Source organism: Brassica napus, chromosome C6 (genome assembly GCF_020379485.1).
Source record: "Brassica napus cultivar Da-Ae chromosome C6, Da-Ae, whole genome shotgun sequence".
Classification (NCBI taxonomy): Eukaryota; Viridiplantae; Streptophyta; class Magnoliopsida; order Brassicales; family Brassicaceae; genus Brassica; species Brassica napus.
Window position 1 is genome coordinate 17640450 of NC_063449.1, and position 69946 is coordinate 17710395.

Sequence of the window (69946 nt, forward strand, 5' to 3'; positions counted from 1 at the left end):
TGATTATGAATAATATATATTTGATAAAAAAAATTCTAACCTCTCTCTTTTTTGTTTAATTTTATACTATTAAAAGAAATTAAACAATTACATTAAGAATATAATAAAAACAATTAGATTTTTCTTATATGTTATATTTTGAATTTTTAAAAACGACTATAAATTACTAAAAATGGTAAAATTCCCACAGTTAAATTTTTGTGATCAATGGTTTAACTTTTTTTATGTTCAAGCAAGATACAAATGATCATATATCATAGGGGTGGGCGTTCGGATACACATTCGGGTTTGTATCGGATATTTCAGTATAAATGTATAGAACCCGTTCGGGTATTTCTACACTTCGAGTCGGGTTCGGGTATTTTATGTTCGGGTTCGGATATTTTGGGTCGGGTTTGGATATTAAATTTTGAAGAAAAAATAAATAAATTATTCATTGTTTAAGTTTTTGTATTTAAAATATATTTTAACTAATTGTTCTTTTTTTATTTTTAAAAGATTAAACTATTAATAGGTTTGGAGATAAAACTTTAAAAATAGAAAGACACTAATTTAGTTGTTGTTTTGAAATTTTAGATGCAACTTTTGTTAATGCAAGAAACAAGAACTTGATATGTATTTTACGTGAGTAACAAATGATTTTGTCCATAATTATATGTATATTATCTAATTTTGAGAAATAAGAATCATTAATATAAATATTTTGAATAAAATGAGAGAAATAAACTAGAAATATAAAGTTAAGTATACTTATGTTTGGTTATCTTTGAATATCCATTCGGGTTCGGATTCAGATATTACCCGAATTAGTGAAATAAGTAATTTGTTTTGTAGTTATAATTTGATGATTTTTAGACCGGGCTGATGAATATATACTAGACAAACATTTATATTTCGGGTCGGCACTTAATTTCTATAACAGTTTATATTAGATATGAACACTAACCTGTTAATATAGTTTGTCGGTGATTTTTTTTCAAAATTTTGATTCTTAGATCTGTATATGGAGTGAAATTAATTTTTACAGATGTCCTTTTTTTTAATTGACACTTATGTAATTCACTGAATTCATAAAAGAAGTTAAAAAAAAAAAAAAACTTAACTCATATCAAGGAAACAAATACGAGAACGAAAGCACAATTCTATAGAGGTAGAAAATGAAATCACTTATGGAGAGTCAATAGTAAACAAATCGAGAGCAGATAACATAATCCCCTTTCGTCATTATACGATTGATGTTTCCTATTTGGTTTTGGTGATTTGTGTCAGCCGCAAAACTTAATTTTCTTTTGTGCATATGAAATCTTAAAAATAATTAAAATGAGATGTAAATGTTAACTCTTCAATAACAATGATATATTTAAGAGACCAACGTTTGTATTCATCATTTTATAGTCGATAAAGACTAGTGTTGCAAAATATTAAAATCATTTCATAAACAAACATTATTATAAGAACTCGCCCTGCGCATGCGCACAAGTTATCATCTAGTAGTTTAATAAAACTATGACATAATGTGAATGTTTAAAAAAAAAACTATGACATAATGTTTATATGTAGTAAGTGGAGAGATCTACGACATAAAGGAAACTTGTTTTATAATATTGTACCATGTCTCGACAATATAGACCTGATCGGCTGATCTTGAAGAGTATAAATCTATAATCTCATAAGCATAAACGATTATAAGCACGTTAATTTCTAGAATATAAAGTAAAACTTAGGCAGCGATGTCGTGAGAAAAATAAATAGAAATGGTGTTTTCTATTCTGCGTAGACGACATTACTTGGTGAACTTGAACTCCCCTGTTTATATATACTTAACATTCAAGGGAAATTGCCACAAATATCATTTTCCTAATACCATTTTTCATGTTTACATTAATCACTTTTCCCTTCACTTTTGATGAAGGGTAAAAGACACCTATAACTCATAGGATTAACTAATCTAGACTTATGGTTTAGAATTGAGGGGTGGAGTAGGGATTTTGGAATGTGAAATTTAGGATTCTTATAAATATATAAATAATACTTAAAAAATATATATAAAAAAATTTTAAAAATAGTTTCAAACATAATTTTCGATTTTCAAAAAGAAATTTTGAAAAAAAAAAGCAAAATCGGAAAAAAAAAATTATAAAAAGTTCGAATTTGAAAAAGTATAATTCGAAAACATAAAAAAAATATTATTTGTTTTATTTTTTTTGTTTTTATTTATTTAAATAATGATTTATTATATATATAGAGAACAAGGGTATAAGAGTCTTTTGCCACTTAATGAAGAATATATTTTTGAAAATATTTTTTTAGTGGAGGTAAAGATGAAAAGTGGTACCATGAAAGTGGTAAACATGAAATTTCCTCAAAATAATTTGCCAAAAATATAACAAAAAATTAAGTTTTCTAAAGGGATAATAGTTTCCTATTTTTATTTTTATTTTTTTAATAATTAACTAGATTTTAACCAGCACTTTCAAAATGTGGAATTACATTTCCTTATAAAATTTTATCTAATAGAAATTAGGGGAACTATATCCATAATTTATGTATTTTAATTTTACATAACTTCAATTAAATTTTTTACATAATTTATTTTTATTAATTTTTAACGTTAAGTTTTATTTTTTTAAAAAAAATAATCATTATTTTATATATAATTTTTAATATAAAAAAATTAAACTTAGATGAAAAAATTTATGAGAAAGTTCATCTGTTAGTTTAATTACATGTGTATAATTTTATATTTTAGTCTTTCATTTGTAATATAAAGCGAAAGCGTTAATTTGAAATGTTAATATATTCATATGAAGATTTGTGAATAGCAAATTTTAATATAAAAGACAAAAAATTATTTATGGTTAGCATATTTTATAAGGAAAAATAATTTTTAATAAATTAATCATTGTAAGTTTAATATGTATTTTCACAAAAGAAAAAGTTTAGATTCATTTTGCTGATTTATAATATTTTTTTACGGAATAACATATGTTCATATAAAATATTATTTTCTATAATCAAATAAATACAATTATACAATAGTCAAAGATTCAAAATTGAATAATTTGTTTATTTTGTGAATGTAGCATTTATTTAAATTATTTTTCAAAATAAAATGGAATAATATACATCTTTAACAAGTCCTGCACTGGTCAAAATTTTATTTTAGAAATGTTTAATATAAATAAGTGGGTAAAAGACTTATTTCCACATCAGAAGCATCATATAGTAACAGTTACACACAATCTTTCGATCTCATCTCAATTGCACATGTTAGAACTTATCAAACTTATCCCCCCCCCCCCCCCCGAAACCCAAACCCACACAATGTTTTTGATGGGAACCAAAACCGAAATTCAGTCGGTCTAATACGGTGTTTATCAATTTGTAACCTAACCAATAGATAACCTAATTAAACCTAAAATGACCCAATTAGAAATTCTAAACCGAATTTTATCTAAGTTGGATACCACTTTTCAAAAATACATTCAATCAAAAATATCGTAACATTTGGATTTAAGATTTATTGATTATTCTTTAGGTTTTACTATCTATGGGGTGGAGCTGGGTTAGTAAAAATTTATAAACAATTCTTGAGCATTTATAAATGATTTAGCAGGGTTCATTTTTATTTCATAATAAACTTATGGTATTTATGAAAATGGTTATCATTAAAGAAAAATTGTTTGAAATGCCATTTGTTAAATATCCCTTTTCAAAAATATCTTAGAGTTGGATCTATAAATTTCTATAAATGATTGTTACATATTTATAAATGATTTAATAGAGTTAGTTTAGTCTTTTTCATCATAAATTTAAAGTATTTATGAAAATTGTTTGTTTTTAAGTAATTTTGAAAAATGGTATCAAGTTTGTGATAAAATTAAAATTCATGTGAACTCGAAATAAAAGCATAACAAGAGCAATTTCTACACTCAACCATTACCTATCTCAATACAATGTTTTTGACGCCAAAACTGCATTCAATTAATGTTTTGACGCCAAAACTGCATTCAAGTAATAGTTTTCAGTTACAAAAAATAGTTTTTGATGTTCAAAACAATTTCAGTTTCTTGTTATTTTCTATCTTCTAATTTGGACCCCAAACAATTTAACATTAGGGACCAGTTGATTGAAACATATAAAACAATTCAAAATCTATCCTAAATTTCTCATGATGACATGTACACAAGTTTATGGATTGACTAGGATATTTATGAAACGAAGATCAGTTTCTCATGATGGCATGTACACATGTACACAAGTTTATGTTCCTTGGCTAATTACAGTATGCGTCACAAAATTGTAAATTGTCAATGAAACTCAGAAAATTAAGTCACAAAAAGTTGTCAATTACAAGTTATGTAATAGAGGGGGCTAAGCTAAAACAGATTATAGTTTGAATTTGGAAAGAGTACTCTGTAATGTATATTGACACTAGAATTATAATCTCTTAATCACTTTTATAATTTGAATGCAATATAATATGTTATCTACTTAATAAAGTTATCACACTAGAATAATATTATACTTACCAGGATATATTGACTAAACTTAGAAAGAAAATATATACATATTCCATAATCAACCATCAAAAAGTTTAGTACTCTTTTAAGAAAAGAAAAAAAAAAAAAGTTTAGTACTCTTTTTTAAATTTGTCAACTTTATATGTCCCTTGTCTGAATGAAAGGATCATTCAACGCATTTCTTCTTCTTCTTCCTCCTTGTCGTCGAAGTCAATGATGGCACATTAACTTGCAAAGTCTCAAGCTTTGTACATTACTTTAAAAGAAGTTTCGCCAAGAACATGGATTCTTCAGTTCCCAGTTCTTGCACTTGAGTGCCTAAAAAAAAGTATGTTTTTTATCTGTTTTGATGATCCCAGTTCATTCTTAAAGAACTTGCTCTGTCTTAGTTATGGGTTTTGAGATTCTTGAAATTAGATTGTTTAAATTTGTGAACTTTCTCCTTCTTAATCTGAACAAAACATGTGTTAAGTAACTATGTTTGGTTTCTAACTTAATCCAAAATCAAGCTTAACTAATTTTATTAAGAATTAATTTAAGATGACCGTTTCACACATAGTTCGTCACGTTTCATGTCACACAAAAGCAATTGACCATCGTGTCTCCGACTTCCTTCCTTCATGTTTCTTGCCTCTTGTAATCGTAAATGTCACTCTCAAACATTCCTTTTAAAATATTTGAACAAGCCCTCTCTTCTTGAGAAATCAAGCTACTATTGTTTTGCTTTGTATCTGATATATCTGACTTCTCTAATGTGTCTTCTTTTAAGGCTCAAGATGAGTGTAAACCGGCCATACTGGCTCAAAAATGCATCTAACCTCAGACTGGTGATCTTGGTTCTGTGGTTGGTTTGTTATGTTGGTTATGGTCAATTTGAGGACACACATGACTTCAACAATCCGGCTGCTCTTCCCCTCTTTACACAGATGGTGTACCGTAAGCTCTCCAACAGCACTGCTTCACTTAGCCACGAGCTAGCTACAAGAGCCAAGTTTTGCGTCAAAGACCCGTTAGTTTCCTTGCTCTTAAACTACATCCTTGCGCATGGTTTCTATACTTTTGGATGCGTGTATCATTGGTGCAATCAAATGTCTCATTTTCTACAATATTTCAGCATATTGTTTTGTTTGTGTAATACGATAACATGCCCTCAAGAGGTCAATTCTTGGATCTTACAAATGTTTTGAGATTATCCTTGTGTTGAAATCACAATCTCAGGGATGCTGATTGGAACAGAGCTTTTAATTTCTCCACCAACTTGGATTTCTTGTCTTCTTGCATTAAGCAAACCCAAGGTAACCAACTTTTTACTTAGAAAAATAGACTGTTTGATGATTGTTTAATCAGGAACTCCAAATTTTATCGTATGGTTCTTGAAGTTTATCTGCTGATTTAGTTTCAGATATTTGTGTGTTTCATGGACAATCTTGTGACTTATTCGGTTTTGAACAGGTGATATTGGTAGGCGTATCTGCACAGCAGCAGAGATGAAGTTCTATTTAAATGCTTTCTTTTTTAAATCAAGTAACCCTGGTTACTTGCAACAAAATGGGAACTGCAACTTGACTTCATGGGTCTCTGGTTGTGAACCTGGTTGGGCCTGCAGCATCGATCCAACAGAACAAGTTGATCTACAAAACTCTACAGATTTTCCAGAAAGAACAAGAAACTGTATGTCTTGTTGTGAAGGCTTCTTCTGCCCCAGGGGACTCGCCTGTATGATACGTAAGCAATCTAGAAACTCTATCATATATTCTATGGTCTGAATCTAGTTCTAAGTTTGTTCTTTTTGTGAAAAGCTTGTCCTCTTGGTGCCCATTGCCCTTTAGCTACACTTAATAAGAGAACAAGCTTATGCGAACCGTGAGTTTTTATTTTGTCTTTTATTAGATATGAAACAATGTGATCTTACTATGGGATACGATGTTTAAATGTTATATCTGTATAGGTATACTTATCAGTTACCAACAGTACGACCAAACCACACTTGTGGAGGTGCAAACGTATGGGCTGATATCAGAAGCAGCGGTGAAGTGTTCTGTTCTGCAGGATCATATTGTCCAACGACCACTCGAAAAGTAGCGTGTGATAGTGGGTATTCATTTTTATATCCCTTCAAGCTCTCTTCTATCATGACACCTTATCCTCAAAAGTTGTGTTATTAGTACCATGTTTTTTTTTATATGTCCTATCGGCTGATCCATTCAAACTAACTATGCTTTTAATGTTATTCAGGAACTACTGTCGTATGGGGTCTACATCTGAGAAACGTAGTGCATTTGGGATTTTATGTTTACTATTTTAACCTGCCTTGTCACTTCATGTTTCTTAATTACTTCTTTTCTTACAGCTTGCTTTAAGTTAACTTCTTGCAATCCCAACACAGCAAATCAGAACATGCATGCATTTGGGGTTATGGTTATTGTAAGGTTTACTATTAATTAATAATGAATATATCTTAAAGATTAAGCTTCTTGAGCTTGTCAATATGTTTGTGCAGTTTGGTGTGATTACCATTCTACTCATTATATACAACTGTTCTGATCAAATCCTGACAACGAGGGAGAAGAGGCAGGCTAAATCAAGAGAAGCAGCTGTGAAGAAAGCTAAAGCTCATCAGAGATGGAAAGTTGCTAGAACTGAGATACGTGCACAAATAACTCGGACGTTCTCTGATGTTAAGGAAACTCACAAGATCTTGGATCGTGGGTACTCTTCAGATGTAGGCATCTCCAAATATTCAAGTCCTGAGAGTTCCTCTGCTGTACAATCTAGCAATGAGGTCAAGGATGATAAAATCAAGAAATCATCTAGCCAAATCTTGAAGGATGCATATAGTCAGATCGAGAAGGAGAAAGCCATGGAACTAGAGAATAAAGACCTTACCTTCTCAGGATTAGTTAACATGGCTACTTACTCTGAGGTGAGGAAGAGGAGGACTCTCATGGAGCTTTCTTTCAAAAATTTAACTCTTACATTGAAATCTAATGGTAAGCATCTGTTGAGATGTGTGACTGGCACCATGAAACCAAGTCGTATCACAGCTGTGATGGGTCCATCAGGAGCAGGAAAGACAAGTCTTCTTTCTTCTTTGGCTGGCAAAGCCGTTGGATGCAGTTTGAGTGGTTTGATTCTCATAAATGGGAAGCAAGAATCGATCCATTCTTATAAGAAGATCATTGGTTTTGTGCCACAAGATGATATTGTCCATGGAAACTTGACAGTTGAGGAAAACATTTGGTTCCATGCTAAATGCAGGTTACCTGCAGGACAATCAAAAGGCGATAAAGTTCTTGTGGTTGAGAGAGTCATTGACTCTTTGGGGCTACAAGCTGTGAGGAGTTGTTTAGTTGGTACGGTAGAGAAGAGGGGAATCTCTGGAGGGCAGAGGAAGCGAGTGAATGTTGGTTTAGAAATGGTAATGGAGCCATCCATTTTGTTCTTGGACGAGCCTACTTCTGGCTTAGATAGTGCCTCATCACAGCTTCTTCTAAAAGCACTCAGACATGAAGCTCTTGAAGGAGTCAATGTCTGCATGGTTGTTCACCAACCAAGGTACATATCTTGAAAACTGTTGTGAATAAACGCAAATTAACCACGAAGAAAATAAGAACACTTAGAGAGAAAACACAATTGAGGCAAATACCCGTTTCATGGTTTATATATTTGATTATGTGAAAGAATTAATCATTTACAACCGTTAGACTCGTATTTTATACAGCATCAAATTCGTTACTCATATTATGCAGCCTCAAATTCTATATTACAACCCTTTAGACTCGTAGAAAAGGTATTTTTAACATAATGTTTCTTTGTTGCAGTTACGCTTTGTTCAGAATGTTCCAAGATCTAGTACTTCTAGCTAAAGGTGGCCTTACTGTTTACCACGGACCAGTCAAGGAGGTCGAGGAATACTTCTCAGGTCTTGGAATAATTGTACCAGAACGTATCAACCCTCCTGACTATTACATAGATGTTTTGGAAGGAATTGTGACTGATTTGAACTCTGATGTTGGCTACAAAGAGCTTCCTCAAAGGTGGATGATTCACAAAGGGTACTCGGTTCCATTAGATATGCAGAACAACAACAGTGCCAAGGACCTTGTAATGAATCCAGACGCTGTAAACAATACGAACTGCAATGCAGAACAAACATTTGTCAGAGAGCTGTGGGGAGATGTGAATAGTAATTTCAGAATGCATAGTGATAAGATATGGCATAACTTCTTACAGTCCAGAGATTTGTCCTGCAGAAGAAACCCTTCTATCTGGCTACAATACAAATACTTCCTTGGAAGGTATGTACTTTCTAACACTAATCTCCAAGACTATTTTAAAGATGACCGACCCTGAAATTTTGGGAGCCATAAACAAATTAGTAAGAATTTAAACCAAAATTTTTTAAATATATAATTTGGAAGTCTATGCTTATATATCATTTTCAAAAAAAAAATTGGGTTCAGTGCTAATGTTCACTTAGCTATGTCCAGAACTGGCTCTGGTTTTAAGAGAAGCTAAATGTTCTTGATTTACAGGATAGCTAAGCAGCGAATGAGAGAAGCTAAGTTACAAGCCACAGACTATTTGATTTTATTGCTAGCTGGTGCTTGTTTAGGATCACTTATTAAAGCAAGTGATGAGAGCTTTGGAGCACCTGGTTATACCTACACTATTATCGCCGTTTGTAAGTAGGAAACTTACCTTCTTATACAAGTTTCTTTTTGAAAATTATTCTTCATAGTTTCCTATTGGTCCTTTTTTGTCAGCTCTTCTGTGTAAAATAGCAGCTTTAAGATCATTCTCATTAGACAAGTTACATTACTGGAGAGAAAGTGCTTCAGGGATGAGTAGCTTGGCTTGTTTTCTTGCCAAAGATACAATAGACTGTTTCAATACACTTGTCAAGCCATTGGTTTATCTCTCCATGTTCTACTTCTTCACTAACCCGAGATCGACGTTTTTCGATAACTATATTGTCTTGGTCTGCCTTGTATATTGTGTGACTGGTATTGCATATGCATTGGCCATCTTCCTCCAACCTGGTTCTGCTCAGCTGGTAATTTTTCATTTTAGTAGAAGAATCATCCTCTCTGCTTACTCTAAATTTGACAAACTTTTTCGGGTCTATGTAGGTTTCTGTTCTGCTTCCAGTAGTTCTAACACTTGTCGCAACTCAACCTAAGAATAGTGAGGCTATGAAGATCATAGCTGATCTATGTTATCCAAAGTGGGCTTTGGAGGCATTTGTGATTGGAAATGCTGAAAAGTAAGGCATAAAAGACATTGCCTCTTTCTTCTGCCTGAAAAAGCTTGGTTTGATGATTTATGTATCATCTGGTTTTATTTTTGGGCTTCAGGTACTATGGAGTATGGATGATCACTCGATGTGGATCGCTTATGAAGAGTGGCTACGACATTAATAAGTGGAATCTATGTATAATGATATTGCTTCTCATTGGGGTGGTCACTCGTAATATTGCCTTTGTAGGGATGCTTATACTTCAAAAGAAATGAAGAGAAGGTCTTTACATAACGGTTGATATCTGCTTTTAGTTCTCAGGGCTCTGAGGCTTGGAAGAAGGAGAAGAGTTTAATGGTTCTGCGTTTGGTTAGTTGGTTACATTCGAGGACCAAGTTATATATATAGCTTTCTTAATTGTGTTATTTTCATCTTAGTTCATTGTCTTATTATTAGAGTTACAGACTTTGTTCAGGTGATCTTTTGGTGATTTCGATGTTGGTGTTTATACAAAAAAAAAGAGAGAGAAAGTGTTGCATAAGCTGATCTATAACAGCAACTCCAACACAAACCTTATTTTGAGTCTGGATGATTTTCAAAATGAGGGTTTGAAAATGGGTTGTTCCAGCAAGTAACCTCAAACATATTTTCAAAATTTTACATACCACATTTTAATCATCAGTCTTCATAATAATTAATTACAGGCACTGAACTTTTATAAATAAACAAATAATAAATATGCAATAAAATGGATACTTTGGTTTTACCAAATGTTTGTAAGAATAAATCTTTTGGAAAGTGCATATTTTAGAAAAAAAGTTACAAAATGATTAAGTTATATATATATACATAACATTACTATTTTATATCATTTAATTTTAATTTTAACATTTTTATGTATTTTATGTATCAATAATAACATATATGCAAAATATATTTGAATATTTAGTCCAAATATATTTATTAAAATTAAAGTGATAAGAAAACTAATATTAATATAGTTATATGTAAGTTACAAAACTATAGACCGGAAATAAAAGTAAATAGTATTTTGAGGTATGTTGGAGATGTTCTGAACCCTCTTAAAATCTTGGCTTGGTTTTTTAGATTTTGGCGTTGAAGTGAACTAAAACAAAATAAAGGAAAAACATCTCCAAGAGTAGAAATCATAAAGCAGTGGACAATTGATCGGAGATGAGAACACGATCAGTATGATCATTGTTGTGAAAAATTTGAATGAAAAGATCAATCACGTTGCATAGAAAAAGCAAAAATAATGATCATCAATTACTATGCATAGAAAAAGGCAAAACATCGTGAGAAAATACATGCAGGGAAGGAAAGTCATATCGATTCGAACAAAGCAGCAGATGAAAAAGATATAGCTCTAATACCATATTATCTTTTGCAAAATAAATGTTTTCAATCGTACCTAAACAGAAAATCAAACCAACCAATAATCCTAAAAGATTCTATTCACTTGGCAACTCGAAACGACACACTGGACAAAGAATATTGATCTCAAAACCACTTCACAATACATTCGTCGTCAAAGTCATGTCCACAAGGTAAAGTCATAACTGTTGATCCGTTGCTAAACTCTTGCAAACAGATTGTGCATCCTTCCACGTCAATCTTATTATTTTCTTCCTTTTCAGTTTTGGTCATATATGTTCTCCTGGTTAGGGATTCGACCACGAGCTTACTAGCAGGTCGTGGCGTAATATTACTAGTCTCATCAAACGAAAGTTGAGCCGCTTCTAACATTTGAGCATCATCATCATCATCCAACTCGAACCACACTTCCAAAGCATACCCAAATGTGCAACAAATTACTTCTTCAATAAGGTAATACATGCGTTCCCTCAAATAATCGAGATCGTCGTCGTTGATTCTTATTCCTGATTCATCTATCAAGAAATATTCTAAACTCTCGTGCGCACAATCGATGAATTCTTGGTCAACCCGATCGGTCTTGTATGTTAAGATATCGTCTCCACGTAAGACTATTACAATGATTCCTGAAGGTATTGTCATGAGCATGGTAATTGATTTTGTGGTACAACTTAGCTAATTTCATTGGTGAAAACGATGATCAACAAAACAAAACAAAAATAATCAAATTGATACACTTTGATTTTCTTTTTTTTTTCTTTTTTTTTCCTGGTTGTATGAAGATCAAAACGATGATTATTGGTTTAGGAGTTCTTGAATAAAAGCTCTTTATATATAAGTAACTTCCTATCAGTGTTGATCAAAACAAAAAAAAAACTTCCTATCAGTGTATGACTTCGAATAGTATTAGGATTTGAAATTACAATCTGTTACGGGAATTCTTGTTTTTCCTTTTTTTAGTATTACTTCTTTTTAACTAATCAATTTTTTTTATCTAATTAAAAGTAAGGATAAATAAATTATTAAATTGCATTTAATAGTATCCCCTATATATTAATTGAGAAGCATTTGAAAAATTAGAACCTTAATTTTGTATTAATTAAAAAAAAAACTCAAATCCTAGGTGGCACTCTTAATGCCTTCTAAATTCAATTTCGAAGAATTCTAGAGCATCTAATATAAAATATAGTTTAATCTAATGGTGTCACATTATTTCATAATTATATAACACTAGAGAACATTATATTAACCTAAAATATAGGAAGTGTGTATTCTTTCCTTAAATAAAAGCTACGGAATAACCTAATATGATTTACATATATATTGCAATTAATGATTATGAATAATAAAGATTTGATAACAATTTTTGCATCCTTCTTCATTTTTTTTTTAAATTTATATTATTAAAAAAATTAAACAATCACATTAACCATATAATAAAAAATTTAGATTTTTTTCTTATATGTTATATTTTGAATTTTTTAAAATAACTTTAAATTATAAAAATGAGGAAACCTTATACGTTATATATATTTTTTAAACGACTTTAAAATACAAAAATGAGGACACTTTATATGTTATATTTTTCTTATATGTTAGAATTTTCTTATATGTCATATTTTGAATTTTTTTAAAACGACTTTAAATTACAAAAATGTAAGTTTTCCTTAAGTATACGACTAAAAATATTAAAATGACATGTATCAATTCGATGGTTGATTTGAAAGCTTTCAAAACCATATGGAAGATAAAAGTCAAAATAATTTAACTGTGGAAACAATACTGTTCATTTTTTTCAAGAATGTGTTCGATGGAAAAAATAAGGTTTTTATGTCATAATTTGTTTAATGTCCCACTAAAGAACATTATATTAACCTAAAATATAAGAAGTGTGTATTATTTCTTTAAATAAAAGCTACATAATTACCTAATATGATTTACATATATATGACAATTAATGATTATGAATAATAAAGATTTGATAATAATTTTTGCATCCATCTTCATTTTTGTTTAATTTTATATTATTAAAAAAAATAAACAATCACATTAACCATCTAATAAAAAATAGATTTTTTCTTATATGTTATATTTTGAAATTTTTAAAATGACTTTAAATTACAAAAAATGAGAAAACCTTATATGTTATATTTTTTTTTAAAACAACTTTAAAATACAAAAATGAAGACACCTTATATGTTATATTTCTCTTATATGTTAGATTTTTTCTTATATGTTATATTTTGAATTTTTTAAAACGACTTTAAATTACAAAAATGTAAATTTTCCTTAAGTATACGACTAAAAACATTAAAATGACATGTATCAGTTCGATGGTTGATTTGAAAGCTTTCCAAACCATATGTAAGATAAAAGTCAAAATAATTCAACTGTGAAAACAATACCGTTCACTTTTTCAAGAATGTGTTCGAGAGAAAAAATAAGGTTTTTTATGTCATAATTTGTTTAATGTCCACTAGAGAACATTATATTAACCTAAAATATAAGACGTGTGTATTCTTTCCCTAAATAAAAGCTACGAAATTACCTAATATGATTTACATATATATGGCAATTAATGATTATGAATAATAAAGATTTGATAACAATTTTTGCATCTTTCTTCATTTTGTTAAACTTTATATTATTAACAAAAATAAACAATCACATTAACCATATAATAAAAAATTAGATTTTTTTTTATATGTTATATTTTGAATTTCTTAAAATGACTTTAAATTATAAAAATGAGGAAACCTTATATGTTATATATATATTTTTTTTTAAAACGACTTTAAAATACAAAAATGAGGACACCTTATATTTTATATTTTTCTTATATGTTATATTTTTTCTTATATGTTATATTTTGAATTTTTTAAAACAACTTTAAATTACAAAAATTTAAGTTTTCCTTAACTATACGACTAAAAACATTAAAATGACATGTATTAATTCGATGATTGATTTGAAAGCTTTCAAAATCATAAGGAAGATAAAAGTCAAAATAATTTAAGTGTGAAAACAATATTGTTCACTTTTTTCAAGAATGTGTTCGATGGAAAAAATAAGGTTTTTATGTGATAATTTGTTTATTGTCCAATCCGATCAACCTATGATGTATTAATTATAGTTTTGTTCCATTATTTTTAATAAAAATTGATCCGATACATCGGAAAGAAATTATATAATAACAACAAAAATATTTTATTTATATAAATAAAATGATCAAATATATAAAATAAACTATCGATAATATATACAAATAAACTAGGTCTTATCCTAGTAATCAATTATACGATATAAAATTCAATATTCTCAAAAAAGAACAAAAAATAAAAGTCTTGTTATGAAAGCAGCAGCCGCCTTGTTTGAAAATATAAAAGGATGTGGGACCCGCTGCACTATTTGCACAGTGAATTTCTTTCTATATATACGAACGTTTTCGTTCATTGTAACGCATCCCTCAACCTTCTCTTCTTTCTATAATAAACTCTTTCTATCAGTGTTAAAAATTCTACGGGTATAAATTTTGCTCTTATTCAAATTCCCGCTATACAATAAAATTCCAGTTATTTTTATAACACGTTATCAGCACGAACGTTCTCCAAATTGAAATACAAATGGCAAAAATCGAGAAACTTCAGTTTCCGGCCTTGGAAGTAACTAGGACAAACTACACGGCATGGGTTACAAACATGGAGCTTCATCTAGATTCCGAGAAAATACTCGAAACAATAAAAAAAGGCAACATATCAACCTCTCATGAAAAGGCTAAGGCCGTGATATTTCTGAGAAGGCATCTAGATGAAAATCTTACGCATGATTATGCGAGAACCAAAGATCCCTTAGATCTTTGGAAAGCTCTGAATGAGAGGTTTGATAACCAAAAGAAAATTACTCTCCCCCATGCACTCGATGAGTGGGAAAATCTACGATTTCAAGATTTTGAAAAAGTGGAAACGTACAATTTCGCTATATTGAGAATAGCGGCGCAATTAGATTATTGCGGTAAGTCTGTGTCGGAAGCAGAAATGCTCGAGAAAACTTACCAAACGTTCCACAAAAATCATTATGTTCTACAAGAACAATATAGAAATTGTGGGTATACGAGGTTCTCTGAACTCGCTGTGGCGCTTATAATAGCGGAGAGAAATAATGAACTCCTCATTAAAAACCACAATGCCCGACCCACGGGAACCAAAGCATTTCGTGAGGTAAATGCAACGGATATAAAAATCCGGAAAAAGGAAATTATTCCTATCGTGGGCGTGGTCGTGGCCGTGGTCACAATCGTAGTTTTGGTCGTGGTCGTGGTTATCGATTTAACTGCAACCATGAAAGGAGTAACAACCCAAGAGGAAGGGGATCCAACACATGGAATCGATCTGATCGGGTAAAAGGGAAAGAAACCCAAGAAAACTCTACTCATAAAAATGAGAACGTCTGTTACAGATGTGGATCGAAGGGACACTGGTCTCAAGTATGTCGAACTCCTCGGCATCTATGTCAATTGTACCAAGAATCTATTAAAGGCAAGGCAAAGGAAGTAAATCTCAACGAACACCTTGTGGGTACAACATCGACATACCCAGAATCCTCTGACTTTATGGGAGATTTCGACGAGGCCACTCATCAAAATAATTGAAGTGCTTGTACTGATCAAGCTTAATAATGCCTAGTGATGCCATAAAATATTATGTATTTCACTTTCAAAATAATGTTGTATTTCAAAATATCTAATGTATAATTATTGTGTACTTGTTATTGATGCATAATATGTTTACTTATGAAAGTTTATTTTCTTTATTGATATTAATTGTGTGTTACAGAAATGGATAAGAAAGCAAATGGAACAACAACTAAACAAATTGGTAGAGAAGTTTGCATACTAGATAGTGGCACAACGCACACTATACTGAAGGATAAGAGATATTTCTCTACTTTAAAGTCAGTAAAAATGACTGTAAACACAATATCAGGTCCTACAGACCTGATCGAAGGAATTGGCAAGGCAAACTTTATGTTGCCTAATGGAACAAAGTTTTCCATAGATAATGCCTTATATTCTCCAAATTCTAAGAGAAATTTGTTGAGTTTCAAAGATATATACCGTCAAGGGTATAACACTCAGTCTGCAACTGAGAATGGAAAGAAATATTTGTATATAACTTCTAAAAAATCAGGCAAAGGCCTTGTACAGGAAAAATTTCCAGAACTTCCTTCTGGATTGCATCACACTTATATTGATGCTATAGAATCACATCTTGTGATCAAAAGAAATCCAGAAGATGTTACATTATGGCATAATCGTCTTGGTCACCCAGGCACTACAATTATGCAAAAAATCATTGAAAGCTCACATGGTCATTCAATAAAAACCCAAGATATATACCAAAGTAATAAAATGACATGTGATGCGTGTGCTCTTGGGAAATTAATCATAAGACCATCACCAACCAAAATTGACAAAGAATCACCAAAGTTTTTGGAAAGAAACCAAGGTGATATTTGTGGACCAATACATCCACCGTGTGGACCATTCTACTACTTTATGGTATTAATCGATGCATCGAGTAGATGGTCACATGTTTGTTTGTTATCATCTCGAAATATGGCATTTGCGAGATTTCTAATTCAGATAATCAAATTAAGAGCACAGTTCTCAGATTATCCAATTAAAAGAGTTAGATTAGATAACGCTGGTGAATTCACATCCCAAGCTTTTAATGATTATTGTATGGTATCAGAGATTGAAGTAGAGCATTTTGTTGCTCATGTTCATACACAAAATGGTTTGGCAGAATCATTAATTAAACGGCTGCAACTAATTGCAAGGCCATTGATCATGAGATCAAAACTCCCAAGTATGGGGACATGCTATTTTGCATGCAGAAGCACTAATTCGGATAAGACCAAGTGCATACCATAGATATCCCCCATTACAGTTAGCATTTGGAAAAGAACCAAATATCTCTCATCTAAAAATCTTTGGTTGTGCGGTTTATATTCCAATAGCACCACCACAACGTACAAAGATGGGACCGCAAAGACGGTTGGGAATATATATTGGCTATGATTCTCCATCAATAATAAGATACCTAGAACCACAAACTGGTGATGTGTTTACGGCACGATTTGCCGATTGTCATTTCAATGAGAAAGAATTCTCAACTCTAGGGGGAGACAATAAACAAATAGGAAAAGAGATCAAATGGAGTGTACCATCGTTATTACACCTTGATCCTCCTACGAAACAGTCAGAACTAGAAGTTCGACGTATCATACATTTACAAAATATAGCAAATCAGCTACCTGATGCATTTGCTGATACCAAAATGGTAACTAAATCACATATACCCGCTGCAAATACTCCTGCTCGTATTGAAATACCACAAAACGGTGGAACGGCAGTTAATACACGTGAATCAAGAACACGTTTAAAGCGCGGTAGACCTATTGGTTCAAAGGATAAACTTCCTAGAAAACGTAAGGAATGTGAAAAGCATGATACTCCCAAAATAACAGAAAATATTTTGGGCGAAGAAAATTGTGAATCTAACGACAATATAGAGCATCTTGAATCTGAAGGAAATCACGAGATTTCTATCAATTACATCCATAATGGAAAGATAAATGAAGAAAACGAAGATCCAGAACCAAAGTTTGTATATGAATGTCAAAAGAGACATGACTGGATAAAATGGAAAGATGCAATTCAAGTCGAATTAGATTCGCTTAACAAACGAAATGTATTCGGACCCATTGTGCTCACACCCAAAGATGTAAAACCTGTTGGGTACAAATGGGTGTTTGTCCGAAAAAGAAATGAGAAAAACGAGATTACAAGATACAAAGCTCGTCTTGTAGCCCAAGGTTTCTCTCAAAGGCCAGGAATTGATTATGAGGAAACTTATTCTCCTGTTATGGACGCAATCACATTTATATTCCTGATGAGCCTAGCGGCCAATGAAAATTTAGAAATGCGTCTCATGGATGTCGTTACGACATATTTATATGGATCATTAGATACTGATATATATATGAGAATCCCAGATGGATTTAAAATGCCAGAAATGTTAAGTTCCAAACCTAAAGAGTTATGTGCAATAAAATTGCAAAGATCATTATATGGGTTAAAACAATCTAGACGAATGTGGTATAATCGTCTCAGTGAACACTTAACAAAAGAAGGATACACGAATGATCCTATATGTCCTTGTGTTTTCATAAAGAAAACAACATCCGGATTTGTGATAATCGCGGTGTACGTTGATGATCTTAATATTATTGGAACTCAAAACGAAATCCAAAAGGCATCAAACTATCTGAAAGGAGAATTTGAGATGAAAGATCTCGTGCAGACAAAATATTGTCTAGGATTACAAATTAAGCATTCTCGAAAGGGTATATTTGTACACCAGTCTACATATACCAAACGAGTATTGAAACGCTTTAACATGGATAAAGCAACTCCTCTTAGCACCCCGATGGTCGTTAGATCACTTAATGTTGAAAATGATCCGTTTCGACCATCTGAGGAAAATGAAGAAATACTTGGTCCTGAAACTCCATATTTAAGTGCAATTGGAGCTCTTATGTATCTTGCAAATTGTACTCCTGACATATCTTTTGCCATTAATCTTTTAGCGAGATTCAGTTCGTCTCCAACACGAAGACATTGGAATGGAATTAAACATGTCTTTCGTTACCTTCAAGGAACAACTGATTTAGGCTTGTTTCATCCTAAAAGTTCAAAAGGTCAAATGATTGGTTTTGCAGATGCAGGTTATTTGTCAGATCCACACAAAGCTCGATCCCAGACAGGATATGTTTTTACAATTGGAGGCACCGCCATATCTTGGCGTTCTCAGAAGCAGACACTTGTTGCTACTTCTTCAAATCACGCTGAGATCATTGCACTCCATGAAGCAAGTAGAGAATGTGTATGGCTAAGATCAATAAACCGACACATCTGTTCAAGCAGTGGGATTGACGAAAATACGGAGCCAACTATTCTATATGAAGATAACGCTGCATGTGTTGCTCAAACGAAGGAAGGATATATCAAAAGCGATAGAACCAAACATATACCTCCGAAGTTTTTCTCATACACTCAAGGGCTAAGAATAAATAGACTGAAGTAAGATATGTTCGATCATGCGACAATGCAGCCGACCTCTTCACAAAATCACTCCCTACCTCGGTATTCAGAAAACACATCCACAACATTGGAATGCGTCATCAGAAGGATCTATGACTGCTCATTCGAGGAGGAGCTTACGTAGTTGTACTCTTTTTACCTTACTATGGTTTTTTCCTATTGGGTTTTCCTGGAAATGTTTTTAACGAAGCAACAAAGACGTTAAGCGAGAATGGATAGTGACACCGGTCCCCAAGGGGGAGTGTTATGAAAGCAGCAGCCGCCTTGTTTGAAAATATAAAAGGATGTGGGGCCCGCTGCACTATTTGCACAGTGAATTTCTTTCTATATATACGAACGTTTTCGTTCATTGTAACGCATCCCTCAACCTTCTCTTCTTTCTATCAGTGTTAAAAATTCTACAGGTATAAATTTTGTTCTTATTCAAATTTCCGCGATACAATATAATTCCAGTTGTTTTTATAACAAGTCTTAATTTTTTTGAGTATTTTTTTATCGTCTAATTAATCAAAAAGCTTAAGTATTTATATCAAAAGAATAAATTACGATGACGTGGCTAAAAGTGATTGGTGGCTGGCATTGGATTTAGAACCCTTGAAGCCTGTGCCTTTAATTGAGAAGACAGCGAAGCCAAAATACCTTTATTTATCAAACAAATAAATGTCACAATCATCAACACCGATTCTTCAACTCGGTCTTCTCCATTCTGCCGACATCTAACCTTTGTCTCAAGACTTTGTCCGAAAGGAGAGGAAAGTTTGCGACTTTGTATTGGTTCCGATGAAGCTTCGACAAACCCTGAATTGATTTGGTCTGTTTCCTATTGAGATTCGAAGGCTTAAAAGAAGAAGAAGAAGAAGGCAAGAACATAAATGGGTTGTGCTGGATCCACACAGTCGCAAGGAGAAGGTGAGATCACCACTCTATTATCTCTCTCGGATCTCTTGTAGATTGGGCTTAAAGAAATCATTTTTTTTTTCTGTTTCGTTAGAGGAGATAAAGATGCGGACTTTCTATTTTTAGAAACCCTAGATGTATAATCGATGTGCTGAAATGTTCAACCCTCTAATCCCTAAAAGTAGGTTTTTCTGTGTTGAAATTAGGGTTTTAGGTTTTACCTAAACTTTATGGGTTTTATATTGATTTTATGTGATGTTCTAGTTGGACCAGACGAAGCTAGTGTTCAGATGTTGTGTGCGTATTGTCTACTTTTTTATATTTTTGCTAGGATCTCTTCTTGCCTTATGTAATGTTCTAGTTGGACCAGAAAAAGGCTTGTTTTCAGATGTTGTGCGTGTATTGTCTTTTGTCTATGTGCATTATCTCTTTCCTAATCTGACAATGCAAAGAGATCCTAAAAGATAAGAAGACATCCTTGCTCTGAGAAGACTCTGTTTCATTTGGAATCTTTACCTTAACACTATGATTGGCTTCCTCTAATTGGAAAGAAACTAAGTGATGAATCTACGCCAATAAGGCTGGTTAGTATTTTTTTTTAATCCTAATCAGGCTCTAGTACGATGAATGCATATGTTTGATGGTGCACATAGATCCATACAACGGAGATTGTCATTGTTTTATATGGCAGCAGATGGATAATTTTGTTGTTTGTTGACAGGGTCAGTGAAGAAAATTAGGAAACCAAAACCGTGGAAACATACCCAGCCGATCACTAAAGCTGAGCTTATGAAACTGAGAGAAGAGTTTTGGGACACTGCTCCTCACTATGGCGGTAGGAAAGGTAATTGATACCTGCTTACTTAGCTCTCTACATTGCCTTGTTTTGGTTTTTGAGTGGTGCTTTCTTTTTTTTATACCGTTGATTACAAAAGAAATAAAGACTTTGTAGGAAAAGGGTAGTAATGATTGGGAGAGGGGAAACCAAAAAAAGAGTTTTCAGGGCTCTACCGGGTTCGAACCGGTGACCTATTGATCTGCAGTCAATTGCTCTACCACTGAGCTAAGAACCCCTTTGTTGTTCATAGATGAGTTAGACTAAAGAGATGATTATGTAATTAAGAGAGTCTTTGGTTTCAAGGATCATGAAATAGGCATTAATTGAAGGGCTTGTTAAAAGTGAATATTAGATGTTGGAATGAAGTTAAAAATAGAGTATTAAGGGCCCTACCGGATTCGAACCGGTGACCTATTGATCTGCAGTCAATTGCTCTACCACTGAGCTAAGAACCCTTGTGTTGGTTAAAGATTAGTTAGACTAAAGAGATGATTATGTAATTAAGAGAGTCTTTGGTTTCAAGGATCATGAAATAGGCATTAATTGAAGGGCTTGTTAAAAGTGAATATTAGATGTTGGAATGAAGTTAAAAATAGAGTATTAAGGGCCCTACCGGATTCGAACCGGTGACCTATTGATCTGCAGTCAATTGCTCTACCACTGAGCTAAGAACCCTTGTGTTGGTTAAAGATTAGTGACATATTAAGATGGTCATGAAATAGGCATTAATTGAAGGGCTTGTTAAAAGTGAATATTAGATGTTGGAATGAAGTTAAAAATAGAGTATTAAGGGCCCTACCGGGTTCGAACCGGTGACCTATTGATCTGCAGTCAATTGCTCTACCACTGAGCTAAGGACCCTTTGGTTTTTACTCCTCAAATGTTTGATAACATTGAACTTGAATTAGAGTGTGTCAGTGTAATCTACACCACAGTGATGGATCAGTGAAATCATAGAATATTTCTGTCAGAAAAATGATATACATTGTGGTTTCTTGTTTAGTTATTTGCCTCTGATCTTAATATCCACTGCAGAGATATGGGACGCACTTCGGGCTGCTGCTGAAGCTGACATATCTCTTGCGCAAGCAATCGTGGACAGCGCAGGGGTCATTGTTCAGAACAATGATCTCACTGTTTGCTATGACGAGAGAGGTCAAAGATTCAAATCTTTTTCGCTTGCCTCCATGTTCATATTAGTTACATACTCCTGACTAGTACATATTCTTACTCTGCAGGTGCTAAGTATGAGCTACCTAAGTATGTTCTAAGCGAGCCTACCAACTTGGTGGAAGACAATTGATTTTTAAGAGATCAAGACCATTTCGAGAAGACAAGAAAAATGTAAATCTTGTGTTGTGTAAGTAGTTTACATTAGGAGACTCTGCTTTTGTCTATTTAACACTTTGAAAAATGATTCCCACTTTTTCTATCACACTGACTTGTTGTACCTAAGAAGGCAGATTGTTACTCAAATGCTAAAGACAAGTCTTTGGGGTTTCATATTGATTTGTTATTTTACACAATTTCTATACGTATATTATTGCTTTGAAGAGGTACTTTGTTCAGTCATGGCATGGCGAGGCTCGTACTTCTTCATCGTGTTCATGTTCTCATGTCTCTGTAAACAATCTTTAGTCCTCTAGCTACCCTGTCCAGATACAGATCTTCCGCCTTGTTTGTCTATCCAGTCTCAACCGAGTTTCTTGATGACCGAAATCAAAGTTTGGGCGTTTCTTTTAAGGAGTGAAACAATGCTCGAGTGAAGCTGTTGTTTTCAAGAAACTCATAGTCCCTTAAATTAAAATTATCATTACAAAGACATTTATCTATTTTTGAAAATGATAAAATAATAGACAAGCAAAAGCTGGTCTCCTTCAACACAACATCCATAGAGATTGACCATATTTGGGTGCTGCATAGCTGAAATTATGCCAAATCTCATTCAAGGACTCGCGATTCCCTTCTTTTTATCATCTCCAAAGCTGTTTCACAATAGATTATTGTTCCATAGACAACCCTGTAGTCAAAATGTAAAAAGAAAAAAAAAACATAACTTTCTGTCATGCTTTAGACATCTTCTTTTAGTTACAATTTACCTTGTGTAGAGGACTATTTCTAAACATTATTTGAGAAATATTTTTTAAAATTTTTGATTGCATGTCATTGTTATATTCATTTTCACAAAATAAAATATGACATGACTTAATGAAGAAATTAACCTGAGATTCTATTATTATGACATAGAACTTTAATGATAAAATTGTGTTTTATTTGTAAGATTTCCAATATTAGATAATAACAATTGGATGCATACCATATATGTATACAAAACTTCATATCCAAAATCAGCCAATTTTGTATAAAATATTTATAATTTTGTCAAAATTAAATGTGAATGTATCTTAACAAATACAAAAATAAAATAATTTTAATTAAAATATAACATTTAATTGAGAGTTAAATATTGAAAAATATTCATAGATTCATAAATCAACATAATAAAGTGAAGTTGGTCAATTGCTGAACTTATTTGAAATTAAACCGATATAATTCACGGTTTGTTAAGTCAACGAAAAATTAAATAACAAACAAATATTTATTTATTTATTTTATATTAAAAAATTAATATTAATAAATTAAAATTTTGTTTTATATAAAACGTTTAGAGTATTTATCATTGTGCATTGCACAAGAAATAACTAGTGGTATAATTAAAAATGTACATACTTTGTTTGTGAAATGTAAAACTGTATTTAAGTACTATAGCAAATTTTAAAAAAATATTTACATATTAATATTCGTCCCAAACCAGACATTGATTAAGGGGTTAGAATAATAAAATTTGACCAAAATCAAAGCCTAATAAACCATCACCGAAGAAAACTCTAGATTCTACGCGGCCGCAATCATCTCCAAATTGATGTCGTTGTTTCCTCTGGATATAATGTTCGCCGCTTTCAATAGCGAGCTCTCCCGGCTGATGAAGCCCAAATTCGGTAAGGTCAACAAACATGATAAATGGTCAAACAAATATCATAGTAATCGAAGAGCTCCGAGAATTTTGTTAATGAAATTGTATCTAGACGATGGTAAAGAGATAAAGGGTGGTTTTGTGTTTGTAGCTGCACCTTGTGGGAAAGCTGCCTACGTACTCTCTTAAGAGAGATCAAGCCACGAGTAGTTCATCATGTGGTTTTTTGCGTTTACCTTCCAAGTGGTGAAGTTGAGATTATGATTAATACCAAAACAGAGTGACGGGACAGTTGGATGGCGAGAAATGGAATAATATCTCTTTGGGATGATAACTTTGGTTAACGTCGTTGGGGTGAAGTCGTCGGGAAGCGCCTGGGAAAGATGCTCGGTTCGTCGGTGACGGGGTCGGCACGGCGGCGAGTGCTCGTCGGAACGAAGTCGTCGGGGAAGCGCCTGGGAAAGATGCCGGTTCGTCAGTGAGCTCTTCGGTTCGTGGTGACGGGGTCGGCACGGCGACAAGTGCTCGTCGGAACGAAGTCGTCGGAGAAACGCCTGGAAAAGAGGCTCGGTTCATCAGTCGTCGATGTCGTCACGGCGGCAAACTCTCCGTCGGGATGAAGTCGTGGGGGTCGTCACGGCGGCGAGCTCTTCATCGGGGTGAAGTCGTCGGATGAAGATGTCATCAATCATCATGGCTGGTCGGCCGACATCGCTCTTTGCCTTATGTTAATTATGGTTTTATTTGTCAGATTCCTAGAATGAGATAATAACAATCCGATACATACCATATAAAATTTCACATCAACTTAATATAAAAAAATCAGCCAATTTGAATAACTTATTATATTTTTGTCAAAACTAAATGTGAGTGTATCTTAACAAATACAAAACTATGATAATTTTAATTAGGTTAAATATTCAAAAAAAATTTGTAGATTCATAAATCAACATAATAAAGTGAAGTTGTCAATTTATTTGAATTTAAACGATATAATACACGATTTGTTTGGAAATCAAACAAAAAAATAAACTAAATAACAAACAAATATTTATAAACTTTATATATTTAAATTGAAATTTTAATATTGATAAATTTAAGTTTTCATTTCATAAATTTTTTAAAAGAATTTATTATTATGCATTGCGAAGGAGACCATCTAGTAGTGTAATTAAAAATGTACATTGTTTGTGAAATGTAAAAGTGTATTTAAGTACTATGGCTAAAGTTTTTGTAAGAAAATTATATATAAATATATATATGTAATTAATATTAATATTCGCCCCAAACCGAGCATTAGTTAAGAGATTACCAAAAATGAAACTTAGTAAACCGAAGTAAAAAAGAACCAAACAAAACCCTAGATTCTACACAGCCACAATCACCCCCAAATCGCTGCTGTTGTTTCCTCTGGAGATCATGTTCGCCACCTTCAGTAGCAGGTGTTTTGAACTCTACCGACCAGTTGAAACCACTCTGACGGCAACCACATGAAGATGTTGGAGAGCACAACTCATAGAAGCCCTATGTGAACTTTGCCAGAGCTGTGGAGATTGTAAGGACAAACCACCTCCACCGGCCAATATTGACACGAGTGCAACTCACCATGGCCGATGAAACCGAGACCACGAAGCGTGACTTTGCTAGAACCGGAAAATATAGATTTGAGGAGTGTCCTTTGCAATCTCGCTGTCCTCTAGTGAGATCTCGAAGAGGAGAAGCCGGATCTGACACCCACTTCCGAGAACATCGGCTGGAATCGTCATAGCCTCTCGGTCTCCAGACCACGCGTGACCGAAAAAGAGAGAGTTTCGGTGACTACATGCAACCATAACCACTTAATAATCCGTCTGATAAACAGAAAAGACGACGAGGACGGAGCCCTCTTACACTGACAATGACAATGTGTACGTCGACGGCGGAGAGACGGATCAGAAGAGATGTTTTAGAGAGAGGATGGAGATCAAAAAAAATTAGAGACTGCGTTTTTATGTTATGTTAGTCAACATATGTACTATATATAGCTAATTAAACATTTTTTTTATATCCGTGAAAAATCTCAGACGGTAAGCCCAAAGTAATCCCTACGAGGCTTTTCATCCGGACACGCACGGTTATAGGCAGGAAAGTGACCAAAGCGACTCAAACCCAGGACTGACACTTCAGCTGGAGTTCCATTACTAATAGACCAAGAGCTCTCAGTTAATTTAAATTTTTTCTTGTAGGCAAAATCTTCTCTATACTGTCTAACCACTCATGATGCCGAAAAAAAAACTACCGTATTAATTAATGTGAGCATTCAAGATGCATTCAAGATTAGGCAAAGTAGGGCTGCTTATAGACTAAATCACAGCCTTTCGTTGTAGACTCGATCCATGAAATAGGAAATTCAAAAGTTAAAAAAGCTAATATGTTCTTTAAAAAACAGAAGCTAATATGTTCAAAGTAAAACTAAAAAGCAGTCAAGAAAAGCAAAAAATCTTTTAATATTCTTTTTTTGAGAAAATCTTTTAATATATATATATATATATTTTATAAACTTGGTGTAATTCCAAAAGTTTTTTAAGTTCCAATGACTAATCACTAATATGTTCATAAAAATCCAAGTTTTCTTATCACTTAAAGAATATAGGAAGCTAAAAGAATCGAACACAAGACAGAAACTTCGACTGAAATTTTTTTATCACTAGGCCAACACCACTTAGTTTTTCTTCTCTCTGTAGCCATTGTTTAAACTTTTACGTAAAAAGTTGAATCAATTAACTTTTTTGCATGGCTGGATACGGTCTTGTTTTATTACGAAAGTATAGTATTTGACTGGACTAATTAGTTATTAATGTCCGTCAAAAACAATGGTAGCCAAACGTGGATCCGTGTAGTTGTCGGAACGAGAGACTTATCTACACATGTGCAGTTCTCCTATATATTAGCAATATATAATTTGGTAGTGTTCTTATCAATTATTATTATTATTTAGTAATTATGGATTCTATATACGAATAGATCAAGATAAGTGATTTTCTATTATGTTTATACTTACAAACTACCATTATTAAATCATAAGCATGACAATAAAGGTATTATTTTTACAAACTATCAGACCAGTGTTTTTTAATAAATTATTTACAAAACATTATGAAGTTCAATTCGAGAAATTATAATACTCATACAACTGCAAAAAAATGTAAGAAAATAAAAGAAGAAAAGAAATGGAATTTGTGAGAAAATGAACTGTTATTATTAGTAGTAATATAAATTCACCGAAATTTTACGCCATTATTTAAAATATAAATAATAATCAAAAAGCAGTCATGACTCACGAAACCCCACATAAAAAATCACTTCTGGCGGCTAGAATATAAAACACATTTTATGAGATTTTAGTGTATATGTAAATACTATTTTTTTTATATATATAAGTGAACACAAAGCTTTTCCCAGCTGTTTCTTTCTTTCTTCGTATCCATCTTCCATCTCCTCGATCTCTCTCTCTTAATCGTCTAGTCTATATTTGAGAGAACTGAGAGTATGTTTGTTTGTTTTTCTCCCAAGAAAAAAAGAGAGATGAGTTGTTTCATCTTGTTGGCCGAGAAAGTTATGAATGTTCTTCTCTTCATCGCCATCTTATTTGGAATTTTCGGATCAAATGCTCAACTCTTACCCGATGATGAAGGTGCGCATCTGTTCTTTCTTTTCAGTTTATGTTTTAAATTTCGAGTAACTTGAAATTAGAAGAAACAATTATTCGTCGGTTCCCTGTCAAAGCAAATAATTTATTGAAAAAATTACCTTTCTTAAACTAGGACGAAACTATCCTAAAGTTCAAAAAAATAACTATCCTCTCTTGCTTTTCTCAAAAAAAAAAACTGTACTTTATTTTCTCTTTTTGTTTAAAACTATCTGTAAAAATTTTATTATCAAAAATAAAAATATTTTTTGACAAAAATAACTTTAAAAACCTTAAAACTGAAATAGAAACAAAGAACTGCAACTGTTTTTTTAGGATATGTTCTCTCCATTTTATATTAATTTTTATAATGCAAAATTTTGTTATAAAATAAATATTATTTTGAAATTTTAATGTAAAATTTTGTTAACTTTTTTTTAATTTTTATTCGTTGAAATAGAGTAAAACGTGTAAATAATGACATTTTTATTTAACATTTTTTAAAAATTAAATATTTTTTAGTTTGAATAAAAAATTTAAAATTCACATTTAAAATAGTGAAATTGCATTTCATATACACAATTTTTTCCATTATTAATTCAATATCCTAAATCTCACACTTTGGTATCTTTATAGATAAAAATACAACTTGTCACATCATATATATTTACCTAATTTTCAATTTTTTGTGGTCTTTTTAGCTAATTAACTCTTTAAAATAAAACGGAAAGATTATATATATAGTTAAATTTGGTGGACCCACCTCAATAATGGAATCGTCGTCACTAGTGTTTGATCCACAAGCTGGAATAAAGAAATATTTCGGTGCATATATTAATATTATTATCGTCAAGAGAACCTACGATATTTCCATTTCCTTTTTTTGCACACATTTTAACTTCGTTTATGAACTACAGATTTAAACTAACTACCATTTTAATGTCGAGCTTATAAAATATATAAAGATCGAGCAAGCTCCGTCAACTAAAACATACATTTATATGATTCATACAATCATCTATCCTGTAGTTTCTCAATTTATATGCTTAATTTATTCCAATAATAGCTCAGAGTCAATAAATTATATTTAATGTACCAATTTGGATAACATATATATTTTTCAAAGATGTGTATTTCAATAGGTGCAAGTTGGGTCAATGAGAGAGACGTTGAGATATTCAATTATCTCCCATTACCTTGTTCATTAGTTGACCTTTCCTCATTTGTGTTTATCAAAGTCTGACTTTAAATCTCAACCGTTAAATGTTTGACCTTGTTTTTACAGTTCAAACATTGCGGACGATCTTCACAAAGCTTCAACACCGATCAATGAACATCGAAAGGACTTCTTGTTCGGACAGAAATTCGAATTTCACTTCCGGCGAAGGAAACCGTACCATCATCTGCGACTGCACTGTAAACTCCACTTGTCATGTCACTCGAATGTTAGTAAACAAAAGAACACTTTCTCTTCTTCAATGTTTCTACTCTTTAACTTGTGAAACAAGAAACTAACTTAGGGTTTTTTCTTTCTTGATTTTAGATTTCTTAAGAGTTTAAGTTTGCCTGGGATTTTCCCCCCTGAGTTCGGGAACCTCACACGTCTGCTAGAGATGTACGTTTACCATTTTACTCATATAACGATCTCTGTCTCTAGGGTTTCTGAAACTTGGAACTCAAGCAATCTTTCTTTGTGTGTTTTTTTTTTCTTTTTTTCTTACAGAGATCTTTCTCGGAACTATCTCAATGGAACAATACCTACGACCTTGTCTCGAACCCCACTTGAAATCCTGTAACCATGCTCTCAACTTGTGTTCTGTTTTGTGCTCTTGTGATGATAAAGTTGTGCTGATTCTTGTTTTGTTAAATAAACAGGTCTGTAACCGGAAACCGTCTCTCTGGACCAATTCCTCCTCAACTTGGAGATGTTACTACACTTACTAATTTGTAATATTACATATCTTAATTTGTTTTCTTGAAACCAAAACTGAAGAGATGCTAACAAGGGAACAAAACATTTGCAGGAATCTAGAATCTAATTTACTCTCAGGACAAATTCCTTCAAGCTTCGGGAGATTAACAAGTTTAAATAGCTTGTAAGATCCGTTATCATATATACGGTTTTTACTGTCTGTATTGTTATTACAGTTTTTACTTAAGTGATTTGATTGATTTATGTCACAGGCTTCTCTCTGCAAACAACTTCACTGGTCAACTCCCTGAGTCCTTAATCAATCTCAAGAACTTGACAAACTTGTAAGTAGATATTCAGTGAAGATTTCAACAATGTTGATTCTATAGAATGATTCTTAAGAACAGCTTTCTTGTAGTCGGATTGATGGGAACTCTTTATCTGGGAGGATACCTGAGTTTATTGGAAACTGGACTCAGCTTGATAGGCTGTGAGTAAAAGCATTGTCTCTCAGATTACTTCTTCTCAAGAACATTTTTTTGGTTACTAAATTATTATGATATACTGCAGTGATCTTCAAGGCACATCAATGTCAGGTCCAATTCCAGCTTCATTCTCAAACTTGCAGAACTTGACTCAACTGTAAGCAAGCAAAAAGAGTTTTTCATGGTATGCATGTCATCCAAATATTTTTGTAGCTTAAAGAAAGCTCTCTTTTATTATCAGGAGGATAACCGATTTGAATGGACAAGCCTTTGATTTTCCAGACCTGCGAAATATGACCAATATAGAACGACTGTAAGTTTAATAACTTTGACTCTAGTTATAATATGAAAACTGTTAATGAAGGAAGGAAGTCCACATCGGTATTTGGAGAGTTAATGAACTAATATATAAAGGATTAGGGCCAATTCACTTTATTGCGAATTGGTTTTAAGTTGGAAGCTCATGATAAATCTGAACTTAACAAAAACAGTATTCTAAACAATCTGTTTTGCATGCTTCATTAGGGTACTAAGAAACTGTTTGATAAGGGGACCTATCCCGGATTACATTGGTTCCATGACTAAGCTAAAGACACTGTAAGTCAAAACTCTCTTGCTAGATCTATTTGGTTAAAGGGCTAATGAGTTGATCAAGATCTCACATTAAAGTATATATGTGTGTTGCAGAGATTTAAGCTCAAACTTTTTAACTGGTCCAATTCCAGATACATTTAGGGATCTGGATTATAACTTTATGTAAGTCTTCAAATTATCAAAATATTAGATGATGATGATTGAAAAAAAAAACTGATTCTTCTTTTTGGTGCTTTAGGTTTCTGAGTAATAACTCATTATCAGGTCAACTTCCTCAGTTCATCCTAGACAGTAAAGACTCGGTGTAAGCAAAAAAAAAAAAAACAAACTTACCTCTGTGGCTCTGTATAATCATCTGCTTATACATGTCGTTTAATGATTTGTTTCAGGGACTTGTCTTACAACAACTTCACTCAGGCACCTTCTCGTAGCTGTAGTATGCCTGATATGTAAGCACTATTGTTCTTGTTTCACATTGAAAATTCTGTTATGTTTATTGTCTACTTTACTTTTTAATGTTTGATATCTAATCAGCTTTATTGGTTATAAACTTTCAGTAACTTGGTCTCCAGCTACCCGTCAGAAACAGCTAACTCGTTAGTCTCCTTTCTTTTTCCCTCCTTTTTTCGGTTTCATTAAATCGCAAAACCACTGAAAAAACAAAACAATGTCTGCTTGTGTAGTGTTCAATGGTGTTTGAGAAGGGATCTTCCATGTCCCACAGAAGCCAAACGTGAGTGTATATTTACACCTTAAAGATTCAATCATTCAGAGTGTTAACTCACATATGTACGTTTCAGATTCCTCTCTATTCATCAACTGTGGAGGAGAAGCAGTGGAGGTTGGAAAAGACACGTATGAGGAAGATTTGAACAATAAAGGAGCATCAATATTCATGCCTGTTAGTGATAGATGGGGATACAGCAGTTCTGGAACTTGGATAGGCGATGACACAGTTCCCTATTTAGCAACAGACGACAGATTCAACTTGTTAAATGAATCGGTTCCACAGTATTACAAAAGAGCACGTCTCGCTCCACAATCACTCAAGTACTATGGACTATGCTTGAGAAGTGAGAGTTACAAACTGCAGCTCCATTTTGCAGAGATAATGTTCTCTAATGACCAGACTTATAGTAGCATAGGGAGACGAATTTTCGACATTTATGTTCAAGTGAGTTTCATTTGGCAGAACGAAAAAAAGTCTCAAAGTCTCTATCTCTTTGTTCTAACAAGAGAAAGATCTGTTGTTGCTGCAGGGGAACTTGTTGGTGAAGGACTTTAACATAGCAGAGAGAGCAGGTGGAGTTGGTAAGCCATTCACACTACAGATTGATAGGGTTCAAGTGAATGGAAGTACGTTGGAGATTCATTTGCTATGGTCAGGGAAAGGCACAAACGTGTTACCACAACGAGGTGTTTACGGTCCTCTCATATCCGCTATAACCATTACACCAAGTAAGTTTCTTCAATCTTTATAAATCACTTTTTTTTTTTAATACCAGGAGGTTCCCAGGCCCGAAACCGCAGCATGTAATATTAGTTTCATAGCAGCTGTATTAATGTTCTTTCTCTGCGCTGTTGTAGATTACAAGGTTGATGACGGAAAGCCATTGTCAAATGGAGCTGTTGCAGGCATTGTAGTTGCAGCATGTGCGGTTTTCGCCTTGCTTGTTCTATTAATCCTTAGGCTTACAGGTTACTTGGGTCGAAAAGAAGAGGATGACAATGGTAACAAGATAACATCATTCTATTATTCAAGAACTTCTCTAAGACATTTTCAATATCTCACTTTCTTTTGTTTTGTTTTATCAGAAGAGCTTAGGGGACTTGATTTGCAGACAGGATCATTCACATTGAAACAAATCAAACGTGCTACTAATAACTTTGATCCAGAAAACAAGATTGGTGAAGGAGGTTTTGGACCGGTTTATAAGGTGAGGAATTGCTCTAGATAGTTTCTGTGAGATTATAGTATTAAGTACTGAATGAGTTTTTGGTTATTAGGGTGTACTTGGTGATGGAACAACCATAGCAGTGAAGCAGCTTTCATCAAAATCAAAGCAAGGGAACAGAGAGTTTGTGACTGAGATTGGAATGATCTCAGCCTTGCAACACCCTAACCTTGTGAAGCTTTATGGTTGTTGCATTGAAGGGAAAGAGCTTTTGCTTGTGTATGAGTACTTAGAGAACAACAGTCTCGCTCGTGCACTCTTTGGTTAGTTTTCTATTATTCATCTATATAATCAAAAGTTCTTTAAAAAAATTTTATGCTAAAGTCTTATTTCTTAAACAGGTTCAGAGAAACAAAGACTTCACTTGGATTGGGCAACAAGGAATAAGATATGCATAGGGATTGCTAAAGGGCTAGCTTATCTACACGAGGAGTCAAGGCTGAAGATTGTCCACAGAGACATAAAAGCGACGAATGTGCTTCTTGATCAGTCTCTAAACGCTAAGATCTCTGACTTTGGTCTTGCTAAACTCGACGAAGAAGAGAACACACATATCAGCACAAGGATCGCAGGAACAATGTGAGTGTTCTTAAACTTATGGTAAGTCTTATACTTTTGTCTCATGTTTAGAATGTACCAACTTTTGTTGTTTCGGTTGACGCAGAGGCTACATGGCTCCTGAGTATGCAATGAGAGGTTACTTAACAGACAAAGCAGATGTCTACAGCTTCGGTGTTGTTTGTTTAGAGATTGTTAGCGGGAAGAGCAACACAAACTACAGACCAAAGGAAGAGTTTGTGTACCTTCTTGATTGGGCTTACGTCTTGCAAGAACAAGGGAATCTCCTGGAGCTTGTGGACATGGATCTCGGCACAAACTTCTCCAAAAAAGAAGCGAAGAGGATGTTGAACATTGCTCTGCTCTGCACAAACCCGTCTCCAACGTTGAGACCACCAATGTCATCTGTTGTGAGTATGTTAGAAGGGAAAATCAAAGTGGAACCACCGTTGGTGAAACGTGAAGCTGATCCAACTGGTGCAGCTGCGATGAGGTTTAGGGCGTTTGAGCTTTTATCACAGGACAGCGAGTCACAGGCTTCTACCTTTGAAAGGGATAGAGAACAGAAAAGCTCGTCGTCGATGGATGGTCCTTGGGTTGACTCTTCTTTCTCTGCGCCTGGCAAAGATGGTAACGTGAAACAAGAGGAAGAAGAAGAACGTTCGTCATCATCGTCAAGGAAACTTTTAGATGAGCTTACCGAGGTGAAGGTTGAGTAAAGAACTCAAGAGCAAAGAAGCTAGCTTGGAACAAGGAGAACGTTAATTATATTTGTCATGGAAACTGTTGAATGAAACAAAGAATTGTATAGATTCTTTTGGTATTGTTTAATCAAGATTTCAAAATGCACTTGCCATTAGAGACCTTCTTTCAGTTTTGTTAATGCTGTTGTGTAATTCTCTTTTTGTTTACAGAGTTTGATTTTAGTTGCCATTAGAGACATTCTTTGAGTTTTGTTAATGCCATTATGTATTTCTTTTGGATTAGAGAATTTGATTTTTAGTTTTACTATATACAACTTTAATAACATGAGGCCAAAGCATTGTTAAGCTGGATGGAGAAAGAAGGCTGAGCAGCGCTTGCAAGAGGAGTATCAGCTCTAATAATAACCACAAAGCTGGACAAAAGCGAATGCATCCCTTTCTAAAAAAAAGAGATTTACCATATCAAACTTCCCATTGAAGACTTAGGTGATGTTATTTAAAAAATTGAGTTTTTACTAACTCCAATTTTTTTACACTCATTTTATGACCTGATAATAATTTGAGACCATTAACCATTAAATTATTATATTTTTAAGACTGTACATTGGTAACCATTGGAATCCATCAGAAATTCTCGACGATAGTCAATTTTTGGATATTCGTCGAGAATATTTTGAACAATTGAATGATAGAGATTGAGAGCGATTTTTTTCTACAAAATCCTTTGAGCAATTGAATCATAGAAACTGAGAGCGGCTTCTTCTACAAAATCACAGAGACAAACTATTTGAAGTTAATTGAATGATCAATTAGCTTCAAATACTTGATCAATTTAATAAGCACAAGTAAAGAAAAACTAATGATTCATTTGAAAGTAAAACATTGAGAGAAGATACTGATCTTGCTGCTCAATGAGTCAGTTAAAAGCATAATGAGTCTGTCTATTCCCATCTCATAACCACATGTTGGTGGAAAGACATATTATAATGCTTTACAATAGTTCTCATCAAAAATTATTGCTTCGTCATCTCCAGGTTGTTGATCATTGAGCTGATTGGGAAAATATTGGCGTTTAACCACCAGATTGTTCAACTCAGTGTAAACATTGATGAGCTGCAATACAACCAGTTATATAACATGTTAATCAAATAACTATAGAAGAAATAAAATGTGATGCGTCATTCACATCATCAGCTTTTGATGTTAATTTAATAGAATTTACTAAACAAATCAATAAAATTTTCTGGATCTCCCTCAATCTCAAATCGACGACGAGAAATTCTACAACTCGGTCAATATTTGTTCAAAGAGACCTTACATTAGCTATAATTTGGTTTTTTAAACAATTGCCATGTAGATCATAGAAGATGATCATAGAAGACACATTGCTTGCTCATTATCCTCCCTAGCAAATTTTTATTCAAGACAATTTCGAGAAATACATCAACATCTTTGACAACCTCATCATCATGTAGATTACCATACTTTCTAATGTACTCACTAATGGATACCGACACATCAATCTTATGAGGGTATGGATTCAACCCTTGTTCCATCTCATCCTCAATGTATTTCATTCTATTTGTATGGTATCTGTGAAAGAAAAGATAGTGTTTGATTCACGGATAGATAAATTAGATGTGCATTACATAATAAATAAAAACTAATTGATTGATACTGTTGGATCTTTGTCATCTGCAATTTCTATGTCTACAATTCCTTGACTTGATTTTGACTAGATAAGTACAGTTTCTTGTAAGAGTCTTCGATACATCATAAAAAAAAGACAAAAAAAAGCATGGAGATAAAAGAAGAATCCATGGATGTACCTACTTCGAACTATCAGAGCTGATCAAGAAGAGCCGTTCATAAATTATATAGACTTTAAAGAAATATGACGAAGGAATCTAGATCTCGCTTCAATAAGAGCCGCCCAAAAATTAATGACTGGAATGAAGATGCAACTGGATCCGAGAGACTTCTTTATGGTTTTTGTATATATATCCTCTACTACATCCAATTAAAGATTTTATTAGTAGATTTACATTTTACTAATTAAAAAATATACAATATTTCTCATTTTACATTTAACGACTAAACTACCCGATTAACAATTTAACGACTCATCATACACTTACATTTTTATTATTAAATTCATTTTTATTGATTTATAAATACGAAAATAAAAATTTAATTTACTTATCTAATTACAATGGTTATAATTATTCTATTAGTTTAAACTAGCCTTGAACGTCCAGGTAATTGGGTCGGGTTTTGAGTGTGGATCATTCGGGTGTCCGGATCAGTTCAGGTATTTATGATTGAAAAGACCCAAATTATCTGAACTCCATCAAAATTTAGCCAATATCCGTCATATTTATCTAAAATATTACAAATAACTAAATATAAACTATTAATAATTGAAATAACATTTGAACCTCATTTGACATTTAAAGTTTAACATATACTTGAAAATGATACAAAAAATAATAATGAAGATTGGAAACAAAAAAAGACATTACAATTAAATCATGAACTAAAATATATAAAATAGAACATATAGATTCATAATTTTGGATATTTATGTTTTTAAGTCGAAGTATGAATCAGTTCTTATCGTGTGTTATCTATTTGGGTCGGTGTTTTTGGTTCTATTTCTTTCGGGTAGAGCAATTTGGGCTCAACTAGGTACTTGTAAATTTTTGGTTTTTGGATCGGTTTTTGGGTTCGTTCCGGTTCAGTTTTTTTAATATGGGTAAAATGCCCAGACCTATTTTAAACTACATATTTTTAATTTGTAGCAATTTTCAATAATACACACATCCTAGCGTAATGATTTTTCTATAAAATATACATGACTCGAAAAAACTGATTATTCTTTTGGTGCTTTAGGTTTCTGAGTAATAATTATCAGGTCCGGTTCCTCAGTTAATCCTCGACAGTAAAGACTTGCTGTAATAAAATACCCTAACTACCTCTATAGTTCCTCGGTATATCAGTTGCTTATTGTGTCATGTCCTGATCTGTTTCAGGGATTTGTCTTGCAACAATTTCACTCAGGCACCTCATCATAGCTGTTATCAGCTTTACATATAAGCATTATTGTTGTTTTATATTGAGAATTCTGTTGATTTCACACATATGATCTCTAGCTTAACATATTGTCTACTTCTCTTATTGAATGTTTGTTATCTAATCAGATTTGTAGCTTAAGTTACTCTTCGTTTGGTAGTCTCCATTGCAATAACACTAAGTTGATGTGTACATGAAAAAATCTTTGGTTATAAGGTGTATGTCATGCGAGAGGAGTACAGATGGTTCAGCTTAGGCTCTGAATCCTGCTCAGCAATCTTGAGATGAGTCTTGTAATAACGAAAAACATATATCTCGATTAACAAATGAATTCGTAACCAATACGGAATCTAACGTTCATAAAACACCGATCCTTACTCAGTATGAAGAATCACAAAGCGATCTTCATACCTCAATCGTCACCCAAAGTTTAAGAAAAGAGAAGCAACAACAATTTCGAATTTTTAGAATAATGAAATGTTTATAAGAAAGAACTTATTTAAACGAGATATTTTGTTATGTATGTTGCATGAAACGACACCGCTGCCACTTAACGTAAACGACGACGTTTGCTTGCTTCTTATTTCAAACTTCCTTCACTCTTCTACTATTCCCTCCTTTCCTGTATCAAATTCTTCCTCCTCAAGAAACCTTGACCTAAAGGTTTAAAAGCAGGAAACTTCCGATCATGTCAAACAGGAACTCCCAAGAAGCTTCATCAATTGGTGCATTCTTCCATTTAACCAGGACTTCCGTAGCTGCACGGCCTTGGCGTTTCACCATCTTCCTCTCCAAAATAGACTCATGTTCCTTCATCAACACATCTGACAAGGTAACCGGAAGCTCAGTTGAAGTAGTAGCAGTACCGATCATTTGCTTCAATTGGGAAACGTGGAATACAGTGGGAAACGTGGAATACAGTGTGAATCTGTGATGTAGAAGGTAAATCCATCTTGTAAGCCACCGCACCAAACTTATCAATAATTTTGTAAGGGCCAAAGTATTTTGGTGTCAGCTTCTGGTTAGAACGCAACACCACTGACTTCTGACGATATGGTTGAAGCTTCACATATACATAATCACCAATTTCGAAACTCCTATCAGTCCTGTGCTGATCGGCGAACTGCTTCATACGATGCTGAGCGTGAAACAAGTGAAATTTCAGCATCAAAAGCATGTCTTCCCGATCCTGCAGACACTTAGCAACAACAGCTACTTTCGATTCACCCGGAAGATAAGGTAAATGGATCGGAGGAGCTTGACCATACACTGCCTCATAAAGAGTAGTTTGAATGGCTGTATGATAATTGGTATTATACCAATACTCCGCGAGAGGAAGCCACTTGCTCCAAAGATGAGGTTGATCGCTACACATGCACCTCAAATAAGTGTCTACGCACCGATTGACAACCTCTGTCTGCCCGTCACTCTGAGGATGATACGCACTTGACATGATAAGAGAAACTCCCTGCAGAGTGAAAAACTCCTTCCAAAACTCACTCAAGAAAACGGCATCGCGATCGCTCACAATAGAACGAGGGAACCCATGTAACTTGAAAATTTTATCCAAGAAACTCTGAGCCACTGACGAAGCTAAATAAGGATGAGCTAAGGCAATGAAATGAGCTGCCTTAGTTAACCTATCAACCACCACCAATATCATAGACTTGCCAAAGGAGAGAGGCAATCCATCAATGAAATCAAGAGAAATGTCAGTCCAAATTGCCTCAGGTATAGGTAAAGGCAGAATCAATCCTGGGTAAGCAGCAATATCATACTTACACTGTTGACACACTTGACATTCTCTAATGAACTTATGTATGTCCTTAGACATGCCCTTCCAATAGAGCAAACTCTTATCCCGTTGATGAGTGACATCTCGACCGGAATGACCTACTGAACAAGAGCAATGAAGCCTGTGAAAAATGGAACCTCTGAGAGTCTCACACGATGGTACTATCTTACTCTTTCTCCTTAATATTCCTTGAGACCAAGTGAAATTCTTCTTACATAAAAGTTTCGCCTCCAAATCTTTAATCAACTCCTTGATCATGAAATCATTCGCATAAGAGTCTTGAATTTGCTTCAAAAAACACTCCAAGATCGACATTGCCATATGCAAGATCTCCGAACCCTCAACACAAGACAAGGCATCAGCGATTACATTATCTTTCCCCTGGCGATACTGGATCTCGTAGTCAAATTCCAGCAATTTGGGCAACCATTGTTGTTGGATAGGCGTGTTAAGGCGTTGTTCCAGCAAGTATTTGAGACTCTTCTGATCTGTTTTGATGACAAAATGGCGAGATAACAAGTAGTAACACCACTTTTGTACATCAAAAACAACTGCCAATAACTCCTTCTCGTAGATAGACAAATGCAACTGCTTGCCCTTCAAATGGCGACTAATATAAGCCATTGGATGACCCTCATGCATTAAGACAGCTCTAATTCCTTGGCCGCAAGCATCAGTCTCAACAACGAAAGGTTTATCAAAGCAAGGTAAGGCTAAAACAGGAGCCTCACATAATGCTTTCTTAAGCTTCTCAAATGCCAACTTTGCTTCATCCGTCCACTCAAAGCTATCCTTCTTTGTCAACATAGTCAATAGCTTTGCAACGGTTCTAAAGCCCCTCACAAACCATCAGTAATATCCCGCCAGTCCTAAGAACCCTCGCAAATTCTTCAGACCAGATGGAACATGCCACTCCTTAATAGCCAACACTTTATGTGGATCAGTAGAGACATCCTCTCTTTGAATGTAGTGCCCCAAATACTCCACTCTACTTGTGGCAAAAGAACATTTACTCCTCTTCGCATACAACTTGTGCTCGCACATCAACTCAAAAACTCTTCGCAAATGCTCAACATAGACTGCATTCGAAAGACTGTATATGAGGATACCATCAAAGAAAATCAATACACCTTTCCTCAATAACTCTTGAAACACATAATTCATCAGTCCTTGAAAGGTAGCATGGACATTAGTTAAGCCGAAGGCATAACTAGATACTCAAAATGGCCACTATGTGTCTTGAATGCAGTCTTGTGAACATCATTTGGATCCATTTGAACTTGATGATAACCTGCCCTGGGATCAATAGTCTTCGAATAGATTTTGGAACCTCCCAACTCATCCATTAAGTCTTCAATTAAAGGAATAGGAAACCTATCCTTCACTGTCAAAAAGTTAAGGCCACATTAGTCAACACAAAGACGCCAACTTCCATCCTTTTTCTTCACTAAGACGACTGGTGACGCATAAGAACTCAAACTATGTCGTGTTGTACCTGCATGCAATAGATTTTGCACCATTTTACTAATTTCATTCTTCTGGTACAAGGCATAGTGGTATGGTCTTTGGTTGACTGAGTTGGAACCTTCCAACAAGGGAATTTTGTGATTATGATGTTCTCAAAACGGTGGCAATGACTTAGGTTTCTCAAAGATATCTTCAAACTCCGTCAATAACGCTGACACCTCTGGAAAAACTTCCAGTTGATCCTTCCCCGTATCCACAGAGCAAAGAGTAATAGAACTCTATTCTTCACTCAATTGCACACAAAGCATAGACAGCTGCACTTCCTCCTCTTGTATTGGTTCATTTTCTGAGCCTTCATTGTCCGTACTGAACCATCCTTCAATCCATGTAACAACACATACTTATCTCCTCGTTTAAACTTCATAGTCAACTAATGGAAACCCCAAGTTATGGATCCCCACTGATCAAACCATTGAACTGCTAGCACCATGTCACACCCTCAATGTGGAATCACCATAAAATCAGCAGTGAACGAGTTATGTTGAAAGTTCCACTGTAACTGCTCAATCTTTGCCGAAACTGCCAATTTACTTGTATCTGCAACGGCCACCTTCGTTTGTCCAGACGGCAACAATGTGCAATCCAACTTCTCTGCTACGTTTCTATCTATAAAATTGTGTGTGGATCTTGTATCAATCAACACAAAGATAGAACGCTTCCCAGACACTCCCTTAACTCTCATAGTTCTGTAAACAAATATCTATGCAACCGCGTTAACATAAATTTGAGCACAATCACAATCATCCTCTTCCATAGTTTGATCCTTCTCTCTGATATCCACATCCTCCTCTGCAGGTTCAATCATAATTGAGTCTTCTTATGCTTCAGATAATGACCAGGAGTGTATTTCTCATCACAAAAATAACACAACCCATCAGCTCTTCTCTTACTCATTTCCTCTTCTGATAGAGGCTTCCAAGGTAGTTTATCAATCTTCTCCCTCTTACTTACTACGTTACCACACTCCTTCTTATAAGGCAAGATGTCTTTACTGTTGTTCACCGGTTTTTCTTGGGACAAGTCGACTGGAAAGGCTTCTTAGGGTGAGCCTTCTCGTACAAAAGGCCAAGCATGAGGCACTGGCGAACAGTTTGAGGTTGAAACATACGAGCATGCATATGTGTATCAGTTCGTAGTCCCACCAAGTAAGCACTCACTAAGTATGCCTCCGAAAGCTTCACACGCACACAAATCAACTCAAACTTCCCATGATAATCCACGATCCCATATGTTTCCTTCAAATCCTTCAACTCTACAATCGGATCATCCAACACTTCTTTAAAACGCTCCACCAACAACATCTGATAAGTCATCCAATCATACAAAAGATCTTGTCCTTCATCTGATTGCATAATAGATTGATGCCAAGCCGAAGCTAAACCATCGAAATGCATAGATGCTAATCCAACTTTCAAATCATCCGAAGTCATATCAATCGAAAAGAACTGCTCAACCTTAGACAACCACTCCTTCATATTATCACCACTAAACCGAGGAAAATCAAGCTTCACTAATCTAATTCTTCCAGAGTAGTGATTAACTGTACATGATCTACCTTTTCCAAATTCGTATGAGTTCGACATCAAAGAAGGATGATCGGATTTCCGATCGTTTATAAGCAGATGTTTGTCCTTTCGGATACGAAATCAAACGAATCACTTCAAAAATCTCCGCAATATGTTGATCTAGCTTGTGATTAAGTTTCTCAGCTTGATCTTCCATCTTCTCCTCCAAAACGGTGATTCTAGATCCAAACGAATTTCCCGCATCACGAAACAACGCCTCCTTCAACATAGATTGCGATCTCATTTCCATCATCACCTCTGAAAGATCGACAAAGCTCAGATACCTTTAATAAAGAGAAATGTATATCTCGATTAAAAAACGAATACGTAACCAATACAGAACCCAACGTTCATAAAACGCCGATCCTTACTCAGTATGAAGAATCACAAAGCGATCTTCATACCTCAATTCACCTAGAGTTTAAGAAAAGAGAAGAAACAACAATTTCGAACTTTTAGAATAATGAAATGTTTCTAAGAAAGGACTTATTTAAACGAGATATTTTGTTATGTCTGTTGCGTGAAACGACGTCGCTGCCACTTAAACGTAAACGACGACGTTTGCTTGATTTTTATTTCAAACTTCCTTCACTCTTCTACTCTTCCATCATTTCATGTATCATCTTGTACCTCTTGAGGAACATGAAGCTTTGGATGAGTCAAGCCCAATGGAGATATTGTGATGACTTTCATCACAACAGACAAATGTAAGTTTTTTTACGTGCCATCCCACACACTGGTTTGGAAACTTGCACTTCTCTTTTAGCACGCACTTATGTACACCTATTATGCAAAGAGACTTGGTTAGATGCGGTTTCGGGGGGGGGGGGGGGAGGAAATCAGATCAAGACTGTGTAGCGTTACATTGTTCTCTTCTCTGGGATATAGAAAAACTTTTGCAATGTAATTAAGTTGAATCTGAGGTTATGAAATAAGATGATCTACTTTGTTCCAAAGTCCTTAGGTTCCCCAGCTACAATAATAGCTAAGAGCAAATAAAATGATACAGGGTAAGGCAATCACGACGAAATTCTTAAAATTTGACAATTAGACAAATAGTTCCACTGAATCATCAATGTCTTACATCAGAGTTTCTTTATCAATGGTAAACCTAAACTATGATTCAACCAGAAGAACTAAATTCATCACAAGGAATATGACCAATCCAATAGAACTTGTGCAATGAACATGCTAAAGATTAGAACCACCAAGATGAACATTACAACAAAAAATTACTCTACACATCACAATTATCCAAACACAAGATATGATCAATACACAAGTAAAGACTCTTAATTTACCATCTCCTGCATAAACCTTTCTGAATATTTCGGCAGCAAACTTAATAAAAAGTTGCAGCATACTCTTTATGAAGGCTCCCCAGATCCAACTTTTCTCCACTGATGAAGTTAGCCTTGTTTATGCATAAGCTTCACAAACTACGCCATCTCCTAAGGAAGTTCTTTATAAACCCTTACCACATCGTGGTCTTCTTTATGTTCTAGATCGTAAGGTTTCTACAAATAATCGAAGGCTTGAGGAGAGTCTTGAAAAAGATTTGGTTTTAGAGAAATGATTTGAGCAGAATCGTCCTGGGAATCAATAAGAGAGATGAAGTTTGGGAGATCTCACCAATAAGAACGCCATTGATGTACATGGAGATATCTCTCTTAATGTCAGACGACAAGGGTTTTAGACCGGGTCTTAGGAGGAGACAAGAGGAAGCGATTCTCCAAAACTAGAATAATGGTAGTGAATAGTTAACACTTATATAACCAAACTAGTATCCGGTTTAATTGGGTGTAAACCTCCAATTTTTGTTGGCAAGTCAAATCAAGTTTCGAAATCTTCAGTAGGAGGTAACACAAGAGCCTGAACCGGCAAAAGTGTTTGCAACACCTGTAATTTAGCTTGATAGAGCTACAAGAGAAAGCTTGAAGATTAGAGTACAAAGATGTCAGTTTTAGCCAAGTGTGGCAAATACTCTAGCTCAGCCAGAAAGTCTCTTTAAAGGATGAAGTTATAAACACGTGAGAGTCATGTGCAAGTTAATGGATCCTTTATAAAGAAAAGAAGTCTTATGCTTACAAGGGACAACATAGAGACGACATCATCGTCTTCTTCAACTAAGCTTCAGAGAGATAGAGAGAGAGAGAGAGAGAGATCAACAAAGAAGAATACAATGAGGCTTGTTGATATCACATGTCTTGAAGAAAGACATGTTCGTAGTGAAGAAACTCACTGATGGTGATGATTTCAAGAAAGTGAAATCATGGAGCAGTAAGTTAATCTCTCAAGTGTCTCAGTGTTACTGTGAGGATGCTCGGTAAAAGATCTTGGAGGTTTTAAAGATGGTTCAAGTACAAAGGATTCAAGACTAAAGCAAGAGCAGTGGAGCAATGAAGTTTTGTTCGTGTTCTGCCTTTGTGCTTCCAATGAGGAGGATGACTCAATACTAATATTTTAGCTTCTGATTGAGAAAGGAAAGAGGCTGAGATCTTTCAACTCAGGTTTACACAATCAGAATGGATCAAGCAAGTGTAAGCTCAAATCTCAGAGGTACACATGGTAAGATCAAGGTGAAAGCGATTGTCTTAGAGTGCTTTATGAAGCAGCAGATGGTTAGTTCTGAGGCGTGGTGAGCTTTGAAGATATTATCCAGGAATGAAGGATAATTGTAAATGCTTAAGGAAGAGCGTGTATGTTCTCTAACGATGGCTGGACAGTGACTGAGACAATATCATGTTGAAGTTCTCAGTAGGACAAGAAGGGATCTGGAAATAAGACTTACGAGTCTAAGGAAATGGATTAGATTTATGTAACTCTAAGAATCCCAGGTTTTGATAATCAATGAGTAAAGTCATAGTATCATGGAGCTTGTTGCGGTCTAGGAGATCAAGAGGAGAAGCTGAATCAGGAAGGACTTGTGGAGCTGTGTTCTTTTTAGAGGAGTTTCTGAGAAAAGAGTCAAGAGAGTGTCATCAAGTTTCAAGGTTCAGCGTGGTCTCATCAGAAGGAGTAAAGGGTTCAGCATATGGTTATAAGATGTGAAGAGGATGTCTGCAGTCAACATGGATTCTTCAGAAAGAATATGAAGTATTCACATGAACATAAAGCACAGTTCAAAGGTAGAGTTGTTTGAAGGAATAACCAAGCTGAACAAACTCATAAAGTTCTCAGATGAAGTTATTGAGAGAGACAAAGATCGAGGCTGTTGGGTTCTCTCACTGGTAATGCTTCATAGATTGTGGTCACTGCGGGCTTATGCAGAGACAGTCAAGATAAGATTCAAATATCAGAGGCATGATATTTTGGAGCTGATGGGCAGAGACCTTTCAGTAAAGTCTGAAAAGGGCAAAAGGGCAAAAGTGCAGGTACACCAAGGATTGGTGGATCAATACTGGTCAGAATGTGCTAGTTTCTGCAACAAGAAAAAGGTCTCGAGGATTGTCGCAGGCAGTTAGTATTAGACAACGACAAAGAAGCTTGCAGGTTGATCAAAAGTGGAAGCTCAGTGTATAACATGCTTAAGGAAAGAATTGTATAGATTATTTTGTTGTTGTTTAATCAAGATTTAAAAATTCACTTGCCATTAGACATTCTTTCAGTTTTGTTAATGCCATTGTGTAATTCTCTTTTGGATTACAGAGTTTGATTTTATTTTTACTATATACAACTTTGTATCATGTGGCCAAAACAGTCTGTTAACAAGTTTTCTTCATAACTCAAAAGCATTTTTAAGCTTGATGGAGAAAGGAGGTTGAGCAACGCTTGCGAGAGGAGTATCAGCTCTAAAAACTATTCCGAATGTTTATGGATTATACAAAGACAATCACATAGGAGATGGCACTCACGCAAGCTAAAGGACTGAGACAGACCATTGACAATTTGACATCATAAGCCATCTTCGATGTTTTGAGCATACCTTCCTATCATATCCATACCAAAGCAAGTGCTGCTTTGATAAGCAAAAGCAAGAGTTGAATCGCACAGAAACAGCAGGGGTCCAAACTCGAGAAGAAAGGAGAGGAACTGTCATCTCTTGCAACTGAACTTGAAATCGAAGCTTCTACTCTCCAAAGATCACCCATGGCTGCTAATGATATGTTCCAGTAAACTTTTATTCACAACATCAACAGTTTCTTCCAAATTCATGTTGAGTATTCAACAAGTCTTAGCTCAACTAAACCCTATTATCACAAGATTTCAATAGACAAGCATATATGTTCCATGTCACTCTCCACAGTCTAGCACCAAAGTCAACACCAGCTTGACCAATTTTGATAGGTTGATTTGAGAAATCTGCAAAGGAAGGTGGATTGATTTGAATCAAAACCCGTAAAGCCCTGAGCAATCTTCAAAGGAAAGTTGAAGCTTTAGCAGTATACACGAGAAAGGTGAGAAGAAAAGGCCACATATTTACGAACTAGGGTTCAACAGATGTTCAAATACTGAGACCCCAAAAAAAAATTGGAGATTTCATTTTTTATTGTGGTGTATAACAAAAATCGAATTTTGGAGATGCCATAGAATCTAAGCGACACAAAATTCAAGTAGCTTTTGTAAAAGAAGCCGCTCTTAGTCTCTATGATTCAGTTGGGGGTTTAAAATTGAGTGTTTACTATTTTACACTCATCTTATGACTTAATAATAATTGGAGACCATTAATCTTTAAAATTGTTATATTTTCAAGACCTACATTGACAGACGTCGGAAACTCCTGATAGTCAATTTTTTGGGTATCTGTCGGGAATTCCCAGCCGAAGTAAAAAAAATTTACTAAGTCAAATTCCCGATATGCGAAATTTCTTGTTGTGATTGTGACTTGGTCTACACATCATGCTTGGACAGACACATCTCAATACTAGGTTACATGTTCACTATTTGAGGTAACAAAGTGAGATGTAAGTCTACTCTTCAGAAAGTAGTGGCATTATACACGATGGAGGCGAGTATATTTCATTGTCAGAAGTAGTCAGAGAAGCATTGTGGTTGAATGAGATGTGGGGAGCTCGGTTTCAGGCAGATGGCAGCAGAGATGCATTGTGATTCACAAAGTGCGATTTTTTAGCTCACAATTAGGAGCTAGCACAATGAACTTTGATGCCTAGATAAAAAAAAATTGGATATTTTAGTAGGTAAATTAACGCATCAGTTTTATATACATTGCAATTGTGAACTTTGCAACAATATCATGCGAGCATTTTCTCTCTCTTTCTGGCTGGTCCTTTGCCCTCACCAGAGGGAAGGAAATAACATCCTAGATCAATTTAATGAGTAAAAGTAAAAGAAAGACTAATGATTCAAATGAAATTAAAACATTGACACAAGAGAGTGATCTTGATGCTCAATGAGTTAGTTAAAAGCATAATAAGTCTGTGTATTTCCATCCCCTAACCACATGTTAGTGGCAAGACATATTATAATGCCTTACAATAGTTCTCATCGAAAATCATTGCTTCGTCATCTCCAAATTGTCGATCGTTGAGCTGATTGGCAAAATGTTGGCGCTGAACACCGCCAGATTGTTTAACTCAGTGTAGGCATTGATGAGCTACAATCCATCCAGTTATATAACATGTTAATCAAACAACTTTAGAGGAAATAAAATGTGATGAGTCATTTACATCATCAACTATTGATGTACTTACCTCACTCTTGTTGATGAAAAGCTTAAATCTTTTAGTCAAAGCATGGTTCGAACTGTGCTATTTTGCAAACGGACTCATGACCACTGGATGCTTGATGATAAAATTTGGGTTCACACACATCTCTTCAAGAAATTTTCTAACAACATTTCAGATTTAAGTTTCCTATTATATAGGCCCAGACAGACAAGAAGAACACATAATATTTTACTTTATCTAACAAATGGGCGGTTGTCGGAGGAGGATTGTAATTGACTTCAAGCCTCAACACATGCATCAAGGGAAATGATGATGTGAGAACCTTATAAGAATGAATAACGAAAATAAATATAGAGGCTGCACAAACTCGACACGAACAAATCACCACGTTTAAAAAGTGGAATGGAAGTTTGAAAAGTTATTTCTATCTAATCCTGAAATATTAAGACAAGAAAAATTAGTCTACCTTAAGTGAATTATTCAATAAAAAGCATTAGCTTCAATTGGTGACCATTCCTTATGGAAAAAATGATGATGAATGTGTTGTTTCTTAGAATTGCTACCAATTAAGTTGAATTTTTTTGTCGGATTGTTTATACATGGGTCCTACTATATTCCTCTATTTTCCTCATATATGCGGGGAACTCATGAATAAATATTTCCTTCTCTAAATTTGATGAGGAATAAGTTGAATTTTTTGTAAAATACAAACCAAAATAAAAAATGAAGGTAATAATCGTTTGAGTTTTCCTAGTCAAAACAATCTCTCTTATGCATGCATATCTTTGTATACTTGAGTTTATTTACTGACTTTTCTATGGCACTTGTAAAATATAGATCATATGTGTGGTGAGTAAGATTCAATTTTTTATAAGTGGAGTTTTTAAATATTTAGATTCGAAAGTCTTGTATTAGAAGTTTGAAACTTCATTGTTTCATTGTGCGTGTAATTTAATGCTAATTTTACTTATTAAAATATGAAAACATATGTTCATCTTTTTATTTAACATTCATGTTTACTATTTTTTTCAATTCTTCATTACATTTTTCCTCTTTATTCAATTTTTTTTTTCCAATTCAATTCAATAAATAAAAATTTGTTCACTTTTTTTTCATTCATTTCATTTATTACATAGTCACCAATTGAAGCCCTATGTTAATTTAAGAGAATCTACTAAACAAATCAATAAGATTCCTGGAATCTCCCTCAATCTCAAATCCATGACTAGAGATGCTACATGTTGATCAATTTTTATTCAAAAAGACCTTGCATTAGCTATAATTTGGATTTTCAAACAATCGCCATGTAGATCATAGAAGATGAGCATGGAATAAACATCACTTGCTCATTATCCGCCCTAGCAAAGTTTTATTTAAGATAATTTTAAGTGTAAGGGAATGTGGCTATTAGACAAACAAGCTATCAATAGTTAAAATAGAAACAAAATATACCAACTTCCTCATCATGTAGATTACTATACTTTCTAATGTACTCACGAATGGAATTGACACATCAGTGTTGTGAGGGTACAGATTCAACCCTTGTTCCATCTCACCCTCAATGTATTTCACCTTTTTGTATTGTATTCTTGAAATAAAAGGTAGTGTTTGGTTCGCGAATAGAGAAATTAGATGTGTATTAATTACATAAAAAATAAAAACTAAAAAAAATAGATTGCATACTATTAAATCTTTGTAATTTGCAATTGCCATGTCTACGATTCCTTGAGTTGATTTTGACTGGATCAGTACAGTTCCTTGTAAGAGTCTTCGATTCATCATCACACAAAGACATAAAGAAAAGCAAGGCGATAAATGAAGAATCAATGGAGGTACCTACATCGAGCTATCAGAGCTGATCAAGAAGAGCCGTTCAAAAATTATTGACTGTGAAGAAATATGACGAAGGAATCTAGATCCGAGAGAGATTAGAGCCAATCTCGCTTCAGTTTAATTATTGACGGGCATAGATCCAAGACATATAACCAAACCGGTATCTAGTTTAATTGAATATGTACCAGGACTCATCTCCAACTGTTGTTGGTGAGTCAAACCAAGTTTCAAAATCTTCAGTAGGTGGGAGGTCACACAAGAGCCCGAACAGCCAAAAGTGTTTGCAACACCTAAACAGTAGTATTGGTAATACAACAATTACTAAAAATCAGAAGACTATAATAAAGAACAACTAAATTCACTTCATTAAAAAAATCCATTTTCCTTTGTTTGTTTGCTTATTGTTAGGTGTAGATATGATGGCATGCCATACACCTATTTTGGGAGGAATTACTTCATTTGCAAGTTTACTTATACACCAAGAAAAAACAAAAAAGATATGATGATACAAGCTTTGACTAAAAGTATCAAGAAGATGCTACTTTTCTTTAAAAAAATAGAAAAGGAAAATAGGTAAAGCAAACTTTGATATAAGAAAAAAACTCAGTATGTTTTTTTTTAAACTCAGTATGTTTGTTAGAAAGATTCATTTACTAAGTCACCACAGTAATTCATGCTTAGAGAAGCATGACTTGTCATTAAGCTTAGTGTGCTTCAACTTCACTATCCCAACCGAAAACTAAAAGTACCAAACTAAAATCAATCTGAATTTTATCAAAAACAACAGAACCGGAAGTGACAAGCTCTATCACACCAAAATACAACTCACTTGGTGTGTAAATTGTAGATTGTGTAGATCATTTCCATGTAAGAACACCCATTTAATACGTAAACCAGTTACACGATTGATAACGAGCAACGATCTCTCTAAACTATATATCTCTGTTGACCAAAACGGCCATTTATTCCTCGTGGCCATATTTCTGATCATCACGTACATGTACATCTACACTGTCACTAGTTTTCTGAAACGGCCTCAGTCCCTTAAGAATCTTAAAGGTACACTTCGTATTAGTGTGTTTTCCCGTAAAACAGATATATATAAAATGAAGACATTAGATAAAACAAAGACAAATGTGTGAGAGTAGAAAACAAGAGAAACAATTAACTCAAACTATAGAAAAAAAAACATATTTAGGGTTTCCGGAAGACTCTGCCGGCGATAAGAGCGGCGTCCATGACAATGGAGATGACATCAATGACTTCATCGGGATCGCATGTGTTACCATTAAACGTTGGTTGCTTCGTATTGCTGAAATTGTTCATGCAGTTTATGAACTTCTGACTACACTCTTGGCTTAGATAATCATCTACATCAATATCAATTACTTATGGTTAGCTAAAATTGTAAATTAAAAGTGGGAATAATAGAGAAAAATTGAGTGTATGTATGTGGTTAATTACTATTCTTGGATTGGACACAAGCATCATGCTTCATGCAACATGAATCAAGACCATCGCAAGGTCTCTCTCCAGGACATCCACTGTACAATAGTCCACAGTACTTTCCATACCTCAAAAGTGGAGGCACTGTCCAGATTATTAAGCATTATATTATTATTTTCCATAATACAGAAAATGACACGTGTGTGAATTTTACTAGGATTATTTATTTAGTTTAGAAATTGTTCACCTGAACAGAACTCTGATTCACATTTCCGGCTACATTCTTTGCTCTGCCCAAAACAATTCAAATATCAATGATCAGTATTAAACCGGATGTAAACCAAAGGAGATACCAAATACCAATTTCTGGTTTGTATTAAGAATTTTTTTTTTTGTAACAGATCAATGTGTTTTCTAAAGGGCTCCATTATTAACTAGTTTTTATCTCTGTTTTCATGATCCGTAACAATCTTTTGATTCATATCAAAACGAAAAAAAAAACAGAAAGAAAAAAAAAAAGATCTAACCAGAGAAACGGTAGGATGAGTGAGCTGAACACCGACGTTAAGAGCAGAGACGGAGACAGAGAAGAAGAATGACAAAAGGAAACAGGAAAGTATGATCGGAGCCGCCATCGTTTTTTGTAAAAAAAAAAGTCCACTGGAAAAGCTCGGAAAGTGAGAAGAATATAAACTGAAAATTATAAAGGAAGAAAGTGTGAAGGTAGAAGACGAAGAGTCCGTGACTGACTTTGTTTGTCGTCTCATGTCTCGTGACTACTCTACTAATCATTTACCACATGCGTCTTCTTCATTAGAAAGCTCACCCGATTCTTCAATCTATTGGGCTTTATAAAGCTTTTTGGGCCAAGTTGGTTGGTTAAGTAAGCATTCAAGGTTTCTCCCAAACCGATTTTCTAATTCCATTCATTGGTTAAGTTTCAATTATCTGGTTTAGTCCTTTTGAGATAACTTTAATTAAAGAACTAGATTCGGAGGGCGGGTATATTTTTTGTTGAAAAAATTATTTTACGTAATGAAAACTATGATTTTAAAAAATTATATATTTTGATTTTTTTGAACTTTATCTAAAATTTATTTATATGACTTATTTTTGATCTTTTAAATAGGACTTAATTTTTGAAGACTCAAAATAATTCTGACTTGTATTATGATTTTGTTTATTTAACCCATTTTTAAACTTATTTCACACTGATTTTATTTTTAATATTTTAATTTAAATAAAATATTTTATATTTTCAACCCGCTATGTATTAATAAAATTATTTTTGTATGTTTTAATCTTTTTCTATAATTTTATTAAACTTAGTTTATATGATTTAATTTTTCATTTTAAATGAAACTATTTTTAAGGATTTGAGATAATTTAGCCTTGCATTATGGTTTTGACAATTTAATAATTTGTTATTTCAACTTGATTTTATTTTAGTGGTTTAATTTAAATAATATAAAATAATAATTATTAATAAATAATTAATGAGTATTGAAATGGTTAAATCTTTAAAGTACTATTTATACCTAATTATTATTAGTGGAACTGCCGTTTAACATAAAATTATTATTATAGATAATAATTATTAACCCATTTTAAATTAACTGTCATTATTCTACATTATTTTGTGAATTCTAATTTATACTTAATTTTTCACTCATATATATAATGTATTCGTGAATTATAGTTAGTATAAATTAGAGTTATGGGTTTCTAGAATAAAGAAAATAGAAAGGGAGGTTATAAATTAAATGCAATAAGTTAGTTATTATTAATAGAATGAATAAATAATTAAACATAACATATATGTCATGTTCCTAATTTAATAGAATAGATACTGAATTGAATTTCAAAAAAGTTACTTTATAATAATGAACCAAAAATAAATATTATTTAAGATGTCAACTTAACAGCTTTTCAATTATTTATATTAATATTTTGTAAATATGATACTATCTGTATTTGTTTGGCTATTTAGAGAAAATGTTTTTTTGTCATATGTTTGATTCATTACTTTTTTGTCAATGTTTGATTCATTGCTTAAGCCCAAATGGCTTTTACAAAATGGTTTTGACATAATCCATTACAAATTTACAACCATAATAAGTCCAACACATGCTGAAATTAGGTTACTGGTTGTCATGAACCAAGTGACGTCATCACCGTCGCACCACCATTGTAGGTTTCAGAATTCGTCTTCTCTTCACAAAACAAACTTGACCATTGTTTTTTAGAACCCGCCATCACACTCTTTAGGAACAGTTTAACTCATGGCAGTAAACAACCTATTAAGAATAGGGCACCGATTGTTGATAACACATGGCTATATAAGAATCCACCATCACATTCTGATTCTTCATTGACCATCGTCTATGTTTCTGTTCTTCAACTATATGCTTCGTCAATCCTTAAATCAATAAATCGAACTTTGTTGTGAAAAAAATACGTAACTGTTGCTTTTTGTTACAAAAAAAAAAAGAAATACGTAATTGTTGCTTTCAAGAAAAAAAAAACAAAACTGTTTTTGTTGGACAAATAGAACTGATTAGTGCTTTAATAACATTAGATACATTTATATAAAGACAATAATAAGTGGTTGAAATAATTGTTGGACCCTAATTTTATCAATGGGTCAGAGTGCTATTTGCTATTTCAATAGAATAGATTTGGAGAAATGATTTAATTGCTTCAAGAGGATAAGCTTGAGAAATGAACAAGATACGTGAAAATTAGCAGATTCACTGATCGATAATACATCTCCATTGAAGCATCAGGACCTTGTATAGATGATGAAGACTCGCCAAGGGTTTAGGAGCAACCGATTCTCCAAAACCAGCAGATGCATAACAAAATCGACATCCGGTTCACTTTAATTTGCACCGGGAGGCTGGTTAACAAACTTCAATTGTTGTCAAACCCAAGAATTGGGAATTAGGTTACCGATCATCGGGGTAGCAACGATGAGCGCCGCCAATTGATTGATTTTTTTTTTTGTGGTCTTCTACAGATTCCGTTCCTCCATCGTTGTTCTTCCTCGCTCGCTCTCTCGGAATCGCAGGTAAGTTTCAAATCAGTGAACCTTAATTGTCTCCGTTATGCATCTAACTGTCTCTTCGAGGTTGATCATTGTGATGTTGAAACCCTAATTTGTGCGCTCATCTTCTTAATCGCGTCCGTAATCTCTACTTCGCTGTGTGTTTTGTAGATCTCTTCAGAACTTTCTAGGTTTACCGTCCTGAAAAATCGCTTTATCTCGTCGTGATCAGTAACGATTATCACAGCAATCGTAAGTTTTGCGATTCCTATAAACCTGCATCCTACTGAAGCTTGACAGATCTGTGTACTATTTGATTTGATAATCTCAACGAGTCTAGTTCTTAGTCCATAGTTTTCTAAAACGCGTGTTTGGCTTCTGACTCGTGGTGTGGATATACTCAAAAATAGAACTCTAAATAGAGAGAGGTTTTTGGAGAATTAAAGTTTTCCAGTTGGTGCATGAATCGAATTTGCAGCAGTTAGAATGAATTTAATCAAAATCTGTGTCTTTTGATTGGTGACTTCAATTAGTTGTTACTCCTATAGTTGTCTAAACGCTTGACTTTGGCTGATTGATAGATTAAAAAAATGGAACTCTAAATCGAGAGGACTCTGTAGAATGAAAGTTTTAACTGGCGCATGATTCCTCATCTAGTTTGATATGAATTCAGGTGCGTAGCAGCTTGAGATATACTTATATTAGAGGTTGACATGAGGTGAAACGCCTGCTGGAGGGAACTGGAAGGCCGTGCCATTTCCACCACATGTGGTCACTTATTATGTATCCAATTTACACTTCTACTTATCTTTTATACTCTATCTGCCTTTCTTCGGCCTTGTCTTGATGAATAATATACCTGTGAGCTTGATACGATGACCTTAACATCATGACACGGTACTGAAGATGCTAGCAAGATTCTCAGTAATGATGGGGCCTGTCCCATTTGTGATCAAGTACTCTCCAAGAGGTGAATAGCTCCCTCCTAACCTACTTTCCTATCTTCAGTTTAGCCTTATTTTTCCTTGTTTCCTACTTGACAGTTTATCTTCGTTTTCTATCTTAGTTTAATGAAACCTGTGGATACCAATCCAAATGAAGAATGGGTAAATGTAAGTTGTTGAGTTAGAGTACGCAAAAATGCTATAGCTTTTCTTACTTTCCAGTTTTATGATATTCCCTATCTTACATATCCTCATTACTTACCTTTGTTATCAGATGGCGATGGCTGGAATTTCTCCACAAATAAGTATCCTTTCCCTAATTGTAGTCTTTTTTTACTCTTGGTAGATTTTTTCAGTTGCAATTTATGTTCTTCAGTTGAACAATTTTCCTCTGTGTTTTAAATCTAAACTCAATTGCTCTAACTCTTTCTGCTCTGTGTCTTTTGCATTTGTAAAAGTTGATAACAACATGTATAAGGTTCAACGAACCTCCTTCTCTTTTCCTTAATTTAATCCAGTGATGAAGAGTGCATACCGAAGTGTAATGTTTTACATCTCGCAAAGAGACTTAGAGATGCAGTACAAGATGAATAGAGCTGTTGCGCAGTGTCGTCAGAAATGTGAGGGCATGCAAGCAAAGTATAGCGAGAAAATGGAGCAGGTACATACAGCATATCAGAAGATGGGAAAGAGGTGTCAGATGATGGAGAAAGCGGTAGAAAACTTGACCAAGGATAAACAAGAGCTCCAAGAGAAGTTCTCCGAGAAATCAAGGTCAGTAATTTAACATATGTTTTGTTTGCCTGGTTCTGTTCTTCATCTTACACTCAACTGTAACAATATGTTACATTGGTTCTTCTTAAACACCAGACAGAAGAGTAAACTTGATGAGATGTATGACCAGCTAAGAAGTGAATATGAGTCAGTCAAACGCACAGCCATCCAACCAGCAAATAACTTCTATCCACGACAACAGGAGCCTGAATTTTTCTCAAACCCACCATTTAACATGATAGAGAACAGAGAACCCACTCGCAAAGGTTAATTAACAACAACACTGTACTCTTATGATTCTGTCCGTTGTTCGATAATTATCTCAAAGTCAAGTTGATTTATTTGGCGCAGACCGGTGGTTTTACTCTCCTGGAATACCAGGATCCAAAGATGAGATATGGCCAGCAAGACAGAACAATTCAAACCAGGGTCCATTTGACATCTCCAACGACTTAACCGCAATTCCAACTGACCTTGGAAACAGAAGAGCAGGAGGAGGACATCAAACATTTGGTGGCGGTGGCAACTCTAATCCGCAATCAATTCTACGAAACCTTATTCTCTCCCCTATTAAACGCTCTCAGCTGTCTCGTTCCCGCCCTCAACTGTTCACGTAAGCAACCTAACCCAAAACTTGAGCAAATTCATATTAGATACTTGGGTTTATTTAAAAAACAACACTTGTTGCATCACTTCCCAGCTTGTAGCTGAAGGATCAAATTCAAGTGTTTTGAACCTGAGTGGATATAAGCACTAATGGTCACAAACCAGTAAGTGACTCTTTGTTTTTTATAAGCTTACTGTCTTAGCAAGTAAAATCTTAGGATTTGAGAAATTGAAGAACTCTCGTCTCTATAAATAGTAATGATAAATCATATATTTTAGTAGAATCAATATAGTGAAACTACTTACAAGGATGTAAGATGACGAGCAAATATAAAAAAGACATTTTTGTAAAAATAAAGGGAAAAAAAGAGACAGTTATAGGTAAGCACTTGTGGCAAATAGTGTATTGTTCACTGAGGGCTCAGGTTCTCTTGTTTGGTCCAAAGACGTATTTGATCAGCGCCTCTTTAATAGGTAGCATCTCTGGGAACTCTTTGCTTAGTTTAGCACCATCCAATTCATTGTTGCTTCGAGGAGCAACAATGACTTTAGCTTGTTCTTCAACTGTGAAGTTAGACCATTTAAATCCTGGCTCGATGTAACTCTTGTACATCTCCAGTATCTCGTTGTGGCTCACCACCCCTGGGTTGGTGAAGTTCCATATTCCTCTCAGGTTTCTCTTGGCCATCTCTATGGAGATTGGAAGTAGCTCGTCTAGAATGGTCATGCTGTTCGGGATGTTCACCACTTTGTTGTAACGCGAGATCTTGGTGATGAAGTTTCTCGGGTTGTTTAGGTCTGATGAGATTGGCATCCGGACTCTCAAAGTACATACATTGTCAAACTCTCTCAAAAGCTCCTCGACCTGGTGACCAGAAGAAGAAACAAAACAGAGTCACTTCTTGGTAATGAGAGCGTTATGAGTTAAATAAAGAACATTACCATGGCTTTGGTTTTGGAGTAGAAAGAACCAGTGAAGTTGGGCTTGTCTTCCTCCTTGAAGCCAAGACCAGAACCCTCAGGATGTGCAGCATCGTACTCAAAGATGCAACCGGTGGCGAAATTCATCATCAAGAGACCACTCTCTCTGCAAACATCTGCAAGAGTCAACGTACCAGCGACATTGACACGAATGGTCTCGGCTTTGTGAGATTCACACCAGTCAACGTTAGGTCTCCCGGTCAAACCAGCAGCGTTAAACACATGAGTCGGCTTGATGCTACGAATATCAGCAATAAGAGAAGCTCTGTCCTCCAAACGTCCTTTCCCATACTCATATGTAATCCCTTGCTTCTCACATAGTTTCCCTAGAAGACCACCGATCCACCCAGTCTTACCATAGATCAAAAACTTTAACGAGGCTTTGTCATTAGAACCAGCAGTCTTGTTGTTAGGTGTTACGACCGTGAATGTCTGAACGGTGTTGCTCGACGCCTCTTTCTTCTCATCAGAAACATCCGAGAGTCTTCCACCAGGCATCATAAGCATCCTCGGATGAGGAAGCAAAGCTCCAGAGACATCACCCCACCACTCAGGGTTCTGAATGTACCATTCCATTGTCTTCTTCAACCCATCTTCCCACCTGGTTCTCTCCGACCAACCCAGATTCTTCAGCTTCTGATCATCAAGGAAGTACCTCTGATCATTAAAAGGTCGATTCTCCACAAACTGAATGCTTGATTCAGGATCTTTCCCTAGAAGTTTGCAGATGTCTCTCGCCACATCAATAACTCTTCTTTCTCTCTTTGTTCCGATGTTGTACACGTGACCAACTTCTCCTTTGTGAAGAACAACCTCAAAGGCTTCAGCTACGTCTTCACAGTACAAGTAACTCCTGACGTTAGATCCATCTCCATGGATCGGAAGCGGCTTACCACTCATAGCTAACAACATGAACTTAGGAATCATTTTCTCAGGAAACTGGTTAGGCCCATAAACATTGTTCCCACGGGTAGTGATAACAGGCAATCCATATGATCGACCATAAGCCATCACAAGCATCTCAGCACCAGCCTTAGTAGCTGAGTATGGATTCGTCGGTAAAAGCTGAGAAGCTTCATGGTTACCAACAGCAGCATCCTCATCTGTTTCTCCATAGACTTCATCGGTACTCACATGAATAAACCTCCTGATCTGTCCTGTTACTTTACAGGCTTCAAGAAGAACATGAGTGCCGTATATATTGTTCTTGGTAAACTCAAAGCTGTTACCGAAGGAGTTGTCAACATGGGTTTGAGCAGCAAAGTGCATGATGGTATCGATGTTTTCAGTGATGAGAAGGTAGCTAACGAGGTCATCACTAGCGATATCTCCTTTGACAAACTTGAAATTTGGAGAAGAATGCGAAGGGTTGAGATTCTTGAGATCTGAACAGTAATCAAGCTTGTCCAAGACAACGATCTTGTAATCTGGATAGCTACGGATTAGTCTGTTGGCAACATGAGAAGCAATAAATCCAGCAGCTCCAGTTATGAGAATGTTCTTGGGCTTATATGTAGTAGCCATTTTAAAATGAAATACCTGTAACAACAACAAAAAGATTATAACATCAAATGGATGCAAGCAAATACAGAAAAAAGCAGATCCAGATCCAATCACCAGATCTTAAAGAAGAAAACAATGACACATTGATACGGGATCATGTAAACAGACAACATCCAGGAAACTAGATCGTATGTTACGTTACTCACATTACATCATTTGCAAATCTAGTGTAAAGCATTAGATAATTTTCAGAAGAAAGAAAAAGAGAGAAACATTTCATGTACCAACACAATTCAGATAACCTTAGGACGAATGATCCTTAGAGATAGAGAGAGATCAAAAAGAAAGAACAGTATGGAGGAAGAAGAGGAAGAAGGAAAATCTACGGTCCACGGAGCTTCTCTGGACACTGCGCCTCTTATATTCTCAGACAGTTACGGAGAACCGTACGAGCGAATTGACGGTTTTACCCTAAGTTGTCTTACTTATTACAGTTTTCACGTGAGCTTAGCGTCCGACATAAAGAAACTCATGTCTCTTTTTTTTGTGATCAATAAAGAAACGTCTTTTTTTAAAGAAACTGATGTCTTTTTCTTGTTTGTTCTTTTTATTGTCTTTTTCTTGTTTGTTCTTTTTATTGTCTTTTTCATACGCATTTATAATAGGAAAATTCAAGAATAATCAAAAAGGATAAATTAAGATAATTAATTGCTTATTTAAAAAGAAGGGAGCAAAATAAATTATTTTCATTATTTCTCTAGTTTTATATTCCAATTGAGGATTAATATCACTTGTTTGATTTAACTAAACAATAATATGATTTTCGTTATGGTTAGAATTGGGAATTGATTAAAATCAATGGCTTGTTTATGATCTAAAGTGTAACGAACGGCACATGTCATGTCAGTTTAAATATTATCAATGCTAGATTGAATGCAATCTACATGTCAACCCGTGATTAAGTTATCAGTTTAATTCAATTCAACAAAAGAAAAAGATCAGAGATTAAAATATAACGGATCATTCAATGCAGATGCTTAGTTCACGCAACGCTATAATTTAATTCCTTCCTCAAATACATTCTCCCATGTGCTTATTAAAAGAAAACAGAAAGTCGTTAACAATAAATGGAAACTCAGTGACATGTGCTTGGTTCAGGCTTATATGGGGGTGTTGTCCCAGCCTAGTAAACCGGTTTCCTTAAAACCGGTTTGGTTTTATTTTCTGGCAGCCATTGAGAAAATGGCTAATTATAATGTGCATGAAGAATGATTCACGGAAGGTAAAGATCTAATAGCCAATGACTTTTGGTAACTATTCCATGTTTATCGGCTTAACGATTCTCTATATTAACGACTTAGATTCAATGCTTTCCGATAACCAAAGAGACTTTCTCTCATTGTTGAAGAACCAACCCATAAGGTAGTAATGGGACCTATCTTGAAGTTTAAGAAGTATATAATCACCACCGTCTTATTCTCTTCCATGAACTACGCCTATAGCAAATTCAAAGACTATGGAGCCAACAAGATAACCGAAACCATTACCGGTAACAACCAGGGATCAGACTGATCTAACCAAATCTTGCGAGTTACAACATCAGAGTCTTTTATTATATCATTTGAAAGTTGTTGAAATCAGAGCCTAGCCCAATAATACTCTACACAAAAAACTAGGACCGGAGACCCTAAATAGTTGTGCCTATAGGTTCATGTGTGCTGCTACTGCAACCGCTGCTGCTCCGGCTGGACCAAACTGTGATTGTGCTTGCAACAGCTTAGCATCGATGGCCATATTGTTGTTGTTGCTTGACTGTTCTATATTAGGGACTTGTGATTGGAAATAAGGGTTTGGGCGGTTCACAATCTCCACGTTTGTTTGGTTAGTCCTAGCAGCTGGCGGTACGGTGACAAATTCTTGTGGTTTAGGCTGAAAAGAAGCCTCAACCTTGCTGTTATTTGGGTTCATCATGGTGTTTGCTTTGAAGTAGCAGTGAGGAGATGATACCGCGCTTCTGAAGTAAGCTTCTTTAAGGTTCCTACCATTCTCATAACTAACAGATGATTCCACAACACGTCCTGCTCTACCTGTAGACACACACAGAGACTAAATTGATTACAATGGGTTCTATGAAGTCTCCAACTTTAGGAGATAAATAGGTTTTTACCAGATGGTGGTACTCTTGGAGGAGGTCCTAAAGCTCTAGTTCCTGCAGGAATTGGTTGACTGGTGGAATGGACTACACTTGAATGAACTGTAGACCTGTGGAAGATGATAAACAAGAGGTAGAGAACATATTAAAACTCCGTTTAATCAGAAGAAAGAACAATAAGAAAGAAGAAGAAACACACCGAGGAAGTGAAACGTGCTTCCTCTCAAGAGGTATGACCGGCCCATTTCTACTGCTATTCTCCTCTAAGTAATTGAACTGCTTCCTAAGATGTCCTATGGCGCTACAACAACGAAGTCAAGCTTTTAGCAAAACAGATGAAATGAAGTTAATGATCAGTCAAAAAACAACACAAACCTAGGATATACGAAACTTGATCCTTCAGAACCGCTCATATAGTCCTTGAGCAACTGGGGATGGTACTCCAGTATCTCCCTGTAAATAAGTTCCCTAATGTCATCCTTTGTCAACCTTCTTCTCTCAAACTCAAACTCCATCTTCGAGATTGGCTGACATGAAGGTTCTCTCTCAACCTTAGCAAGACCCTTAAAGTAAGGATCAGCCAGTGCCTCTGCAGCAGTTGGTCTATCCTTTGGATCGAAAGCCAACAGCCTCTGCAAAAGTCTGATTGCTAAAGGATCTGCTTTGGAGAACTTTTGAGAGAAGGTGACAGGATCTTTCTTCTTCATTTCACTCAAGTACTTTCTAGCTTTATCATTTCTAACCTGTAATCATATATACAGATGTTTTAGCTATTACAATTTCAAATAACCATAAATGTAAAAGCAGACAAAAAGGTAATCAATCATACTCCAGAAATAGTCTCTAGTTTTGGTGTGCCAAGAAGATCAGTAATCAACTCCAACTGATGAGAAATGTTTTTCCCAGGAAACAATGGCTTCCCTGTTAGTACCTCTGCAAATATGCAACCAATGCTCCATATGTCTATAGCTGGAGTATACTGCAAAATAAATAGTAAAAGCAAATCAGACTATGAGAAGGAAAAAAAACAAAAGTATAGATGTTTTGCAGATGCAAAAGAAACCACTCAATTGAGATAACCTGATACAAGGTTACCTGATTTCACAGGTTTTCAACCTCCAGGAGAGTTCAAAAGTCATCCCTGAACAAGAACTATTTCAATATTCTTTATCCCACAGGGACTCAATTCTATACAGCTAATATCTATTAACAACAGTAAGCCTCAGAAACTGTACACTAAACCATATCCAGTACACAAGACATAAGCATGTAGGAATACAGAAGGAGAGGAAGAGAACCAACCAGTGTGCATAGATAAAAGAGTTTGAAGTCCAAAGAAACACATACCTTAGTAAAGAATGATCCACAGAGCTCAGGCGCTCTGTACCATCTTGTGGCAACATAGTCCTGCATTGAAGAGAGATGTCAAAAACGCAGAACATGAAGAAAGTTAACAAACAAAAAGCGGCAACGAGGGATACAAACCGTCCACAAGACTGTTGTAGGAGTATCATTGAACGCTACTCTAGCCAATCCAAAGTCACAAACTTTCAACTTGCTGTTTGCATTCGCCAGTATATTCTTCGGCTTAAGATCACGATGATAAACATTAGCCGTATGCATAAACTTCAAGGCGCGAAGCATCTGGTAAAGGAAAAACTGGTGGTGATCGCGAGTCAAATCATCATTGGCTTTAATAACTTGATGAAGATCGGATTCCATGAGCTCAAAGACAACGTAGATGTCTTTGAACTCTCGCTTGGAAGGAGGAAGCATGATGCTTTTGATCTCCACTATATCCGGATGCCTTAGGAGCCTAAGAAGCTTAACCTCACGGAGGATCCGAAGCGCGTCGGAGATGTGTTCGAAGATGTCATTGATCTTCTTGATTGCGACTTTCTCTCCCGTGTGCGTGTCGATGGCTGCGCACACAACTCCGTAGCTTCCTTTGCCGATGACTTCGAGGATTCGGTATCGGTTGGCGTCACCGTACTCTGTGAAAAATTCCATCTCTTTCGTGTCCTAATCAAAGACAAAACATAAACTTTAACATCAAATTTTGATCATACAATAAGGTAAAGGTTGTTAAGTTATCAAAAAGGTTTGACTTTTAAATCTCTGATTAACAAATTGAGAGACTAACCCTCATCCTTCAAAGTTATCGACTTTAATCTTGCCCTGATTGATTCCAATCGATACGAACAAACCCAGAAACTCAAAACTCACAAAACTATCTCAGACAAGTTCTCACAATAGTGAAGAAGACAAAGAGAGAAGAAGAAAACAAACCCTAGAAGCAGCGATCGGAGAAGAAGAGACGAGAGAGAGAGAGAGAATCCCAAAGGCTTTATCGAAATAGAATTTGTTATCCTCGTGCTACTTATTGCGTACGGTTTAAAAGTCTCATAAGAGTGGCAGTTTCGTTATTGTTACCAACTCTAAGGGTGTATATAGGTTTTGATAGTTTTCCTTCCATGACCTCTTTGGAAAAGTACTCATTGGGTTAAGCCAACTGTTGCATGGACTTGGACCGTTGATAAGTTCTCTATCTCACATTGGGATTTAAATTATATCCCCTCTTTTTGCCAAGTGGTCCATTTATCCCTCCACGTGGAAGAGAAATTTAATCAACTAAAGTACTATATTTTCTTCTTATGATAAAAACAAATTCCTAATTAATAAACAAATCAATTAATCTATCTTTTTTAGGTAACAACTATTCCAGTTGACTAAATTCATATGTATTCAATTATCCGGATTAATTAATAAAAACAAATCATTCATCCATCTTTAATTTTCTTTTTCAGGAAACAATTATCCAGTTGACTAAATTCATATGTAAACAATTATTTTTAGAAGATATTAATTTGGCAACATATTTGACATTGATTATTAATTATTCTTAGAGATTTTACCAGTTCAAAGTTCAAACACGATGACATACACGAATATAAGACGCATGAGTTTTTTTGGTAAAATTTATATCTTTGACATCTCAATCAAAAAGTTTAAAATAGAACTAGAACTTGTGCGGGTGTTTGGTTTAATTTGTCTTCAACGTAAACTCATAAATCGTTGGTTTTAATAAAAAAATTCATATATATTTTTTATGTTTTGTAATTTACATATAAAGTAGAATGGTGTTTGGTTTAATTTGTCTTCAACGTAAACTCATAAATCGTTGGTTTTAATAAAAAAATTCATATATATTTTTTATGTTTTGTAATTTACATATAAAGTAGAATATATTATTTTATAATATAAAGTTTTAATAATATTTTTTTTATTTGTACATAATACTATATTACAAAATTTATAATTTGATGTTGTTTGAATTATACTATTCATATATTAATCTGTTGTTGTTTTTTGTTAATTTATTTTAAAATGAAACAACATACTAATTTTTTTAATTATTTGCATTAGTTTTCTATGAATTATTATTAATTTTATGATATTTCGTTTTCTTGAAAATTGAACTCTCTAAATTTTTATATTTGACTAAACTAAATAAGGTAATATTGTACTTAAAAGTTGTTTTATATAATATATACTATATACAAAGTTAGTATGAGTCTGTTGTTTTACGTTGATGACAAAAAAAAAATACACTATATATTTCAGTTTGTTTGTGTTTTTAATTTCACCACAAAGAAACAACAATCATTGTAATTAATTAATTTAAATTTATTTTAAATGTAGTAGTAGAATCTGTAAATAAATAGAAATAGAAAGTACTTAATTTATTGTAAACGCAATGACTAAATGTGTAAATAAAAGAAAAAATTTAATTTGTTATTCATGTTTCCAAACATTTTTCATTTATTCTACTATCCATGTTTCCAAACATTTCCAAAAGATGCCTCAGTTTTAATAATATACTCCCTCCGTTTTTTTATATTTGATGTTTTAGAGGAATTTTTTTGTTCCAAATTATTTGACGTTTTCAATTTTTTATGTAAAATTTATTACTAACTAATGCTAGATGACCAATGATATTATAGTTTCTATTTTATTATTGGTTAAATTATGATTAGGTAAACAATTAATGATGTTTTTTTTAGAAAATTAAATGTTTTTTAATCTTTGCGCACAATCTTAAAGCGTAAAATATAAAAAAAACAGAGGGAGTAGATTTTAAACATTTAATATAATTCAAACCCATATCGAGAAAAAAATCTTCCGTATATCATCAACTGATTGGCTTCATATCTGATTATCTGTCTTTCGTTCGTGTGTTTAGTCATTTTTCCTATTCGTGATAATAATAAAAAATCAAAACAAAAAAAAAGAAGGTTGAAATCCTCATTGGAATAATGGTATCTCTTAATCTTAGTGCCTACTGCAAGATTTGTTTTTTTTAATAAAAAAATTAACAGAAATATAGCTTCTGTGAAGCCAAGGAGTTGATATCAATTTACACAAATTGGCTTTTGTGTTTATTGAAAAGACCAACTTCTAGTGTCCGACTCAAATAAAGAGTTTATCTCGTAAGGGCACAATTCATTTAAAGGTTAAGATTATATTTGATCAAGATTTAATATGAAAATAAAAAGAGTTTCAACATTAATTTTTTTGTTACATCTTTATATATAAAGTAGACTTTTTCCCTTCTTCCGACAAGTGGCAGGGGGGTTTGCTGCCACGTGTCATCTTTTTGTCTTTTTACATTTTAGATCATTCTTCTTTTAGATTATTGCAATTTGGTTCACTATTTTCTAATTATACATTATCTAATCCTTCTCACACTAACCATCATCATTTGAATTTTGCTAATATATTTTAATCTATTTTATTGTTCAAAAAATTGCAAAACGAATAAAGAAATAAGTAAAAAATATAAATGTACTTTAAATATTTAATTTATTCGCAGCTAAAAATAACATAAACTTTCGTTATTTTATTATTTTTTACTATTTTCTATTATTTCATTTACAACTATATATTTATCTTAATATTAACCAAACTAAAGCAGAACACATAATTTAAACATAAAACCACCATAATCCCAGAGAAAAAAAATGCCAAAGAAACACTAACTCAATAAAGGTCCAGAGCTCAAAGGCGATCAAGAACGAAAACTAACTTACCCCACTTTATCATAGAGTATCTTGGCCAGAACAATCAAAAGTCAGTAAACTGTAGAAATATAATCTTCAGATAAAGCAATCCCTCGAACACAAATGAGCGTGATCAAGGACCAATGCAAAGAACCAAGAAAGCGGGTTAGAGTAAGAATAATCAACAGAAGGCCAAAATCACCACGAAGCAGGAAGAGACATACATAACAAACGATAAGCACAACCACCAGCTAAGAGGTAAGAAGCATCTCACAAACTAAACAAGCACAAACAAGACGCCTATGCCGGGGAAGAACCACAAAATTCTGGATAGAAGGGACCAAAGCTCCAAGAGTCTAATATCACACATTTATACTAAGGGAAGAAGAGAACAACATGAGTGAGGGAGAAATGAAGCCAACCCCCGAGAAACATGAGTCCAGACTTGAGACCAGAAACAATCTTCCAAATCTACAGAGCATACTCGGAGGAGAACACTATCCAAACCTAGAGTGGCAAACATGGCGAAAGAGAGAGAGAGTCACAGAGACGCAAGCAGGGTTGAAAGCTGCAACGAGATGAAAGAACATAGCTGGAAGGGTAGACAAAACGAAATCATCAAATCGTGGAGCCGTCCTCGAGCTATAGAAGTCAGATCACCAAAAACCATATCTTGAAAACCAAGACGAGAGGGGAGTAACAATGGTAAGCCAACGACGAGGAAAACAACTTCAAAGACGACTAAACTCTGACTCAACCCAAAGAGATGCAGTTCCTAACATCAGCTAAAATCTAAGGAATAAGAGGAGCATCCAATATTGCATGGAGTAGCCTAAAATGATGTGAGAAACAACCGCACAACTGGGAACTCCTAAACCCGATCTACAATAAATACCAGAAATCTCAAGGTGAAGAAGGCGATAAAGAACAAGAGCATGAGGTGAGTCTTTTTTGGTGATGATGAGAAACACCGCATACCAGAAACGTAAAGAAAATACATAGATGTTGAAGGCTCAATGTAAAAATATGGGAAAAAAAACGAAAACATCTTGAAAGTTATAATGTTCAAAAATATAAAAAAAATTAAAAGAAAATTTTGACGCTGAAACCGTAAATCTTAGAATCAACAAATGCATAAATGCAAAGTTATTGAAATTCAATATATTTTTATATTAGAGGCTCACTTCACTGCTAATAAATACTATACAGACAAAACACATTATTAAAAAAACAAAGACAAAATATATTAACATATCACTATTACTACTACATAACACAATAAAAACACCAAATAACATTCTTAACAAATAAAAGTGATCACATAATTACATTATCCAAAAAATCATACTTTTAACAACAATAAAACAATATTCCGCGTGAACAACCCCCTAGTTTAAACATAAAAGTGAGTTGCAAAGTTGGTCCTTACGTAAAGCATGAAGAAAGACACTTCCACATGTATCAAAACTATTATTATTAACTTTATAAAAAGAATAGAAACTCGATTAGCAAGCCCCATAAATACAATAACTTCGTACTGTGTTGCCTAAGAACTCTTTGTTTTAAAGTTTCCATAATTCTGTATTTGAAGTTTTCTAAAGTGTTTTTTCTCTAAAAGTAAACCTTCCAACCTAGCTTCAAAATTATTTATATTTTATTATATGGCTCTTATATTTGTCATAGTTAATGTAAATTCATAAGGGAACACGCAGACAAGGTGAACACGAGAATACTTTTAGTATACATTCGATACGAAAAGTGTTTTTTATTCTAATATTATTTTGCACATTACGCGTTAAATATTATGTTTGTCAAAATTTTTGTTTGTATTTATAAGTCATGCGGATGCAGGAAAATCTGACTTATTTTCGGGTTTTAAAAACTAGTGCAGAGATATCTCGGCTTACCATGTATCATAATCGGTATGTTAGGTGTGAGAATCAGTATGTTTTGTAGTTTCCGTATTTCTCAAATGTTTGTGGGAGAACCCAACTTTTTGTTCAACATAGGTGTGCTTAAACTCACACAATGCTATGAGTAATGTTGCTGCTCATGGCGAAGGTGTCAATTTACCAAAAATCAATGGGAGATGCAATAAAAAAATTGGTTGCTGCCTGGCCAGGGCACCGATGTGACATATGTAGCAAAACTGATTTTTATTTTGACTCACACTTAAACCTTCAACCTGATAAATGTATCACAAAAATGTTTAATTTAATTTAATTTACTTGTTTATCAAGTAAAGAATATAACTAAACTACTCATTTACGGGTAAAAAGTGCGATGATGTAACATTTTTCAAAAAAAAAAAACTAAAAATAAATATAATAAGAAAAACAAAGTTAAAATTAGAAAATAACTATTTTTCAGCTGATGATATTCAAAAAAGAAAATTTGAACCTTAAGAAATTTTAAATTTTTTAAAAAATTGATAGATTTTTAGTTTTATAAAGTTTAGAATTTAATTATTTGATTACGTAAAACTCTTGCTCAACTTGGCCGAAACAATATAATCTCAGTCACAATAAAATTTTGTTTCCGATATTAGAGCAACTCGATCTTGACAGACTTTTTAGTTAGACATGTAATCTTATAAACTCCTATATTACTTGATAACAAAACAAAAAAAAAGAGATTATCCGCTTTCAAGTGTTTTTTTTTTCAAGGGCCTTGTGAAGTTTTCCTTGAAGGTAGAATTGAATTCATAGCTCAATCCTCAAGGCTCAAGCTGTGGTAAATGTTTGTGAGCCACTGTCTTAAAGAGAACCCGAAAAAAAGAAAGTAATGATCAAGTCAAAAGTTCATGTGCTCTTGGTGCTCGCAGTACTTTGATCAAGTCAAAAGTTCTAGCATCAGTTTTTGGCAGCACCATGATTTCAACCATTGTTGTTGCTTAGCATGCTAAAGATTGTAACAACTAACAAGGTATAAAAATAGATGGATCACCTTGTGCTTCTTCAATTTAGGGGGTCTAAAGCAAACAATTGCCTAATTTCTATATAGATATGAGAGCTTACATCTGCAAAATGGCTACGTTTGCTTCAAGTGTTGTTCAGACATATCTAATAATAACAGTAAGCATGGACCTAGTGAGAGACGAAGATGTTGAGTTTTGAGAAATTGCATTTTCATTTGCTGTAAAAAACAAAACAGTTCAGAAAGATGTAAAAACCAAAAAGTAGACAAAAGTAAACACAATAGGAACAATTATAACATCTCTTCAGGGAATAATAGCGAAGAAGCTTTTGCCTACTTATCCACTGCCTCCACCTAAAGAGTCGATTACCATTTAGGACACTTTTTTCTCTTTTTTAACATTTTAAGACACAATCCGCTGGAGGGACACTTTCCTTAAGTCTGAGAGTTGTTTTGGACAGAAATGCCCTTGATCAGAAGAAACGGAAGATGCACTTCTGTTTGGGTAAGTATAAATTGTAACTTGTTTTTCTTATTTCTCTTAATGTTTCATTTACTTTTGTTTTAAATTCTAAAATATATAAAACAAAAATAATTATCACATTAAATTATGTATAAAATTTTCTATCTTTTAACATCCATTTTCATATATATATACTAATATATATACAAAAAAAATATGGACATGGATACCATAGTGTGGATAATATAGTTATAAATTAATTGTGGACATGGACACAAAACCATATTGATTCATACACTATTTCAGTTTCTGATTAAATAAATATATAATAACCATATAAAAACATGTTTCTTTTTTCTTATTATTTTGATATCCATATATATATATATATATTTTATATTTTAATGTCTAACTAAATTGCTAAATTATAATTTATTTGACATATGTTTTATGGATGTGGACACAATATTTTTTTTTTTACAAAATTCTATGTTTTGTTTTCTATTTTTTATTTAAAGATGTATATGACCAAAAAAATTAGTATAACAAAGTGATATATATTTGTTATATAATGATATATACTTTTATTGTTTTATCTAATTTTCTATATATATTTTTTATATATAACTTATAAGAATGTATGGATATGGATGATAAAAGTGTGAACGTAAGATATGTGGACATGGATATAAATGTGTAAAAGAAAATATCTAGACATATTTGTATGACAC

At 34.1% G+C, this 69946-nt stretch overlaps 7 protein-coding genes, 1 long non-coding RNA gene and 4 other non-coding genes across 22 annotated transcripts; 4 read left to right on the top strand and 8 right to left on the bottom strand.

Moving 5' to 3' along the window:
* Nucleotides 1–4419: 4419 nt before the first annotated feature.
* LOC106409414 (ABC transporter G family member 24-like) lies at nucleotides 4420–12268 on the top strand. The gene is made up of 13 exons (XM_013850059.3): nucleotides 4420–5532; nucleotides 5742–5818; nucleotides 5976–6248; nucleotides 6323–6386; nucleotides 6472–6618; nucleotides 6759–6793; nucleotides 6874–6947; nucleotides 7024–8078; nucleotides 8345–8821; nucleotides 9059–9207; nucleotides 9290–9579; nucleotides 9656–9789; nucleotides 9881–12268. Exons 1-13 carry the CDS (start codon nucleotides 5144–5146, stop codon nucleotides 10035–10037), a joined length of 3321 nt encoding a protein of 1106 aa, XP_013705513.2. The 5' UTR covers nucleotides 4420–5143; the 3' UTR covers nucleotides 10038–12268.
* Nucleotides 12269–19949: 7681 nt separating this feature from the next.
* LOC106407298 (ubiquitin domain-containing protein 1) lies at nucleotides 19950–22582 on the top strand. The gene is made up of 4 exons (XM_013848140.3): nucleotides 19950–20230; nucleotides 20940–21062; nucleotides 22092–22211; nucleotides 22295–22582. Exons 1-4 carry the CDS (start codon nucleotides 20194–20196, stop codon nucleotides 22357–22359), a joined length of 345 nt encoding a protein of 114 aa, XP_013703594.1. The 5' UTR covers nucleotides 19950–20193; the 3' UTR covers nucleotides 22360–22582.
* On the bottom strand, nucleotides 21220–21291 carry TRNAC-GCA. The gene has a single exon. It is a non-coding gene; the product is annotated as a tRNA-Cys (tRNA).
* Nucleotides 21440–21511, bottom strand: TRNAC-GCA. The gene has a single exon. It is a non-coding gene; the product is annotated as a tRNA-Cys (tRNA).
* TRNAC-GCA lies at nucleotides 21660–21731 on the bottom strand. The gene has a single exon. It is a non-coding gene; the product is annotated as a tRNA-Cys (tRNA).
* TRNAC-GCA lies at nucleotides 21846–21917 on the bottom strand. The gene has a single exon. It is a non-coding gene; the product is annotated as a tRNA-Cys (tRNA).
* Nucleotides 22583–23799: 1217 nt separating the features above from the next.
* On the bottom strand, nucleotides 23800–24881 carry LOC125588842. The gene is made up of 2 exons (XR_007325014.1): nucleotides 24188–24881; nucleotides 23800–24036 (listed from the first exon to the last, which is right to left on the bottom strand). It is a non-coding gene; the product is annotated as an uncharacterized LOC125588842 (long non-coding RNA).
* Nucleotides 24882–27422: 2541 nt separating this feature from the next.
* LOC111209033 (probable LRR receptor-like serine/threonine-protein kinase At1g53430) lies at nucleotides 27423–34143 on the top strand. The gene is made up of 23 exons (XM_048760706.1): nucleotides 27423–27703; nucleotides 28983–29142; nucleotides 29241–29312; nucleotides 29421–29489; nucleotides 29573–29644; nucleotides 29722–29793; nucleotides 29882–29953; nucleotides 30028–30099; nucleotides 30180–30251; nucleotides 30336–30407; nucleotides 30620–30691; nucleotides 30782–30850; nucleotides 30927–30992; nucleotides 31078–31137; nucleotides 31246–31284; nucleotides 31372–31421; nucleotides 31489–31862; nucleotides 31948–32146; nucleotides 32276–32419; nucleotides 32504–32625; nucleotides 32696–32906; nucleotides 32985–33222; nucleotides 33308–34143. The coding sequence occupies exons 1-23, from the start codon at nucleotides 27559–27561 to the stop codon at nucleotides 33918–33920; spliced, it is 3135 nt and encodes a 1044-aa protein (XP_048616663.1). The 5' UTR covers nucleotides 27423–27558; the 3' UTR covers nucleotides 33921–34143.
* Nucleotides 34144–50373: 16230 nt separating this feature from the next.
* LOC111208588 (phospholipase A2-alpha) lies at nucleotides 50374–51545 on the bottom strand. Its single transcript, XM_022707761.2, has 4 exons — nucleotides 51298–51545; nucleotides 51018–51060; nucleotides 50789–50914; nucleotides 50374–50694 (listed from the first exon to the last, which is right to left on the bottom strand). Exons 1-4 carry the CDS (start codon nucleotides 51535–51537, stop codon nucleotides 50519–50521), a joined length of 585 nt encoding a protein of 194 aa, XP_022563482.2. The 5' UTR covers nucleotides 51538–51545; the 3' UTR covers nucleotides 50374–50518.
* Nucleotides 51546–53460: 1915 nt separating this feature from the next.
* LOC106451609 (E3 ubiquitin-protein ligase CCNB1IP1 homolog) lies at nucleotides 53461–56525 on the top strand. 7 transcript variants are annotated; one of them, XM_048760711.1, is made up of 10 exons: nucleotides 53461–53840; nucleotides 53988–54068; nucleotides 54490–54599; nucleotides 54723–54786; nucleotides 54883–54928; nucleotides 55035–55065; nucleotides 55279–55534; nucleotides 55631–55800; nucleotides 55916–56147; nucleotides 56235–56525. In XM_048760711.1, the coding sequence occupies exons 5-10, from the start codon at nucleotides 54887–54889 to the stop codon at nucleotides 56239–56241; spliced, it is 738 nt and encodes a 245-aa protein (XP_048616668.1). In that variant the 5' UTR covers nucleotides 53461–53840; nucleotides 53988–54068; nucleotides 54490–54599; nucleotides 54723–54786; nucleotides 54883–54886; the 3' UTR covers nucleotides 56242–56525. The 7 variants fall into 7 exon arrangements, with proteins under 7 accessions (XP_048616668.1, XP_048616669.1, XP_022563861.1 ...); XM_022708140.2 differs by having other exon boundaries at nucleotides 53464–53840; nucleotides 54860–54928; nucleotides 55886–56147; XM_022708138.2 differs by having other exon boundaries at nucleotides 53465–53840; nucleotides 55886–56147.
* On the bottom strand, nucleotides 56370–59483 carry LOC106453737 (trifunctional UDP-glucose 4,6-dehydratase/UDP-4-keto-6-deoxy-D-glucose 3,5-epimerase/UDP-4-keto-L-rhamnose-reductase RHM2). Of its 3 annotated transcripts, none has more exons than XM_048760708.1 (3): nucleotides 58831–59483; nucleotides 57083–58660; nucleotides 56370–57005 (listed from the first exon to the last, which is right to left on the bottom strand). In XM_048760708.1, the coding sequence occupies exons 2-3, from the start codon at nucleotides 58643–58645 to the stop codon at nucleotides 56562–56564; spliced, it is 2007 nt and encodes a 668-aa protein (XP_048616665.1). In that variant the 5' UTR covers nucleotides 58646–58660; nucleotides 58831–59483; the 3' UTR covers nucleotides 56370–56561. The 3 variants fall into 3 exon arrangements, with proteins under 3 accessions (XP_048616665.1, XP_048616664.1, XP_048616666.1); XM_048760707.1 differs by having other exon boundaries at nucleotides 58909–59389; XM_048760709.1 differs by having other exon boundaries at nucleotides 57083–59482.
* Nucleotides 59484–60155: 672 nt separating this feature from the next.
* Nucleotides 60156–63196, bottom strand: LOC111208739 (mitogen-activated protein kinase 18). 3 transcript variants are annotated; one of them, XM_022708107.2, is made up of 9 exons: nucleotides 63066–63122; nucleotides 62920–62954; nucleotides 62262–62798; nucleotides 62124–62183; nucleotides 61606–61755; nucleotides 61152–61519; nucleotides 60976–61077; nucleotides 60792–60886; nucleotides 60156–60711 (listed from the first exon to the last, which is right to left on the bottom strand). In XM_022708107.2, exons 2-9 carry the CDS (start codon nucleotides 62923–62925, stop codon nucleotides 60326–60328), a joined length of 1704 nt encoding a protein of 567 aa, XP_022563828.1. In that variant the 5' UTR covers nucleotides 62926–62954; nucleotides 63066–63122; the 3' UTR covers nucleotides 60156–60325. The 3 variants fall into 3 exon arrangements, with proteins under 3 accessions (XP_022563828.1, XP_022563829.1, XP_022563827.1); XM_022708108.2 differs by lacking the exon at nucleotides 62920–62954 and having other exon boundaries at nucleotides 63066–63196; XM_022708106.2 differs by having other exon boundaries at nucleotides 62920–63153.
* Between the last annotated feature and the right edge of the window lie 6750 nt (nucleotides 63197–69946).

Coding starts and splice junctions, on each gene's coding strand:
- LOC106453737 (XM_048760708.1), bottom strand. CDS start 58,645: ATGGCTACTACATATAAGCCCAAGAACATTCTCATAACTGGAGCTGCT. Junction 57,006..57,082: donor ACTCCAAAACCAAAGCCATG/GTAATGTTCTTT, acceptor TCTGGTCACCAG/GTCGAGGAGCTTTTGAGAGA.
- LOC111208739 (XM_022708106.2), bottom strand. Junction 61,756..62,123: donor GTGGATCATTCTTTACTAAG/GTATGTGTTTCT, acceptor TTTATTTTGCAG/TATACTCCAGCTATAGACAT. Junction 61,078..61,151: donor TCAAGTTTCGTATATCCTAG/GTTTGTGTTGTT, acceptor TCGTTGTTGTAG/CGCCATAGGACATCTTAGGA.
- LOC106451609 (XM_022708140.2), top strand. CDS start 54,887: ATGAAACCTGTGGATACCAATCCAAATGAAGAATGGGTAAAT. Junction 54,929..55,034: donor CAAATGAAGAATGGGTAAAT/GTAAGTTGTTGA, acceptor CTTTGTTATCAG/ATGGCGATGGCTGGAATTTC. Junction 55,801..55,885: donor CAGAGAACCCACTCGCAAAG/GTTAATTAACAA, acceptor TATTTGGCGCAG/ACCGGTGGTTTTACTCTCCT.
- LOC111208588 (XM_022707761.2), bottom strand. CDS start 51,537: ATGAGACGACAAACAAAGTCAGTCACGGACTCTTCGTCTTCTACCTTC. Junction 50,915..51,017: donor TGAATCAGAGTTCTGTTCAG/GTGAACAATTTC, acceptor TAATCTGGACAG/TGCCTCCACTTTTGAGGTAT. Junction 50,695..50,788: donor TTGTGTCCAATCCAAGAATA/GTAATTAACCAC, acceptor ATATTGATGTAG/ATGATTATCTAAGCCAAGAG.
- LOC111209033 (XM_048760706.1), top strand. CDS start 27,559: ATGTTTGTTTGTTTTTCTCCCAAGAAAAAAAGAGAGATGAGTTGTTTC. Junction 29,645..29,721: donor GTTACTACACTTACTAATTT/GTAATATTACAT, acceptor AAACATTTGCAG/GAATCTAGAATCTAATTTAC. Junction 29,794..29,881: donor TTAACAAGTTTAAATAGCTT/GTAAGATCCGTT, acceptor TTTATGTCACAG/GCTTCTCTCTGCAAACAACT.
- LOC106409414 (XM_013850059.3), top strand. CDS start 5,144: ATGTTTCTTGCCTCTTGTAATCGTAAATGTCACTCTCAAACATTCCTT. Junction 6,794..6,873: donor GGGGTCTACATCTGAGAAAC/GTAGTGCATTTG, acceptor CTTTTCTTACAG/CTTGCTTTAAGTTAACTTCT. Junction 9,790..9,880: donor GTGATTGGAAATGCTGAAAA/GTAAGGCATAAA, acceptor TTTGGGCTTCAG/GTACTATGGAGTATGGATGA.
- LOC106407298 (XM_013848140.3), top strand. CDS start 20,194: ATGGGTTGTGCTGGATCCACACAGTCGCAAGGAGAAG. Junction 20,231..20,939: donor CACACAGTCGCAAGGAGAAG/GTGAGATCACCA, acceptor GTTTGTTGACAG/GGTCAGTGAAGAAAATTAGG. Junction 21,063..22,091: donor TCACTATGGCGGTAGGAAAG/GTAATTGATACC, acceptor TATCCACTGCAG/AGATATGGGACGCACTTCGG.